Below are 70,300 nucleotides of genomic sequence, written 5' to 3'. Positions count from 1 at the left end.
TATCATGCCGCTACCTTCTTATCTATAAGTATTGTCACTGTACTTTTTTCAGTGCTTGCTAAGGTTATTGTTGCCAAAAAAACTAAAGAGAAGAAACCATATCAATAAACACCTGTAAGCTTCCATGAGTGCATTATAAGCATAAACATCTGGCTCATGCCCAGCTTCCTGCAGCTGCTCAAATATCTCTTCTGCTTTTTCACATAGCCCCTCCCTTGCAAATGCATTGATGAGAACGGTATATGTGCAGATATTTGGCTTACACCTTTGACTTCTCATTTCATTGAACATCTTTAAGGCCATATAGGATTTACTTGCCTGTACAGGAATATACATGAGCTATCAGAAATTTCCACATAAGAGAACAAAGCATGGACTAACAAATGCAGACCATATGAGAGGCGAGCTGATCTCATACATTTCCTCTAGATAATAAAAATCATTTAAAATGATCAGCATCGAGTACATATTGCACTTCAGGCCAAACTTGTTAAGAGGACCTCAATCACTAATTAAACATTGAAGTCACAACAATGGAAGCTTGTTGCATTTTAATGTGACTATAGTTAATAGGACAGCTGCTGAAAGACATGAGTACATTGTACAATCAAAGTCACCTTTCCAAACAAGTTGATTAGCATGGTGTATGTCTCAGTCGTTGGTTGGCAAGACTCTCTCTTCATCCTATCAAAGATCTTGATTGCCTTTTCAGGCTTTCCTCCCTTCATTAGCCCATCAATGTATGCATTATACACAGCAGCACCTGCTCGAATGAGAGATTGTCCTGTTCATGCCTGACTGAATATGAAGTACCAAACATAAAATGGTGGAATGGAATCAATACAATGCAAACAATGCAAAACTTATCTCTTAGGCCTGCTCAGAGAACCCCTTATACTAAAACGATGCACAGAGACCTTATGAATGTTTCAGCTTGTAATATTCTTTTCATTATGAAATGAAAGAAATGTTGGCCCTTAATAATTCATCCCATATGATATTATACCAAATAAAGTATCCTCTGTCTTTGACCAGGGAAAGAAAAAAAAAATCTTCTGTCAAAAGGCTCTTTTCGGTTACAAACACCACAAAAATTATGGATGTAAAAGATGAGAGCAAAATGAATGATATTGCAATACATCCAAAGCAAAATAATGTCTTGCCCAACTTCTTTTTGTTACTTTCAGCAAGACAAGAAATTCATGCCAATCAACAATGCATCCTTACACCTTCCACCTAGTACGTGCAAACCTATTCATTTAAAGTCCACTTTTAGAGTTAAAAAACTCAGTTAGCCCATGACTCTACCATCAGACAATTACTATATATTACCATAACGCACTTGGAGGAAGGCCATATTTTCTCATCTCCGCAAAGACAGCCTCGGCTTTCTCTAGCAAGCCACATGTACAGTAGGCTTTCAGAAGAAGGGCATATGTATCCTCAGTAGGAACACACCGAGCTTCAAGAAGTTGCAAATACGTGCTTTCTGCCTTCTGATTCATTGACTTGTGTCCGTAAGCATCTATCAATAAATTGTAGCAGATTACATCTGGCTGGAAGGAGCTCCTATGCAGTAACCACTCACCTATCTGTGCATATCATCACAAACATTAGGAAAGTCAGAAACTGAATGTAAACAACATTGTGTATATCCTCTCTTACTGAAGAAAAATCATGACATCATACAGATATCAGCATCTAATTGAAGGTTTGCAGAATTTCCAGCTCTACAAGCCAACTTTGTCTTAACTAAACGAATGGAAGAACAATTATAAGGACATACAGACCATGGATGTGAGGTCACTAGTGTCTAAAGCAGCAGAGGACGAAAGAACAATCACATATCCAACCATAATCAAAAACAGAAAAAAGCGAATGGCGTTACAAGCCAACCACTAAATATCTTCAGAAAATTAAATTCTTTCGTCAAACTTTGGTCAGCTCAAATTGCTTTGCAGATGGTGCATGAAAGATTCCTCCATTAAACAACAGAGAAAATAAAATCTAAAGAAAAAGATCTAATCTTCGTCTCACCAGGATTATTGGGTACCATTTCTTATTCAAACGAAGTTGAACAGCTACATTTATGACATCATCCCAAGTGGCATGAGTTGGAGGGAGAGTATCAAGACAAGCATTGACCCTGTTAGCATCATTTTCCTCCATAACGAAGCTCAGAATTTGCTGAGCACTAGGACTCAGAACTGGGAATATCCCATCCACAAACCCAGAGCCGTACTTCCAACCTTGGCTTCTCAAAGACCCACCTGCCAAAACTCGTCAAAATTAGACAAATTTTAGGCAAAAAGAGAACAATAAAGAAAAAGAATTTTTTTAGTGATTACCCTTTTTCCTGGAGACCTTTTTGTGATCGAATCTCCTCAATTTGCCACGCTTATCGAAGTAAAAGCTGTCCCTCTTAAAATTGTCAAGAGAATCGCCTTTCTCCGAGCTACTTGATACTCTCCATTTGAAGCTGTTGTCATGAAGCCTCGGCCTCGCGATAATGCATTTGAATAATGTGCAAGGAAGAACCCAAGTTTCTTGCATGACTTGCTCTTTTCCTTCTACTGTTTCGTTTCTCTGACCACGTTCGCACGAAGCCAACTGGGTAATGCTTCAATCACTTGCTCGTATTCAGCTTCCTTCAATGGCGTTCTTGCTCCTGTCTGGTTCTTGATATTTTTTTCACTCGATATTTTGCGGAAAATATCTTATCCTAGGATGTGGTGTTAAAAAAAGGAGGAAAAAGAAGGTCCTGGCTATAATTCAGTTGTTACAAGAATAAAAATATTATTATATTTGTGTAAAAATATAGGATACCAGTGTGAAAATTAATTACAATAAAGGTATCACCAGTTGCTTTCACCAGTCAAAAGTCATTATCACAAAAGTCATTATCACCAGATAAATTATTAATCACATATAGGAGTGTTTGTACATTGGTATTGATATTTCAAGAACCACAAGGGAGTGGGAGAGGCCGCTAATATATAAGCTTACATTCATTATCCAATATTCATAATTTCGTGTGATTGAAATTATTCATTTTGGCTTAATCATGTAGAACGCATCAAATCATTATAAATAGTATTAGAATGGTTATGGTTCATACTCGACAAACTCATATGCTTAGTCTAATTACTTCTTTTGGAAACTAGGTATATACCCAATTCGATTAGTGACGTATTGCTTAGCCTACGTGAAATGGGCTGGCTCTTTGCATTGATAGTTGGCTGAAAAAAAAAAAAAAAAATCTCCTGTGATTGTTTGCCGCTTTGATATTTTCTATATAATAACATTCATTAACGCAAAACGGAACAACCCGTGTTCATGGCCTCGGAACAAAGAAGGTCTAGAAGATGTTAAGAAGCTACCATCCATTTCTGATTTTCGTTTCTTCCTTTTGATAATTTGTTTCCTTACCTATTAAAACCGAAAAACGAAGAATTGGAGCTGCACCGAGAAGATCAAACAGACATATATTACTGGCCTGCATTCATGCGTTTTGCCTATGTATTTATAGCATTGCCCCTAGCGGCCGTGCAAAGAACAATCAACAAACTCCCGCTTTGATCGCCTCTCTCTCTCTCTCTCTCCCCCACCACCATGAGATGCCGACACCGCTTTGTCTTCCTCCGGCAACCATTCTAGCGGAAGAAACAGATATAGGATCAACCATTACTCGTCTGTAATTTGGTTCATGTTCTTCATTTTTCTCATATTCATAACGTTTAGCCATCTAAGTTAGATCTCCATGGGAGAAAGGGATGGCGATGCGCGGGTCCTGACCATAATCACCCTCTTCTTTGTGTGCATCGTCGTAGGGGGCGTCTTCCTCGGCCTCTACTTATTCCGTCCTAACACCGAAACCCCAGCTGGTTCTACCTCGCCGGCATAGTCCTTGAGGCCATTCCATGGGGCTTTTGGCTTCTTGGTTATCTCTACTATTGGCTCCGGCCTAGACCTGCATGTAATCCACCAAAAGGGTTCACCCCTCGTGTAAATAGCACTGCTGTGGCGCCAGAGCCGGCACCGGCGAGACATCCACAGTCGCCGGTGAAAGATTCCCCGCACAGCAGAGACAACGATGATGACGAGCGAAGGCACGTTCGTTTTGGCGCTGTGATTGTGATGGGGAATGAGGAGCAAAACGGACATCAATCAGGCGTTGAAGGGCATAACAATAATGCTCTGGGAAATACAGAAGGTGGAGGTGATCATTCTCATAGCAACACAGGGTCGACTTCAAGTACGTTGAATGATCAGGATCTGTCAATCACTTCGAGGGAAAGCGAGACGCCATTGACTGGGGTTTCCTCTTGTAAATGAACCTTGTGTGAAGGTTAACGTTATACATTTCTGATGCATATGGTGCAAATAGCTGTCAGTATATGTTATAGATCAAGATGGACGATCGAGTCAATGTGATTTCACTGAAAAAGATTCCTTTTTTGGCTTCGTAATTCAAGCTGTGAATCTGGTTGGCGAGATAGAAACCGACTGCAATGAGATTTTTTACCTACATGTGATAGGAATCCTCTTAACATCTGTGTGCAAGAGCTGAGGTCTCTGAAACTGACATGGCCTTCATGTCATGTGAGATGATGTGATGATATTCTAGGCTAAAGTGTGGAAAAGTGACAGTTTGATGTATTTAGTGAACTCGTTTGTTCTTTTACCTCCTTTTCATGAGAGAAAAGTCATACATGTAATAACAGAACCAGAAAGGAAGATGATTATCATTATGTGAAATACTAATATTAATGCTTTCTTGCTAGCAAGCTTGTTTGTTTTTGGATTTCAATTCGAAGTGCATGAGCCAAATATTTTGCCCGGACAAGCTATCGCAAGTGTCAGAGACTAATATTAAAGGGGATATGAAACTTGATACAGAGCATACATAGTTGAATATAACATTGATTCCTGCTTATATATTGATTGTAACGAAGCATAAGTACATTTTTCTGACAACTTTTGCAGGGTAAACTCGTTCAACTGGACAAATTTGTAGAATAATTCATACTGAAAGCTTTGTCGATGGCACAGTACCACAATGAGCTTCTGCCGGTGTTTGAGGTTCCAACCGATGAACTCTTCATTTATATTTTCAGAAAATATATCTAGGTAAAAGAGAGAATCTCAAATTAGTAATTATTTAATAATGAAATTCTACAAAGCTTAGTTGTTCACATGAATAATCTTGGTTAAGCTGTCAAATAGCCCTGACATTCCCTCCAAAGAACAGTTCTTCGAACCAACGAACGCTACCAGGATCACAATCAGTTGAATAATAGTAACTAAGCCCAGTTGAGGATGCAAGAAACCACTATATACATGGAAACGAAAGAAACATTTTTACCCCAAAAAGTGAAACATTCAAAAGACCATTAGCGATGCCTAGGATGCACCTTCTTCTTCTTCACTTGAGAGCTACAATCGTGCATGTTGTTCATGCACCCAAACTTCCTCTTTATCTCTCCCCACATACCAACTTTCCCTCTCTTCTCCAACTTATGACTGCCGCCGCTTCTGTCCGCCATCTCTTTCCTCATCATGCCGCACTCTCTCTCAAGCTCCATCACCTTGCTGTTCACCCTCTCCATTTCGATCCTCAACTCATCCTCGGTACGGCTCAACTTCCCTTCATTTTCCTCTGCCTCTTCTTCTCCATCCTTTCCAAACCGTACTGTTTCTCGTAGCTTCAACTGCTCAGTAAACAACACCTGTACAACCACCCTAAGCGGCAGCCTTTCATTTCGCGCCGCATGTTCACACGCTTCGGGAGACATTTTCTGGAAGTCCAGTACCTGACACACCTCTTCTTTCTCCAACTCCGTCAAGAATCTATGCTTGTCCAGGTAAATATCGATCGCGTGGTATATTCCATCGGAATTTGTATGATTTTCTAAAGATGCTGCAAGCGACATCTCAGCCAGGGCGAGAAACGAATTGACCTCTAAGTCCACGTCACTTGCTATTTCTGCCAATAATTCTTCAATGAGATCCGCTACTTTGATAAAACCTGATGCATCCAAACAAGTGTAGTTCATGTAGAAACTTTTCAGGATCCTTTTGACACAACCGATGTCGTATTGTGTTTCTGTGGCATAGCCCTGAAAGGGAATTAGGAGGTCAGTCACAGTTGCTTGGTCAAGTTGTCTACCTATCCTGATCTCGAATCCATTTCTACAGTCAGCACTCGCTTCCAATGTGACTGCAGAGTTCAACATATGAAACAATAAAGTACATGGAAGCAGCCTCGGTTCGTGAGGCAGGAGTCTCTCCACTGCTTCGATTACTTCCCTCTGAGAGTTCCTCTTGCATATTGACATGGTTTCCCCTCCTGTTGGGCTGGAACAAATCCATCTTTTCACGTATTGGCAAAGAGATGCAGCCACATATCCTGGCGGGACGCCTTTTTGGTTCATTGCTTTAATGACCAGCTCGTAAAATCGCAGAGGAAGAGTTGTTAAATCCTCTGATTGCCAGTCAAGAACAAAAAGCTTTCTCCTTGCATTGGGTCTACATTCCCCATCTTCCTCCCCTCACTGCTCTCATCCATTTTGGGAGCCTTAATTGGCTTTCCGAGAAGGTGGGGTTCAACTTGTGCCTTTGCAATGATTGAACTTAAACAGGCATCAATAAGGCCAAGATGCACAGCTTGCTGAAGGAGTTTCTCCGAGAGTCGCAGGGCCCTGATGGTCTCATTCCAGCTTGGGAGAACTCTTTCTTCGAGAAAATCAATAGCCTTCTTCAGAAGATTGTTGGGGCTGTGAGTTTCAGTCATTTCCAGGTAAAAAGCAAGGCAAATGAGGGGTACTGCATTTTCTGTCGAAAGCTGTACTTCCCACCCGTGGCAGAACCTTGCCACAAGCTCAAAGGTGTTTGGATCAGCAGAAATGTCTCGCAGGAAGGAAGATATATTTTCGCAGGGATCTTTTTCCTCGAACAAAGCAGCTAGTTTTGCTGATTTTGCTGCTAGAAGCTCCTGATAGAACAATTGGACCGTTAAATTTTAAATTGCAGTCAGCAATTCACATTAGCTTATAACCATTGATCTAACAAAGAAAAGCAAAATGATTTTATGTGATCTAAGATTAATCGTGACAAATTTCCTCACTTTACTCGATGTGAAGGGCTCGCCACAAACAAGAATCTGAAGTTCGGATGGGGCACCCAACTTAGACGACCTGAAAAACAAGGGGACGGGTGAAGAAAGTCAAGATAGAGCGGTGAATTAATATTGAAGAGTGATGTGTGTGTGTGTGTGTGTGTGAGAGAGAGAGAGAGAGAGAAGAAAATCAAAGGATTTAGCGCTCACAAAGATGATTCCAAGCTTCTTTTGTTGACCATCTTCTGCATTTTGGTCTCTGTTCTTCAGCTGAGAAGGTACGAGAGAGATGGTAAATGATCGGACGCTGTACATCCAAGAAGATAGAAGTGAGTATGCATAAAATATATAACATTTGCATATGCATTCCAAGTTGAGCAGATGAATGATATTGCATTATAAGCATCAAATAGTGTCATATCATAGACTCACGATATGTGCTTAAATTCAATTTTTCTCGGCTAACCAAGAGCTATGTTACTATCTATTTGGAGGAACTCTTAGACAGTTTATCAGTCATTCATCAGAAGGGTCTAAAAGGCGAAAATGAGATACTAAACTTTCACAGGAGAAGATCACAACTACAGCATCTGGGCTGAAAAGTGACCTTTAATTGAAATCTTCCATTTGAACATTCGCAGCCAAGTCGTTGGCAAACGAATTAAAGTAAACAAGACACAAGATAGAGACCAACCTATAGTATGAAAGCTTAGTTTAGAGGTGGAGAGAGAGAGCGTGAAGGAAGTAAGAACTTCTGGTGCCAGTGAGGTGGTGAAAATGAAAGAAGTAATGTAACAATGGCAAAAAAAAAAAAAAAAAAAAAAAGAAGCGAGAGAGAGAGAGAGAGAGGGTGATATAATGGGTTGTTGGGAAAGATAGCAGAGGATCTGGTGGAAGCTGATCTTTTGGCTAATGTGGCCGTTAGGAAGAGAAGATCCCGGGAAGCCAAAAATCTTTTCGAACTTCTCATCTGCCGTTTGCTTCGCTTCACAAATGAAAAAGAGAAGCAAAAAATATGGAGCATAAACAACAGACGAACAATTTTTCTTGTTTTATTTTATTAGGCGCACACACACGATGAGTGTGCAAAAGATAAATTTGGTCGAATAGTTTCATAAATTAAACTTAACCTTTTCTCTCATTTTCAAGGAAAGATTAGGGAGAGAGAAAGAGAGACGATGCGGGTCATTAAGATTTTAAAATTGTGAAGAAAATGTGGCGAGAGAATACTGCTTGATTAATGGGTGAGAGAAAACTACTAGTCTAATTACCAAAGCACTCTTAAAGGGTAGTCCATAGAATGCTATTAGGGATCCCGAATTCAGATTGTCCTGATTAAACTTACAAACCAAATTTTTAGAGACCTCGACAGACTCTAAAATGATCCGAATGGCAATGAGATAATGCATCTTCATTCTCACCACAAGTTGGATCTCTTGTTGTCATAGATGACAGATGGAGTTCAAGTGTGCAGCATTCTAGAAGAAGTTAATGGCATTGTCAGCGAAGTCGCCATGATTAATTCAGGGCAAGAAATTGTCAAAGAATAGAATCTGGTTTCTGATGAAGTACACAGCCAGAAATTTTAGTACGGCTTCCATGACCGATCAACTTTTTTCACTGCTGACTTTCTGTTGTATTGCTTTCTTAAATGACAAATTTTTCTTTTTCTTTTTTTGAATTCTCTCGGCAAGCACCTGATTGCCTCAAGATCAAGCAAATGCAATTATATCTTGCTGGCCATAGCTCTTCAAGTGACTCGTAAATTCTTCGAGAAACCTGCTGATCTCTTCAATTTTGGGGTGTGATTTCTCGCCTTTCCTGAACTCGTGAACTATGCCGTCAAGTTCAATGGAACTACAACCTGGAGTCTTCTTCACATGCTTTTCTTTCATGAACCTTCTTAATTTCAATGCATCTCGCCATCTATCTGCTGATGAATACATGTTTGACATCAATATATATGCACCATCTCGCTCTGGCTCAATTTCCACTAGTTTCTTCATTGCAAGTTCCCCAAGTTCAACTTTCCCATGAACTTTGCAGGCTCCTAATAAGGCCCCCCAAACAAAGGCATCAGGTTCAATTGGCATATTCTTTATGAACTCTTCCGCGTCGCTTAACAGTCCAGCACGACCTAAAAGGTCCACCATACAGGCGTAATGCTCTGTTTGAGGTTCTAAGCCATAAACTCTTGACATGTCCTCAAAATGTCTCTGTCCTTCGTCTGCAAGTCCTGCATGACTACATGCTGAAAGCAGGCCGAGGAAAGTTACTTCATCCGGTCTAATGCCCACCAAAGACATATCAGAGAAGATTTCCAAAGCCAGTGCTGCCTCTCCATGCATTGCTAAACCAACAATGATGGCCGTGTAAGAATAGACATCCCTGTGTTTCATCCCTTGAAAAACCCTAAGCGCTTGGTTTATGCTTCCACATTTTGAATACATATCAACCAGCGCATTCCCTATGAATCCATCTGCGCTGATCTTATGTTTATTGATGTACGTGTGAACCCACTTCCCGGACTCAAGCAATCCAAGATTAGCACAAGAATTCAAAACACCAACTAGAGTGATATCATCAGGCCTAATGCCTATGGTTTGCATTTCCTCGTACACAACCAATGCTTCCTTGAATTTTCCTTGTTGAGCCAATCCCAATATCATGGAGTTCCAAGATACCACATTTTTCATGGGCATCTCACTGAAAATCCAGCAAGCGAGATCCACATCGCCGCATTTCAGGAACATATCCACCAAAGCATTGCCGACAAAAACATCTCTCTTTACCCCATTTTCATGCATATACCTGTAAATCCTCTTCCCTAGACTCAAATCTCCCAACATAGCGCATGCCGAGAGCACAATGACCAGCGTCATCTCATCAGCTACAAAACTAGCTTCGCACATCCTAAAAAACACCTCAACAGCTTCCCTCGGCGACCCCGTCTTGACATATCCTTGAATCAACGTCGTCCACGAGACCAAGTCCCGTTGGGGACATTCGTCGAACAGCTTCTGAGCAGCTCCAATAACCCCACAGACCGCATAAACCCTCATCAGAGTATTCTTCACGTAGACATTCGAACCCAACAGCCCAGTCTTGATGGCGTGCACGTGAATTTCCTCGCCTTCCCTCAGAGCGAACTCCTGCGCGCAAGCCTTGAGAAGAAACGGAATGGTATAATCAGTGGGCACCAGTCCTTTCGTGAGCATCTCTCTGTACAACAGAATTGCTTCCAACGAGGAACCGCAGCCGGTCCTGAAACTCGTGATGCCTCTGATAATGGCGTTGTACACGAACTGGGTCTGGAGGGGCCTCAATTTGATGACCAGGGCATGAAACTGTTTGATCTCTTGAATGGATTTGCAAGATTCGATCTTGCGAAGCACCGCGAATTGCGGCGAAACAGGGTCGGGCTCGGGAGAAGCAGGAAGCGGGATGGTCTTGGCGGCAATGGTGGTCAAAATGGAGAGAGAGTGACAGGGGAAGCTCATCTTGGGAAGAACCAGAGAGCGGTTGAAGTAACATGACATGGAGCGAGAACGAGGCTGGAACGCTCTCAACTGTATTAACGGTTTTATTTTACGTTGTCGGATTCCTTTAGCGGGAAATTATATTAATATTGATAAACCGTGAAGCTCAGGAAGGATCAAGAAAAAAAAAATGAAGAGGGTACTAAAAGAATATTATCTAATATCTATGGACCTTAAAAACGTAAGTCACCACCCATGTGGTGGCAGCGTTGGCTTCGAGCTCCTTCCCCTAACGTAAGGGAAGGTGTTCGAATCCCAACATCGTGCTAGTGATCTTAAGTACAAGTACAGTGTTGTGCTCTGGGGCTCTGGGTTAGTCAAAATCCAAGGGTTGTACCGGGATTCCTGGATTACCAAAAAAAAAAAAAATGTAAGTCAAAATCCGAGGAGTAATCCAAAAAGAAAAAAAAAAACGTAAGTCAAAATTCGAGGGTTGTACCAGGATTAATTACCCAAACATATTATATGTCAAAATCCGAGGAGTAATCCAAACAATTTACACTCCGATGCTACACTCAATCTTCAAGAAATGTGGATTTTGGTTTCAGAATTGCAAAGAAAAATGAGAAAAGTGATCAATTGACTGAAAATAGGTTGTTAATGAGCCTTTTCAATTTTATATTTTCTCCTAGTTTTGAATTTGATAATAAAATACATGTAATAATGTTAGAAACGTGATATACTTTTTTTATATATAGTAAAACTTTGTTAAAAAACAAACATACAATCATACTAATTGAAAACTCTCTAGGAGCTTGGAAAATCCATTTGTTGTTTATAATTGCAACTTATCGTAATTGATCTTTTGTCATAACTCAAACTAAATCTCATGTTAGTTATATATATTAGGAGGATGTATCACTGATGGGTGAAAGATGATACTCCATATCGTACCTTGTTAAGGTTTATTGAACCAATTTATGACGTTTAACGTTGATAGGAGTCAACCTTTCTATTACAACCGCCTAATGAATTTATGGGTGTTGTGACATATTGCCAACAATAAAATAATTAAAAAATAAATAAAAGAATCGAGTTATGACGTAATATCACACCTTTCAAGATGTATAATTCCTCATTAAATTTAAAGTGATGGTCGTAAAAAGGTATAGCATTGCTTTAATTTCTTTCATTCTTTTTCAAAGTGCAGTTACATCAAATTTAAGCTAAGGTATTACAAACGTAGGTAACAATAAGGTAAAATCTAGTTAAAATCTTGTATTGGCTATGCCAAGGGTATAGGAAGTGAAATTGAGTGTTTTCTTGGAATGCGCACATAATAATCATCTCATTTCTCTGTTTTTGTACTTTTCTATTCTTAGGCACAAGTTTGAAATTGAAATATGTTTGACAGAGCAATTTCATTTTTTTGATTCTAAAACAAATTTGTACTTCAAAAAAATTCTAATTCTAAAACAAGTTTTTACTTTAAAAATAGATTTGTAATATAAATGAAAATGAAAATTTTATACTTTTTCTATTTCTAAAATAAAAGTGAGAAATCAAAATTCTTCTTCTCATCGCTCACTCTTGTTAATAGTTGATTGGCCACCAATCATTGGCTGCCACTAGACGTTAGTTGTCAAACATTGGTCATTGGACATCGGACAATAACCATCCACTTGTCGAACACGTGATACCATCCACTTGTCGAACACGTATCACTGAATGTCGATAGCCAGGCGTTGATCGCTGGACACTTGTTGCTGAACATGAGCTATCGAACGCTAATTACCAGATGTCGGACAATGATTGCCTACCATCGGATGTTGGATGCCTATCATTGGACGTCGATTGTTGATTACGTTGGACTTCGGTCGCTTGCTAGCCATTTGCAACCACCTCCCATTGCCAGTCATCAAATGTTCATCATCGATCGTTGTTGATTGCTCACCATCTGTCCACAATCAACCCCCATTATCGTTTGGGAGGGAGAAATTATGTATCATTTTCAAACAAATTTTTATTTTTAGAATAGAAATTGTGTATGATTATTAAATGTTTATTTGTATAGAAACTCATACGGAAATAGGAAAATTTGAATTTTGGAGTTGAATGTTTATCATTTTTTTTTTTTTGGTGAACCTCCGTTGAATGTTTATCATTCGCACCCTTAATTTCTAAAAAACTTCATTCTATGAGTTAAAATTTTTGTTTAAAAAAAAAATATCTATCTTTCTCAAGAGTCCAAGCCAACGCGTCAAATAAAAAAAATAAAAATAATAATAATAAATCGTCTAAAGCCAAAGACAACCCGGCTTTCGCCGGTGAAAAAGTTGAGGATTAATCTCCCCAGGACTTGCGTGGGTCCACGATCGCCGTCCTCCCGCACCGTCGGCTCCGCCACCTTCTCCTCCCTTTCTCGCCGCTGTCTCCTCCACCGGTGGCCGCTGTCAGCCCCTGGCACCACCAAGGTACCTGGAGAAGAACATCTTCACTTTCATGTGCTAAAGATGCGATTTTTCTAGTTTCCCTCAATCTTTCATCCCTCATTATTATCTGGGTCGGTTGAAATTTGGACTGTATTGGCGCGTGCTTTTCGCTTCTCTCTTCCAATTTTTACAATTTCGACTGCAAAATTTTGGTTCTGAATGCGACCTTCAAAGCCCTGATCTTGAATGGCATTTCTTCTTGTGTGTTCCCATCTGTATCTCTGCCAAGTGTAGCCAGCTATGCTGAGAAGGATAAAGGTGCAGATTTCTCACATAGAAAGGCTTAATTGCTGCCTCAATCGAAGCTACGCTTTTGCTGCTTCTTCTTCATCTTCTGGTGCATTGAGTGGAGGAGTGGATGATGATGGTGGCGATGGCGAGTTGTATTCGGACGTGCCGAGGCCTCCGAGGCGGAAAGCCGAAAGAAAGCCTTTCGTGACCCCCATGAAAGAGCTGATTCGGAGGGCGAGGGAAGAGAGAGAAGCTCGAAAGTTGCAGCCCTGTCTCATGCTCGAGAACCCGCCCGAGAACGGGTTGCTCGTGCCCGAGCTCGTCGAGGTGGCTCACCGTGTCTATCGCGCTCGAGGGTCTCTACTCAAGGGTTTATCGGAGCTCCTCAAGGTTGTTCCGGTACAACGTTGTAGGTATTATTGAGTTGACTTCTGATGCTTTTTGGCTCATGTTGCTTAAGCTTTGATAGGCTGTGCGGTTGATTAGATATTGAAGCATCTTCCTTTAACATGTCAATGTGATCAATGAATTTGTCTAAGACAGGCTACTTTGGGATTCTGACAGTTTGTTAGATTTTCTTGCTAGTTACATGTTACTTGAAGGAGTGACTCTTGTATCCAGATGGGCAAAGTTTATGTCTTCATACTTGTTCTCTTTCTTGTACCCCTTGTTAATGCTTTTTCTTTTTCTTTTCTTTCTTCAAATGTAGCATTGCTTGCTTATTTAAGTTGAAAGTCACCTTTATCAGAGATAACTTTGTAAACAGCTTGATGGGTTTAACGCCACCAAGCTGTGATACTTGAGCATTTTTGTGCGGATATATGTAATGTAGTTCTAGATGTCAACAATATGAGGATACAAGAAAATTATCAAGGGAAAAATGGGAGGAGAGACCTACCGTATTCTTTACTCCTCTATGGGGGAAAAAGAGAAAGATAGAGAGGGATACAAGGAGATTCTGATGTAACAGACTAACAAACATGACTATAAAACTGATGAGTCTTTTAGCATATTCTTATCATCTTGTCTTTTGCAATTTTTAGGAAGTCCTACTTGAACATCTATTAATATGTATGGTTTTTATTGCTTGTTAGGTTCTGTTCTGAAGTTCATATCGGTCATGTTGGCCATGAGATCCGTACATGCACTGGTCCAAATAGCGGTCTTCGTAGCGCTACCCATGTATGGAGAAAGGGCGGTGTTCAAGATGTTGTATTTTTCCCTAAGTGTTTTCATCTCTATGATCGTGTTGGGAAACCAAGAGTTGGGCATGATGAGAGGCACAGAGTCCCAAGAATTCCTGCTGTTGTAGAGCTTTGTGTACAAGCTGGTGTAGACCTTGAAAAGTTTCCCTCAAAGAGAAGAACAAAACCGGTCTATTGTATTGAGGGAAGAATTGTAGACTTTGAGTCTGTAAGTGAAACACACAAAATAGACAGAGACATGTTTGCTGAATCAGCAATCAAAACGGATGAAATGGGAAGGGATGTTGTTCCATTGAGAACCAGCTATATTGAAGAAAGCAAATTGGACATCTGGAGTAATTTAACTGATGAAGTAGAAAACATAAAGCAATTGAGTGTGTGGATGCTGGAGTGGTGGTTTGAAATGATGGAAGGAGTGAAAAGGATAATGGAAAGTTATACCGTGTGGACCTGCGGGTACTGTCCTGAGGTTCAGGTGGGTCCCAAGGGCCATAAAGTTAGGATCTGCAAGTCATCAAAGCACCAATCTCGCAATGGTTTGCACGCATGGCAGGAAGCAACAATAGATGATATTGTTGGCCCTAATTATGTCTGGCATGTCCAGAATTTAAATGGGCCAGCTTTGAATAACAACTTGAAGAGGTACTATGGCAAAGCTCCTGCTGTGGTAGAGCTCTGTGTGCAGGCTGGTGCCCCAATACCCGATTGCTACCGAAGCATGATGAGGGTAGATGTCGTACGTCCGGATTGTGATGAAGTTGATCTTGTTGCTTGAGAAGTTATCAGTACAGCAGAAGTTGGATATAAAGTTCTGGGTATTATCGTGCTATTATTGTGGGAAATGCTTTCGGTACACTGCTGGTGGAGAAAGTATTGGCAAAATGAGATCTTCTTGATGACTGAAGATATGCTTGACTTGACCATTGAAACAATATGAATTATGGGTTACTGCCCCATTATTCAGTAACCGTCTTGAACTGCTATCTCAAAAGCATTAGATAGATTGTTTCAACTGGTGATGAATCTTGCTAATTGGGGGTTTCAATCTGGGAGGTCAAATGGAACATGTGGAACTTGAACTAGTCCCTTTTTTTGGCAAATGGGTAGCACAAGAGTCAAATTTACTGCAATATATTAGAGAGTTTCCCCTGAGCATATTCTTAATGAGTCCACACTGGGCGTTCTTTAATGTGTATATGCTTCTTTGATGCTTCCATACTGTTTTCTCTGCTGGGCCACACTACTATTGCTCTAGCCACAAAGCTATGGCAGCTCCATCTTGCAAACTCAGGGGCCCTCCCTGTGAGGCCGGAATGAGCTCTGCATCAGTCCCCATTGAATTTCATTAGGGGCTCTTTTGCTTTTGCCAAATCTAGAGAAATATTATAAGCTCTCCATCTTTTTCCACCCTTTGAGGAAGGAGGGGGCAGCATTGTGTTTCAGATTGAAAATAGGCATCTGAGCCATGCTTGGGTAAAAACTGAATATTGCTTAGAGACTTTCTTTGTTGTTGAAATTGAAACAATAAGAACAGATTTTTGTTTGAATAGGACTGCAGCCACTTCATACTTATTTCAAGTAAATTTTTGTTGTATTTGACCTTGTACAGAACTCAAATTTCTATTGTTCTTGTCGTCTCTGGTCTTATATGAGTATGGCTATGGCGCATTTATGTGTATGACTGTTTATGAGATGTACTTGTTACTTTATGTATCATTTGCAATTGGCCTTATATAGACACAAAGATTCTCATTTTCTTGATGGTAAGCATTGTTGGTTTGATGTGTGCAAGGAATTGAGGGCAACAGACTATTTGAGAGATCGTGTCCACCAACAGATCCTGAAGAAAGCCTGCAATGGAGCTCATTATTTACATATGATTTTTGAAATTTTACTTAGAAGTCTCACTTTACTGGAAAAGAGCATCTTCTTTCTTCCAAGACTAATTAAGACAACAGATCTTACGACTTTGAACCATTCCAATCATGTGAATTTTGCAGTAGAGGGTTGAGGAAGGCTGAGATTAGGGGCATAAGCATCTCATCTCCTGGCATGACGATTGCCTAGTTTCCCAATACGTGGCTTTCTCAAGTTCTATTGAAGGATTATTATCTATTCACTCTTGGCTTTTATTTTGGCGTTATTCCTCTGTGTTTCTTGACAACAGTGTATTATCTTTTGTTATATGTTTTGGATAAACTGGTTATTCTGAGAGAAAACCAGTGTGCTACCATCATGCCCTAAAAAGGTTGATACAATTTCAGCATGTTTATCTGAGAGTTAGAGCTGCATGCAGTGGCTTAATCTGCTTATTCATCATCTATGCAACTGGCATAGCCTAATGTTGATCACTTAGTTGGATAGGTTAATGCAGGACTAGAGTGTGGTATTAGGAAAGAGACTATGATTGGAAAGAGTGAGATGTTTGTGGGGCCTTCAATACAGCTCACAAGAGATGGACACTAGAAGAAGCATCTGCTTCAATGGCAGTTGCTTTGCAAGAATTAGGGATTTAGTTGCAGCCTTGTAGGTAGGCACATGCACATTATTTGACAAGTCGTTGCCCTACTTGCATTTTACAGAATATTGCCAAGAGATTGCCATTGCTCCACCCAATTAATGTGATGAAATCTTCTTCTTTTTCTCTCTTTTAGGCTAAATTGGAAGGAAAGTCATTCTTTTTGTTCATTTGTCCCGTTACTAAGTCAAGGTTCCATCCTCCATGTCGCTTTTCCTTTTCATACTATAATCGCTCTCTCTAGCTTGCTCCACTGAAGTTGAACAGATTTGCAATGGAGCAATTTGCTGTTTGGATTCTCAGGTTTCTAGTAAAATCAAGGACAAAAGAGATGGAATGTGAATATGGATGCATCTTGCACTGTGTCTTCTGCAACAGAGAATAAGAGACTAGAAAACATTCGGTCCTTAGTTGCAGACTCTGATTGATGATTGAGTCGGTGATTGGTTCACCAAGTTTAAAATGTGCCAAGGGTGATCTTGGATGAAACTCTTTGTGAGCCATGTTGCTCAAAACTGATTCAGGCAGGCTTCATTTATCATATCTGGTGCGCTCAGCTCACTAGAGGAAGAAAGATTCACGGTACCAAAATTCTTGATGTTTAAGAGATAGGGAACTTCATCGTTCTTGATTTTGATTTAGATTCCTGAATTTGTGAGGGAAAAAAAGTAGTGAGTTAGCTGCATGGATGCATTCAAAGTGAGTGGGGTATCTTTTTAAAGTCCATGATAATACTTGATTCATTTGTTTGTGAACCATGAAGCTCTCTTGGAATTTATGGAGGTTTTTTTGGCTGAGTCTTCCAGTATACAATTTTCTTTTCCCTATACAACATTCACTTCTTTCATTACACACCACAATGGTGCGTCAGTCAAGTAAAGCCTCAGCTGCTCACAGCTCAGCATGGTCAAATTCCATCATCACGTTTAGGCCTTTCAGACCATGCAGGGACATTTCATTGATGATATATACTCAAGTCATCTGAGGGAGTTTGTCCTGTGATTTTCAGGTGGAGTGTAGCTTGAGAGGCCAGATCATTCAATTTCACCAATACCGTCAGTCAATTTTATGAAGGATAATGCTTAACAGCAGCATCTGATACATTCACTACACAGGGAATTATGTGCCGTGATGATTGCTTGCGTTTCAGCTTGGTGGTGGACGTCGCGCGGTAGAGTAAACATTCAATATTTGGAGACGCATTGAGTTTCCTCCACAGAAAAAAGCCAGGGGAAAGATGCGAGTTCACCTTGATTCTTTCATTATTTCTCCAAGCATTGTATATACTTCGGCACAATAATGCTGGTTTTTGGCTGTTCTTTGTAATGAGTTTTATTTCTGCGAGCATTGTAATGAAATATTTCATAATTATTTCGCTAATGATACTTGGCCATGCAGTAACACAACCATACTTACATTTGGTGAAGTAGCTGCTTGAGGAATGGCAAGATCTCAAGTAAATAAGCAAGAGCTGCATAGTGTTGGCATTGTGTGGTTTACTGAAACTCTACTGACTAGCAGTGTAATGTTCTCCAAATTAATGAGTATAACAAGGTTAATCTGATCTGTGCGAAAACAATTTGAAAGTTAGGAAAATGGCATCCATCTGGTTGTTCTTCCTCCATAGAGTTTAAGAACTCCAGATTTAAGAATTTTCTATGGATTTAATTACTAGAAGCTTAGACATTTGCAACCCTAAGTGTTGCATGCAATAAAAAAGAACAGATTACCATAAAGATTTAGCTTAGAAATGTACAAACTAATTTAGCTAATACAGAAGTAGGGGAAAAAAGTTATTATTCAATATTATTCCTGATATAGTAATAGAGAACAAATAGTGTGTAGCTATTTTTAACATTCACTTCAATAAGTAAAGTCAATCACAATTGCAGCTAATATACTCCAATAAAATAGATATAAATAAAACGGTTTAGGATAATTAGGAAGTTGGGTTTGAATCTTTCTTCACAGTATTACAAACCTTTTTCCTTTCTAATTGACAGAAATCCATCTCGCTTCACCGTGCTCAAAGGCAAATTAAATTGTGATTGGACTATGGGAGCGCAAGAATTAACCTCCTCAATTCCCCACGGAGGAGGGCAACCCTTCTTTAGGGTTTGTATACCAAAATTAATTTATAAATGAGACATGCGTTGATGAGAGGCCAATGTTCGGCCTCACTTGGCCTCTCATCTCCAAATTGGTGCAACGGTGTTCAGGATAAATCTTACATTTAACTTCCAGCATAGCATTGTAAAAATTCTAAAAAAAATGATGACTTTTACATCTTTCTTCTCATTAACTGGATTTTTGTATCTACGGAATGCTCATGACCTAACACTTCAAATAACATCCCGATATATTAAGGAAAAGTCCTTCCCATTGACTCAATTTTTCTCAGTGACTTAAATTTTCTCAGTGATTGGACTTCCTCTTGACACAATTTCTCCCTCAACAAACTTCGATTTTCAGAGCAAAGAGGCAATGGGAGCTAGACATTCTTTCACAATATCAGTCAATGATGAGATAGGGTGATATAGATGAAGCTATTCAATGAAAACTCCCTCACTCTTCCATCCCTTGCCATATGTTACTTCTATACTTGATTACTAACTCGAATTGAACGGCTCACTTTCCTTTTCTTTTCTTCGCCTAATATACCATTGTTTAGTTTTCTTGTAATACTCAGCATGTGTATATAATATACATGTCTCGTCTTACCTACATTGAGTTTCTTACTTATTTTTTTATGACTAGTAGCTTTTGTATAGGAGCATTTTTCAAAAGATGTCATAAGCAAGGATTCATGCAGATCTTGCAACGTTCTTTTATGGAAATATGGTCTTCTTTGTGCAAAATTGATAATCTAATTGGACTAATGGTGTTGGAGCGTATCCTTATGGGCACCAATAGGCATAGGGTTAGATCTACTTGCTTTTGTATGAATGCTCAAAATCAACTTTTTTTTTTTTTTTGTTATAACGTTCTCTCGATTTTCCTCTACTTATACACAGATTCATTATATTCACCTAATTCCAAAGGATATTTGCATTCTTTTGAATCAAAACATATAAAGCAGTTTGGCCATGCCAATCGTTCTATTATTTTCCTAGTAAGAGCTGCACGAGATTTTTACACGTTTCATTTTGACATGAAATAGGTCCCAATTTAGTCCTAAACCTTTTGAAAATTTGCACGAGATTTGCGTGAGATTTTCATACATTTAAAAAAAAAAACAAAACGGGTTCCAATTTAGTCCTAAAACACATTAATACAATCTTTCCAAATATTTTCCCAACTTGGTGGATAAAAAATATCCAGTCACAATTTTCCATAGGTGTAAAATCGAGTCAACGGGGATGTTGGACGAGAGAGTTATGGCTGATCAAAATTTGATTAAATTTGTGACAAAATTATTCCTTTTTTCTTCAATTTGCTTAATTGAAAACATCGGGTCACAAGCCTAGTAAGTGCAAACATTGAGTTAATGGAATATTGAATGGAAAACTTATTGCCCGTTTAAAATTTTTTCAAAAAATTGATGAATTGAAAACATCACTTCACGGACTTTTCGTAGGTGGAAAAATCTGGTTCATGGAACGTCAAATGGAAAACTTATGCTTAATCAAAGTTTCATCAAATTTTTCTAAAGAACACGTAAATATAAATTGTCGAAAGTTCTCCCAATATGATAAATTCAAAACATTGAGTCGCAACATTCTATAAATGCAAAAATCGAGTCAATGGGATATCAAATGGAAAAATTCTTAAAAGTGATAACTTTTATATCCTTTTTCTATGTATAGACTCTATTTATTTAAAGCTTTTTGTGCCTACAGAAAACCCACAACTCGACCTTCAAATAACATCTCTATGTATTCAAGGAAATGTCCTTCTTAATGACTATTTATTTAAAGCTCTGGAAGAATGTTGATCAGGTAAGAACATCCTACCTATAATAATTAACCACTAACTTGGCCACATTCTCATTTCGTCATTGTAAATGTAAGTTAATCATGGGTGTTATTGATGGAAGTGAATTTTATTTTTGTGCTCACTCATCTTTTTCCTCGTTTGAGCTTGTGAGCACTACAATAATATAATTTTGTAACTATTTCGGGAACTTAAGGAAATTATCAAACTTTCAACATACTCTAACTTCAGTCATTTTGAGTGCTGCAGAATAGTTATCAATTCCAAATCTCCTTAGTCAACTATTGCTTTTCAAGCATGATTACCTAAAGTTGTTAGATGTTTATTTTTGGTTATTTAGAGGAATATATTGAGTTAGATGGCAACAAATATATCGAAAACATTCTAACTGAATTTAAAGCAACGAAAGATTTGGGTAAATGAGGTACTTTGCGCTGTAAATTGACATTCAAAAAGATGATTTTTTTGAAGTATGATGAACCATAACAAATCTCGTGTTTGTGCAGTTATTTTATGTTCTATTATGCGTTCAACCATCATATTATCTTTTAGCTTTTGGAGTAATTGTTAGTTTCTGTTTGAAATGTTGTATCTTCTTTTATTGATAAGTGTTTGCTACTTCATAACAGTTGCGGCATGATTATAGTTTTGGCAATTATCCTATTGGAAGCAATAATGCTATAAAGCTTCTACATTGCAAATTTTGGCCGAAATTGGTTGGAAATCCTGAAACATGTACTTGACTAATAATTTTTTTATATCATTTCTCACTAAATCTCTACTGCATATATATATATATATATATATATATATATATATATATATATATATATATATATATATATATATATATATATGCAGATATTACTGACATTTCATTTTCTAGTTAATCTACGTATTTTTGAATTATTCGATTAAAGATGGACAAGATTTCACTAAATCCCCCTACTTAACTACAGTGAATTATATATGAGTTTAACTACACCGATACTTCCGTGTCTTTCCCAGTAAAAGATGGACAAAATTTTCATCCATTCAATTTTGAAACGAAACAGGTTCCAATGACTTCTTTTATGTATTTACTTTTTCCAATGAATTACATATTTTTGAGTTTATATGGAATCCGTTGTTTTAGAGGTAAACTGCTAAATCTTTGTATTTCATATTTCATGCAAGGTAAACAAATTTGTGTTGTTCTTCATTCATAAGGTATAGATTTCACGAGGCTACAACTTTTTGGGCTTACGTTCATAGCTAGTGGTTCTGTAAATATAGATACTTCTGACAATTTAAAACCACATAATGTAGAAGTTCACGAAGAATGTGTGCAACATTTATTTAAAGCTTTAGAGGATTTTCAGAAGAATGTTGATCAAGTAAGCGATCAAACATCCTACCTACAATAATTAATCATCAACTTGTGTTTTCTGTAACACAATAATTGGAGTAGGTTTTTCATTGTCGCTACAAAAGGTATATCTAGTGCTTTAATTAGGGCTTTTTTATATGGGTTCTTTTCCTTCTTCAATCTCTCTTTTCTATGTGGATGGTGGAAGTGTGCTAGTAATCCCTATTTATTTTCCTTCTTTTCTTTCTGATTGACATTAAGACTACAGTTTTTTAGGTATATTTCTTTCAATCAAATTTATGTATCTTGTGAAATTCTAGTTTGTTAATTATCAGCCCAAGTAATTATGTAATTTGTATCATTCTCAGAGATATTTTTAAGGGCATTGAAGGCTCTCCATGTAGCTGGTTTGCATGATGAACCCGCTGTTGCATGATATGAATGCATTGTTAGTTGTGCTATCTATACTACCCTACCGTTTCCATCTTTCTCTTTCTCACTCTCACTAAAATTCATATGGTTTGCCGTGTTATTAGTTGCTGGAAGAATTACATGAAAAACAAAGGCAAGAAGTGATCCTCTAGGAAAAAATGGAGGCTTTGAGAGATTATTTGAGATTAGAAAAGTAAAACTTAATTAAAATGACACTGACCATGATAGGTTAAAAGCTATATTTCAAAGAGAGAGACATGGCTCTTCAAGTATAATTTGTTTGCCTAATTATTATTGTGATTTATTTTTTGTTTGTTTCTTCTGAATAAATTCTTTTGCATTTTCAGGCTGCAATCTTAGAGAAGAAGGGCTTGGAAGCAAAATTGACCAAGTTGACCAATCAAGCATCAAAGAGTATTGGAAAGAAAGATTTACTCTTAGTAAATAATTAGGTATGGTGATCAATTACTCTGGTTATGAACTAAGATTCTACTGCTAGATATTATATATGAATTTTTATGGAAAATTGTGGATATTATAACTCGGTTTTACAAAAACTTCAACAAGAGCTAAAAGCGTGTGGCGAGAAGGCACATGAAGCAGAAGAAAACATGAAGAGCGCAGTAAATGAAAAGGCATTGTTGGAGCTGAGAATATCTAGACTGGAGAGAGAAATTGCTGATGAGGTGACATCTCCTATAATTAATCTTAGCTCAACCATTATTTTTCCGTGAATTTAATTACTAGAAGCTTAGACATTTGCAACCCTAAGTGTTGCATGCAATAACAAAGATAGATTCCTATAAAGATTTAGCTTAGAAATATACAAAACCTAATTTAGCTAATACGGAAGTAGGAGAAAAAAATTATTATTCAATATTATTCCTGATATAATAATAGAGAACAAATAGTATATTTTTAGCATTCACTTCAATAAGTAAAGTCAATCGCAATTGGGGTTGATATACTCCAGTAAAATAGATTTAAATAAAACTGTTTAGAATAATTAGGAAGTTGGGTTTGAATCTTTCTTCACCGTATTACAAACATTTTTCCTTTCTAATTAACGGAAATTCATCTCGCTTCACCTAGCTCAAAGGAAAATTAAGTTGTGATTAGACTATAAGCACAAGAGTTGACCTCCTCAATTCCCGACGGAGGAGGGCAACCCTTCTTTAGGGTTCATGATACCAAAATTAATTTATAAATGAGACATGCGTTAATGTTCGGCCTCACTTGCCCTCTCATCTCCAAATCGGTGTGACAGTGTTCAGGAACAATCTTACATTTAACTTCCAGCACGGCATTGTAAAAATTCTAAAAAATGATGACTTTTACATCCTTCTTCTCATTGACTCGATTTTTGTATCTACGGAAAGCTCATGACCTAACACTTCAAATAACATCCTAATATATTCAAGGAAAAATCCTTCCCATTGACTCAATTTTTACAATGACTTAAATTTTCTCAATGATTGGACTTCCCTCTTGGCATAATTTCTCCTTGAACAATTTTCAGAGCAAAGAGACAATGGGAGCTGGACATTCTCTCACAATATCGGTCAATGGTGAGCTAGACGTCTTTCAGCAGCCTCTTGTAAAAAAATGAAATTGTGTTACCAAACATATTTCTGCAAAAATTGATAATACTTTTAATACCATTTCTCCTTAGGTAGTTCAGTTATTATGTTGTTCATCTTATTGCATTGTGCTTGGATCTTAGGCGGACCATCTTTTTCTCATTTTGTCAGTCAAACGGCTTGCAGAAAGAGATAATGAGAAAGCCCTCACTATCATCCAAAAAGGGGAGATTTTTTTTGCGCCAATTTATCGGGTGATTCATACTATTGTGTTGTTTGTATAATACTTAGAAGTTGATCACTCTCCAAGAGATTCGAGAGACCTCTACCCTCTGGATGTTTCTCATGCGTAGGACATTCAGGTTTCCCATGAAAAATGTTGAGTGGTTCACTGAAGTGTTGACTCCAATAGTCGGCTGGTTAGCATTAAGTAATTTGAAGTAATTTGAGTTATAGTTACATTCCATTGATCAATTGTTTATTTTGCTACCTTAATGAGGTCGAAGCTCGACTTAGGATATATACAGTTGCCACGAAGAACCAATTCCATCCAAGATTTACTGCATATATACCTTCTTCGCCGTATTACAAACCTTTTTCCTTTCTAATTAATGGAAATTCATCTCGCTTCACCGAGCTCAAAGGCAAATTAAGTTGTGATTAGACTATTAAGCACAAGAGTTGACCTCCTCAATTCCCGACGGAGGAGGGAACCCTTTTTAGGGTTCGTGATACCAAAATTAATTTATAAACGAGACATGCGTTAATGTTTGACCTCACTTGCCCTCTCATCTCCAAATCAGTGTGACAGTGTTCAGGAACAATCTTACATTTAACTTCCAGCACGGCATTGTAAAAATTCTAAAAAATGATAGACTTTTACATCCTTCTTCTCATTGACTCGATTTTTGTATCTACGAAAAGCTCATGACTTAACACTTCAAATAACATCCTAGTATATTCAAGGAAAGATCCTTCCCATTGACTCAATTTTTCTCCATGACTTAAATTTTCTCAATGATTGGACTTCCCTCTTGGCACAATTTCTCCCTGAACGATTTTTAGAGCAAAGAGACAATGGGAGCTGGACATTCTCTTACAATATCGGTCAATGGGGAGCTGGACGTCTTTCAGCAGCCTCTTGTAAAAAAATAAAATTGTGTTACCAAATAGATATCTGCAAAAATTGATAATACTTTTAATACCATTTCTTCTTACGGTAGTTTAGTTATTATGTTGCTCATCTTATTGCATTGTGCTTGGATCTTGGGCAAACCGTCTTTTTCTCATTTTGTCAGTCAAACGGCTTGTAGAAAGAGATAATAAGAAAGCCCTCGCTATCATCCATAAAATGGGGAGATTTTTTTTGCGCCAATTTATCGGGTGATTCATACTATTGTGTTGTTTGTATAATACTTAGAAGTTCATCACTCTCTAAGAGATTCGAGGTCTCTGGATGTTTCTCATGCATAGGATATTTAGGTTTCCCATGAAAACATCAGTTATTGAGTGGTTCACTGAAGTGTTGACTTCAATAGTCGGCTGGTTAGCATTAAATAATTTAAAGTAATTTGAGTTGTAGTTACATTCCATTGATCAATTGTTTATTTTGCTACCTTAGTGAGGTTGAAGCTCGACTCAGGATATATACAGTTGCCACGAAGAACCAATTCCATCCAAGATTTACTGTATATATACCTTACAATCTTAATTTAATAGGGATGGGTAGGGTTATTTAACTTATGTTTCATATTTGTGTGGAACCTTTTTTCTTTTCGATAGGAAATAAATTGTTTTGCTTGATTGACTTTACCTTCAACTAAATTGTCAAGTTTTAACTATTTTAGGCAATACTTAATTAGTGCTTATGAGCTCATATACTTATGTACATATTCAATACCTCCTAGCAAGGATATGATTGATTTTCAATTAGAGTATGTCCATAATGTGGAACATGGTTGTATAAAATCGAGATATGATGTTTTGAATTCATCAAATTGGGATTTTTTTTAAAAATCATTTTAATGTATTCTTTAAACAAATTTGACCAAACTTTGACTGGGCATAAGTTTTTCATACGATATTCTATTGACTCAATTTTCACACCTACCGTCTTGGCACCTACCAACACACCTATGGAAAGTCTGTAGTTGCAAAAATTGAGTTAATGAGAAAATGAATTTTTCTTGAATATAATGAGATATGATTTTAAGCATTAGTTTACTAGCTTTCTGTAGATATAAAAATAGAATCCATAAGAAAAATGAATTTTTCTTGAAATTATCTTTGCGAATTTAAGTATTGATCATGAACCTTGTAGGTACAAAAATAGAGTCAATAGATAAATTACGTAAAAGATATCAATTTCCCCAGCAAGGAAGCTTTCATGATAATCCTATAGTACATGGCCATTGATTTAGTCGATCTACCTCCACCAAGCTTATATGAGCGGATTGAGTTACTGAGGAAATTGTATAAATAAATAAAAAATGGTGAAGAGATTTGAGTTCCATGATGAGCTTTTTGCTCGAGCTAAAACAAATGCAGAATAATCCCGAAATGTGTCAACTTTATTCTCCCTAACAAGTTTCAATATTATTTTGCTTGATTGATTTCACCTTCAGCTAAGGAAATTGATATCTTTTACATCCTTCTTCCCTTGCATTAAACTTCTACTTATTTTTCATAACTAATTATTGGCTTTTGCATGAGAGCAATTTTTCAAAAAATGTCGCAAGACAAGGACTTCGGTGGATCCTACAGATGCTTCTTTATGGAAATTCGGTGTTCTTTGTAGGATTGATGATCCGATTAGACGGTTGGTGGGGAAGATAAGCAAGGGATTAGATCTACTCACCTTTGTATGAATGCTTAAAATCAACCCAGTTTTTTTATTCTAACGTTATCTTGATTTTCCCCTATTTGCCTTTGTATGAATGCTCAAAATCAATTCAATTTTTTGGTTAGATCCACTTGTCACGTTTTTCGGTAGGGACAAAAATCGAGTCAATGAAATGTTGATCAAGAGAGTTATGGTTAGTCAACGTTTGATTAAATTTATGGCAATTTTTTTTCAATTTATTGAATTGAAAACATCGAGTCACAGGCCTAGTAAGTGCAAACATGGAGTTAATGGAATATGCAACAAGAAAACTTATGCTCAATTAATTTTTTTCAAAAAATTGATAAATTGTAAACATTGATTCACAGGCTTTTCGTTAGGGAAAAAATCCAATTAATGGAATGTCAAATGGAAAATTTATGCCCAGTTACACGCCCTCGTGAGGAAATGGCTGTGGGAATGGGTTTGGGTATAATTCGGCTAGCTCTTGCACTGGCGGTGGCATCAGATACGGTTAGGACTCTTGTAATGGGCCTGAACAGAAATTGCTGTAGATAATCCATCCATTCCAAGGAGGGATTACCAGCCCCTCCACAATATATATCTCTTCAAAGTCTCTAAACTCAAGGCCGATGCGGATGACACCCTCGAAGATGAAACAATGTTGAAATCGACAGATGATGACATACGAGTGATGAGATGATAGAAGACATTCCAAAAAGAAAAAAAAACTTATATATTTGGGAGGCCAAAGGCAATGTGATCATCGTAAACCGTGGTTGACGCAGGCCCATAATAGAGCGGCACATATAGGCGACTCGAGTCAAACGAAAAATAAAATTGACTGCCGAAGAAGGCGGCCACGTTAGCAGATTCCATGGCGGTGAGAGCGACAGGAGAGTGATGAGAAAGTGAGAGAGTGACCGGAGAGCAACGAGAAAGTGAGAGCGATGAATGAGAAGGAGAAGAAGGAGGATCAAGCCACAACACCTCTCCTTAGCAAACACATGAATATGAATTTTTGAAAGTTCTCCCAATAGGATAATTTCAAAACATTGAATCGTGCATATAATAAGTGCAAAAATTGAGTCAATGGTATGTCAAATGGAAAAATTCTAAAAAATGATAACTTTTATATTCACTCGATTTTTGTATCTACAAAAAGCCTATGACCTAATACTTCAAATAAAATCTCGATATATTTAAGGGCCATAGACTCATTTTTTTTTCACCGACTTAAATTTTCTCGGTGATTAGATTTCCCTCTTGGCACGATTTCTCCCTAATGAATTGCGATTACCGGAGCAAAGAGGAAATGGGAGCTGAATATTCTCTCACGGTCAATGGAGATGGTGATCTAGATGAAGCTCTTCAATGAACAGTCCCCCACTCTTCCATCTCTTCCATATTTACTTCTATAATGGGATTACTAACTCTAATTGAATGGCTCACTTTCCTTTTATTTTCTCCGCCTAATATACTATTGTGTAGTTATCTTGATTGTACTTAGTTTGCATATATAATATACATGAAAGTCTTGTCTTATTTGCATTAAACTTCTTACTTATATTTTTTATGACTATTGGCTTTTGCATAGGAGCATTTTTCAAAAGATATCGCAAGGCAAGGATTCTCACAGATCTTGCTGATACTTTTTTTTTATGGAGATTCAGTGTTCTTTAATGTGTGCAGAATTGACATCATCGATGCAAGCTCCTCCAAACACCAAGAAGAAAGAGGCAAAGTTTTCCAACAAAATCGGGATAATTATGCAGGACTCCTTAATGCCATGATGGAAGTGAGATGCAGGATCATTATCAACGAAGTTTAAGACGGGATTCCGACAACTTGTTAGTTTTTCTTCCTAGTTATATGTTACCCGATGGAGCTACTCTTGAATCCGGATGGGCAAAGTTTATATCTTCAAAGTACCCCTTGTTAATATGTTCTTGGGATAAGTGTGATAAAAGTCCTAAAACTTATTACAAAAATGCAATTGAGTCCTAAAACTTACAAAAAGTACAATCAATTTCTAAAATTTATCAAATTGGTTCAATTGAATCTTAAAGTTAATACCGTCAAACTTACTAACAGAAAATGCTGACATGACATTTTAAATGATTTTTTATTTTCCACCTAGCTTTTTAAATTCTTTATTCAAAATTAGATTTAGAAACTAAAAAAGAAAAGATAAAAATTTATTTTAAAAACTATTAAAAAACAGAGAAAATGGCAGCTCCTCTACCGCCACCCATTGCCGAAGGGGCCAGCAATGGTCACCGGCCTTGGGCGGAGGTCGCCAACCACCACCCAACCAAGGGAGGCCTCGCCAGCCCCAAGCGCTGGCCCCTTCGACAATGGGCGGTGGCGGAGGAGCTGCCATTTTCTCTTTTTTTTTTTAACAATGTTTTAATTTTAGTTTTTAAGTATAATTTTTTTAAAAATTGAATAAAAAATAATTTCAAAAGTCATGTGGAAAATAAAAAAATCATTTAAAATGTCATGTCTACGCCACGTTAGCATTTTCCATTAGTAAGTCTGACGGTGATAACTTTAAGACTCAATTGAATCAATTTGACAAATTTTAGGACTTAATTGCAAAAAATTTTAGGACTCAATGCATTTTTGTAATAAATTTTAGGACTTTTGTTGCATTTATCCCTATTTTCTTTTTTCAAATGTAGCATTGCTTGGATTATTGCTTGCTTATTTTAGTTAAAAGTCACCTTTATTAGATAACGAATTAAGAGATGACTTTGTAAACAGCTTGATGGGTTTAACGCCACCAAGCTATGATAGTTGAGCATTTTTGTGATGATATCTGTAATGTAGTCCTGGATGTGAACAGTATGAGGATATCTTCAAGGGAAAAATGGGAGGACATACCTACCATATTCTTTACTCCTTGATTTTGTGTTTGGGGGGGTGTTTGCAGGGAAGAGAGAGGGATACAAGGAGATTCTGATGTAACAGACTAACAAACATGAGTATGAAACTGATGAGTCTTTTAGCATTTTCTTACCAGCTTGTCTTTTGCATTTTCAAGGAAGTCCTACTCGAACGATAATTAATACTAATGGTTTTTATTGCTTGATAGGTTCTGTTTTGAAGTTCATATTGGTCATCTTGGCCATGAGATCCGTACATGCACTCATCTCTATTCAAATGAAAATCTGTTGAAATTGAAACAATGAGAACAGATTTTCATTTGAATAGAACTGCAGCGGCTTCATACTTATGTCAAGTAAATTTTATTGAATTTGACATCTTACAGAATTCAGATTCCTATTGTTCTTGTTGTCTTTGGCCTTATATAAGTATATGGCTATGCTGCACTCGTGTGCATGTCTGTTTATGAAATGTTGTTGTCATTTTATGTATCATTTGCTAATTGGACTTAGCTTTTAATGGACGCGAGCTCCCTATATAGATAGCTTCTCATTTTCTTGATGGTAAGCATTGTTGGTTTGATGTGTGTGAGGAATGAGGGCAAGAGACCATTTGAGAGATCATATCCACCAACAGATCTTTAGGAAAGCCTGCAGGAGAGCTCTTTCTTCACTTATGATTTTTTTAACTTCAACATAAAAGTCTCAGTTTACTGGAAAAGAGCATCTTCTTTCTTCCAAGATTTATCCGGACAACAGATATAAGAACTTTGGACCATTTCAATCACATGAATTATGCAGTAGAGGGTTGAGGAAGGCCGAGAGTAGTGACTTAAGCATCTCATCCTCCTAGCATGACGATGCTTAGTTTCTCAATACGTGGCCTTCTTGAGTTCTATTGATGGATCAATTATCTCTCCTTCTTCACTCTCTGCTTTTGTTTTGTTTGTTTGTTTTTTTCTCTCTTTTTTGGCTTTGTTCTTTTGAATTTCTTGACGACAATGTATTATCTTTTGTTATTTGTTTTGGTTCATTATTCCCAAAGAAAGTTGATGTATCTTCAGCATGTTTATGCTGAGAATTAGAACTGTGATGTAGTGCCTATCTGATTTTGTCTCTTAATATGCTCATTTGTCATCTATGCAACTGGCGTTGCCTAATCTTGATCACATTGTTGGATAGGTTAATGCAGGACTAAAGCGTCGTGTTAGGACAGAAGACTATGAGTGGGAGGAGGGAGATGTTTGTGGGGCCTTCAAGACAGATCAGAAGAGATGGACTGTAGAAGAAGCATCTGCTCTAGTGGCAGCCGCCCTTCGGAAGAAATTGGAATTCAGCTGTGGCCTTGTGGGTAGGCACACACACATGATCGTATCACCACCAAGGGACTGCCGTTGCTCTGCCCAGGAAATTTGATGAACTCTCTTCGTTTAGACTAGACCGGAAGGAAAGTCGATTGGTATGTTCATTTGTACTTCTACTTAGTTGAGCTTCCCTTATTTGATTGACCAGCTCCACCACCTGTCTAATGGAGGTCCATCCCAAATGCTGCCTTTCCTTTTTGGAGTATAATCACTATCTCTACCATGCTGTACAGAAGCTGAACAGATTTGCTGTGGAGTAATTTGTCTGTTTGGATTCTCAGGTTTCCAGTAAAATCAAGAACTGCAAGAGAGAAGAGGAGACTGGAGCTCATTTCGTCCTTAGTTGCAGACTCTGATGGATGATCAAGTCGGAAATCAGTTCTCGCTGAATTAAAAATGGGCCAAGAGTAATCTCAGACGAAACTCTTTGCAAGCCATGTCGCCGAAACTGGTTCAAGCAAGCTTTCACATATCATATCTGGCGTGTTGGCTCGTGAGAGGAAGGAGGATCCACGGTATTGAAATTGAAGATGTTGAGCAGATAAGGAACTTCACTGTTCTTGATTCTTCATTTGGATTCCTGAATTCGTGAAGTAAAATGGTAAAATACTGTTCTTGATTCTTCATTTGGATTCCTGAATTCGTGAAGTAAAATGGTAAAATACTCCTTTGTTCGGCTTGCTTTGATAGGAGCTTTTTGGCTGTTATTCACCCGTCATGGTAAATGATGACTTTATATACAGTAGGCTACGTTTCTTTTGCAAGTTGCATGGACAGCTTTCGGTTGGAAATTAGTGCAGTGGTGGAGCATGTTTATCAGAATCCAACGGTAGACAAGCAGAAAAAGAAGAATCCAATTTTGGGATCAATTTAGCTCATCCGATTTTGTTGTTTTTGAAATTTCCTGACTCATTTCTTGGTTATCATGGGAGCATTTGGCTTTTGTAGAAAATAACATGTCAAAATTTGCCATTTGCATGATTAATATAGTCAGTAACTTGTCCTAGGACGCAGGTGTCATTGGGTAATTAGAATCTCCAAACATGTGATCCAATGGAGTTTTATGTTGAGTAATATTAGCTTTGATAAATTTGCATTTTAAAAGACAAAACAATTTATGTTGGGTAACATTCTCTCTGACAAATTTGTATTTGAATTTAAGATGATTTTGGATCCGACGGTGCCCAAATTGGCTCAAGGAAAACTGAGTGGGTCTGTGCAAAAATTCCCTTCTCGAGATTGGCCCGCTAAAACCCACGCCCAGGCCTGATCAAACATTTTCCTTTTTGAAAATAAAATCATTTTTCAATCATCATGGGCAAACAGAGACGAGCATTTTAGCTTGCTTAAGTTCGTCAACCTGATTAGGTCTACTTGATATGTCAGATTACCTAAACTGATAGCAGACATTAAATGTTTTCCTTTTTCTTTGAAATCAAATATAATCTAATAAGCATTCCGTATATTTTGATTTAGAAAATAACCTTACATTGCCATAATAACCGGTACTCCCAGGGCAATATGCAGACAATGCACAAGTACAATTAAAAAACTAAGAATCAAATTTAACAGGACAGTACTTGAAAATAAAATCCTCACATTGTCCTCTTAAATGATTATCAGTCATCATTAGTACAAGGAATACGGTACTAACTTTTCTTTCTATAAATCAATATGAAAAGATAATAAAACAAAAACAAAAAAAAATTCGAGGGCACGAAAAATTAGGATCGAACGGCTTTACCAAAATAATCTATAAATCTAATCTGTGCATATACATTATTCTAGGATCCATCGGTTTTTTTACATATGGCACAGAAAGCAGAATCATAAACCCGCTTTTCGAAAAAAATACGACCGTTGCAGCTTTTCCTGAGTCCCGGTCCCGTCTAATCCCGCAACGGCTAGTTTTGCCCCCCCACACCGTTTCTCTGTCTCCTCTTTCCATCTTCATCTTCACTCTTCTTCGAACTCCTCCTCCTCCTCCTTCATCCGCCGCAGCCGCCGCCGCCGCCGCATCGCCGTCGTCATCGCCGTCGGCTTTTCAGGTTGACGGCCCGCCTGAGATGTCCGAACGATCGCCGCCGCCTCTGCAGCGCAATCGATTCCGAAAGCCGCGCGATCGTTCGCAACGCCAGCCGGCGATTCGATTGCTTCGCTGCGCTCCCGACTTAGGGTTTGATCGAGCTGGCTCCGATTTCGGAGGGCGTGCTCTAGATTCGTTGCGCCGCTTCGGAATCGATCGTGCGAGGGAGGATCCATGGCGGAAGTCGCTCCACCACCGACGCAGCCGCAGCCGCAGCCGCAGCAGCAGGAGATGGTCGCGGCGGCCGCTCCTCCGCCGCCGCCGCCGCCGACGCAGCGCCGGCCGCGGGTGCGGGAAGTCCGCTCGAGGTTCATGTCTCCGGTGGTCTCTTCTTCTTCGTCGCCTTCCCCTGGCGATCTCCACCTCCCTGGCTCCAGGTCGCCGGTCGTGAGGCACGCGGGGGCGGCGGACTCTCGGCAACAGCATCAGCAGCAGCAGCAGCAGCGATCGGTGTCTGCGCAGAGGCGGCGGCGACTGGACCTCGAGCCTCCGTCTCATGCTGATGAAAGCAGGTCGGAACTTACCAGGAGCTTGGACACGCCGTTGCTCGGAGCTGGACCGCAGATTAAAGGGTCCAAAGTTCCGAGCCGAGCTTCGAGGCCCGACACTCCAATGGTGAGCACTAGCATGGATAGAATCGTGTCGTCGAGGTTTAGACAGACGCCCCAGAATCTTCCGCGAGCGGTCGGTGCTGGAGCTTCTGCGGCTGCAAAATTGTTGCATTCGAGTGGGATGTCACTTACTGGTGGTCATGCTTCTGGTTCGAAAACAGCAGTTGACGAGAATTCAAACGCAGAAACCAGTTCAGTTGCGGATTGTAATGGCGAGAACTCTGCACAATTGTTGCGGTCTTCCATGCCTGAAGCAGATATGTTGCCGTCAGTGTCCAACCGGTTGTTAGTGGAGAGGAATGTGAATAGGATTGGTAATCTTAGTGGTTCCGATTCTTCTAAGATCCCTGCTTCCCCACTCTCACGTTCGTTTAGTTCGCCATTATCGAGTTGCGACGTGTTAAATTCTGTCAAGGGAAGTGAAAAATTAGCACATGGGTCATCGAAGCAGTATATGATGCCGATGAATGGTGGGAAAGTTTGTTTACCTCCAGTTGCACCGTGCACAAAGACGGTGATGGATGCAAAGAAGGGAAGGAAAGTTTCTGGCCATCAAGAAGACGTACATTCTCTAAAATTGCTCCACAACCATTATCTCCAGTGGAGGTTTGCCAATGCAAAAGCAGAGGCCACTATGCAAGCTCAGAAAAGGGAAGCCGAGGTTTGTCACATTTACTCCTAGACTTATCATTTGGATGAACATATAGCAATTATTGTTATGGCTTTCATTACCAATGCCGTCGTTGGCTACCTTGTCATTAGTTGTTCTAGACTGGCTGTGGTCCTGTTCTGAGTAGATGCTGTGAGAGATCACGAATGAGCTTGAAGTTTGATGTGATGGTGAGAGAATTGCTGGTATGACTATAAAAGATAAAAATCGAATGGTCAAAACTAAATTTGGATGAAGAGTTGCGCAGGAAGCTCTGTATTGTATCCTTCTTAGAGTGAAAAGAACAGAGTTTGGAGAACTCAGACCTCGAAAGGGTATATAGGAGAGGGTGTAGTTCAAACCTTGAGTTGCATGAACTCCAGAATTTTTGTTAAAGATGTGTTAACTATTAAAGCCCATCTCATTGGGACATTTACACAATGGAACTCTGACACCTTCAAATGTCAGCCTTTATGGAGCAATGGCTTGCATAGGTATTCAGACTTCAGAGAGTAGATATCCACAGCAGGATTGACTTAACAAACCAGGGAAACTCCTAATGAACGGATTGTGTCGAGTAGGCTTGACTCATGAAGATTTTCAATGTCAGTTCCACGATGAAGTAGCTGCATCAGAGAATTATGTCAGACTTTGGCGAACTTTTCAACTTTCACTTTCAGTATGTGTAGCAACTGATAAAAACCAGTAAATCTTTTGTTGCAGCCAATATTAGGATAATAAGAAAAGGATGACGCCACGTGTAACGCAAAATATGGATGAACTGACTTTAGTTTCAAATAATCTCAAAAGCAGAGTGACTTGCTTGAAAGTTGCCATAAAGTGACTTCCTGACGTAGCCCAATATGTCATGTAAATAAACTTCATTTGTCTGTGAAATACCATCATGTGAAGGGGTGGAAAGGATTCTCTTCCACTATTTCCCTATGTCGGATGAATCCTTAACTTATGAAATTGTGAAATTAGCCATTTTCAACTACTGGGCTACTTTTGACGAGTTTGGCTAATTTAGAAGCATTCAATACTGCATCCTAGTTGAAAATTCTCTGGAAAAGACAAGGCCTTCTAAAATATTGATATGTACACTCTTCCTTCCCCTCTTTTCACATTGGGCAGTTTCTTCGGCCCAAGAAAGAAAATAAGAAAGGTTTGGCTGATGTTTTTGTTAAATGCTTTTGAGTGGTGAAAGAAATAATTGCATCGATGAGAAGAAAGCCTTCATTCTTGAAGCAATAATCATTGATGGACCTAGTGTGGTGAGTTTGGCATCTACATTATGGCTAGCAATCCTTTACTTCACCCAACACCATGCATATAAAGAAATATCTGGCACAGATGAAGTTTGGTGGTAATTTGTTGATGGCCAATCTATAGTCCTCTTCTATCATTGAATTTCACTTAATATTGTTATAGCTTAAAGGCAAATTTCTCTGATTAATTTTGTTCTCCATTTGTTACTTTGACTTAAACACATTCTTGTTGTTTATCATCTTTCAATTTCCTTGCAGAAAATGCTGTTTTCTCTCACTGTCAAGCTAGGTGATTTATACAATTCTGTGATGAGGAAACGTGCTGAACTTGGTATAGTACAAAGAGCGAAAGCAGTATCAGCAATTCTCGATTCTCAGGTATGGTCACAAGCTTTGTGTGTAATTTTATAAAAATTTTATGAAATTATTTATGGACTTGTCAATTCACTATTAGTTGCCTACTATATATGAACTAATGTTTGCCTGTGCTGATCACTTTATTAATTTTGTCACACTCTTACTTCCTTTTGTATGTATTTATGTATATATGATTTTACTGTTCTTGCATCCAGATGCCACATCTTGACGGGTGGTCTGCATTTGAGGCGATTATTTGGCATCTTTGTCTGAAGTGACCCAAGCTTTGTTGAATGCTTCTATTCAACTACCAATCAGTGGGAATGTCAAGGTATATTATTAATCTTACTAGTCTAATGTAAGGTAATAAATATGCTTTCTTGATGAACTTTATGCACATTAAATTGTAATCTTTACAGGTTGATGTTAGAGAGGTAGGGGAAGCTTTGAATTCATCCATGAAGATTATGGACGCCATTGCTTCCCACGTCGAAAGCTTCATGCCCAAGGTTCAATACATTCCATGCATGTTTTATCATCATTACTTCCTCTTGCCTCTCTCAAATATTAGAAAATTGCTTGATGCAGGCTGAACAATTGGAAGTTTTCATTTCTGAACTAGCCAGAGTGGCCAGTAGAGAAAGAGTTGTTGTTGAAGAAAGTGGTGATTTGTTGTCCAAGAGATACTCATCCCAGGTTAGCCTAATCAAATCTGCTTTAATTGATTCAGGTCTCACATATGATCAAGTAGTAATGTAGATGGTAGGACTATTGTATCGAGTTGTGCTGATGCAGTCCAGTAACACTTTTCCCTGCTTATCTACCTAAGTCATCTAAAGGTGTTTGTCCTGTGATTTTCAGGTGGAGGAGTGTAGCTTGAGAGGCCAGATTATTCAATTTCACCGATACCGTCAGTCAATTTCATGAAGGATAATGCTTAACAGCAGCATCTGATACATTGGCTGCACTGGGATCTATGTGCTGAGATGATTGCTTGTGTTTTCACTTGGTGGTGGAAGTCGTGTGGTAAGAGTAAACATTCAGTATTGACACATTCAGTTTCCTCTGCAGAAAAAACCAGGGAAAAGATGCAAGTTCACCTTGATTCTTTCATTGTTTCTACAAGCATTGTATATAATTGGGCACAATAATGCTGATTTTTGGCTGTATCCTTTGTAATGAGTTCTGTATCTCGTAATCATAATCGATTCACTAATGATAATTGGCCCTCAGCTATTCTTCATTTGGCAAGATCTTAAGTAAGCAAGCCAGAGTTGCATAGCGTTGGCATTGTCTGGTTTATTGAAACTATATTGACTAGTATAGTGTTCTCTTAATTAATTAGTATGACAAGGTTAATCAGATCTGCTCGAAGACAATTTGAAAGTGAGGAACATGGGATCCATCTTGTTGTTCTTTTATAGAATTTTTTAATTGCTAGAAGCCAAGTCATATATTAAAATAGAACAAATTCCCGTATAAATTAGCTTATAAATTTGATAACCTAATTTGGCTAACGGGGAAGTAAGAAAAAAGACTAATATTCGAAATAATCTTGAACTAGTGATAGAAAGAAAGTAAACAGAACAGATTCCCGTAAAATTAGCTCGTAAATGTGATAACATAATTTAGCTAACGAGGAAGTAAGAAAAAAGACTAATATTCAAAATTATCTTGAACTAATAATAGAAAAAAAAAAGTATAATTTTTTTTTAACATTCATGTCAATAGATAAAGTTAATCTCAATTGCAAAAGGATGTGATGTGAATGTCATATCTACGGTGCATCCTATTCATACCTAATATATGATTGATTTACTCTATCACAATAGATTTAGATAACATTCTTCTGAGATAATTAGTAATTGTGTTTGGATTTTCTTTTTTGCAAATCCTTCTCTTTTCTAATTAATAGAAAACCATCCTGCTTCATCAAGCTGAAGGAAAATAGTAATCATCCCGTCCTACATACCGATTGAGATTGGACCGGGGAAGCGCGAGTCGAGCTCCCTAGCTCCTTCACTGAGGGAGCCCAACCCATCCCCAGTGCTCATAAAGGATGGAACAAAGTTGGTGATACCAAAATTATTTTACATATGAGACAGGCTCTCCCCAGATATTGCACAACCCCACTTATTTAAATATATAATTATAATTACTCCATATCTCACCAAACAAATCAATCCTTGTACATATTACCTCATTATCCGAATTTAACATGAGAAGTCAGTTGTGTAATCAGCCTTCTTTTTCATGCGTTGGTTGATCACCTACGCTGTCGTAAGCGTGCGTGAACATTATCCACTTAACAACCGACGACAAAAACGAGGAAAAAAAATAAGGAAGGAAAGAAACAGAGCAGAAGCAAGAAGCAAGAAGCAAGAAGCAAGAACGAGTGGAAACTCCATTGTTGAGCGCTCTCTCTCTCTCTCTCTCTCTCTCTCTTCATGAGCAAGATCCTCGCGCTCAGGAGGACGAAGGCAAGCCTCGGTGCCGGCTTCGCGCTTCCGGAGAATTGATTCCGACCCAAGAAGAGAATGGCGAACGCGGCCCTCTGCTGCGCGCTGCCCAATCCCGCCGCCTTCCTGCAGATCACATCTTCCGCCCCTCCTCCGGTGGAGGAGGAGCGGCCCCGGCTGGCCGCTTCCCAGGCGCTCCGTGGCCGTGGAGACGGCGGAGGGCCGGGCCGCTTCGGCGGCGGAGGACGAGGCTCCGAGCTCCTCGGAGTCGGCCGCCCCTCGCCGCCTCATCCTCCTCCGCCACGCCGAGAGCTCCTGGTCTGACCGTTCCCTCAGAGGTTCATTTTCTTTCCCCGGAAAAAAGAAGAAAAAAAAGAAGGGATATTCGAATTTGCTTTCAGCTGCTCTGGTCTAGTCCAAAAATGTGATTTTTATTTTTCTTTATCTAGATGTTTGAGGAGGACTGCTGCAATGTTTGAGAGAATAAGATGGCAATGTGAAAGCTTCTAGGCGATTTTTGTTCCCATTAGTAATGATAGATTGGAGGATTCCTTTTCGCCAATTTTTCTATTAAACTTGTAGCTGCATTAAGTTCTTTGTGATTATGCCTTTTTATTCTTTTGGATGCCCGTGAACGAGTGGAAATACCGTTGCTTGCCAAGCTTCTAACTTTAGGCTCTTTCATGAATCATTTCAATTAGATCATGATCGCCCTCTCAGTAAGACTGGTCAGGACGATGCTGTCAAGATAGCACGCAAGCTTCACCAGTTGGGTTGGATCCCTGAACTTATTTTGTTAAGGTCAGCGATTTCTGATGCGTAGATTAGCGGATTGCCAAAGATGGATGAGTTTATGATACTAATTTTGGTGATCTATGCTTTGGCTGGTTTCGATTTGAATTCCCTCTTTTGAGGTAGTGATGCAGTTCGAACGCGTGAGACACTGCAGATAATGCAGGAACGAGTAGAAAGCTTTTTGGAAGCCAAGGTCCATTTCATTTCGAGTTTTTATTCGATTGCAGCAATGGATGGTCAGACAGCAGAGCACCTGCAGAACGCTGTCTGTAAATATTCTAGGGACGAGATACTGACTGTAATGTGCGTCCTCATTCTAGTTTTTTACTGAATGGAAGTATGATTATTCTGGAGTTACATGAAGCGTTTCCTCTTCAAATTATTGCATTTCGACGCAAGATTCCTAGAGGATGCAATCACTATACGAGTTTCTCTAAAGGATGTAATCTGGTGTTGTTTGTGGACATAAATCACTTTGTCGTGGTTTGATTATTGTAATGGCATCATTGCAGAGGGCTAGATTTGAGTGTCTTCTAATGTTCATTTGGTAGTGTTGCTGAAGCTGTTGACACATATAGGACATTGACATATTCCTATTCTGGATGCTTCTCAGTTGAGTCCAATGCATACACATGGATAAATGGGTCCAATATTGTTTTCCTTTGTAATCTTTGTATATTTATAGTAATGTTAGGTTCATAGGGTAAAGCATACTTTTAATGCTACCGGGGAGGTGTTTCCTTTTAAGAAAAAGGTGATACCAAAGATGCTCTGACCCAAATATTTCCGCTGTTAGCATGGACAATGCCTTCTTTTGTACCTTAATGCGAGTTCACTTTGGTGATTAGGTACTTTGAACAGTCTTATCGATTGATTATGGACTATATTGTTGGTTTGTGTATTGCAAAAATGCTTTCATGAATATATCTTCCTTTTATAGTAACTTGTTTAGTTATTCTGGTTTCATAATTTGAAACAGCATGGACAGATTTCTCAAGCATATGAGTATTTGTGCAGGTGTATGGGGCATAATAGGGGATGGGAGGAGGCAGCTTCCATGTTTACTGGTGCATCCATTGAACTTAAAACATGCAATGCTGCTTTGCTCGAAGCTACTGGAAGATCTTGGGAAGAGGTAGGCATCTACATTCTCCACTTCCGAGGAAACTTTTCTTTTTTTTTCATTACTCCAAGCATTTGTATGGGCATGACTTAAACATGACCACAAGTTTTCAAAGAGTCAGAAGTTTAGCTAGCCAGTTGACAAAAAGACAGTGTTCCTTAGAAGAGCAAATGCGACTACTGGTCATGTTATTCTTGGATCTGTGCTCCAAATTGTTTAGACTTAGTGTTGAAAGTCAAAGGTACCCTCAAAGTCACAAGAATTTGAAGTAAATGAAGATTCCACTGGAAAGTCACTAACCATGGAACCCTCAATATTACTTTCAAAAGGAGATTTACAATCTCATGAGAAATTTATTGACAATAGGAGCCCTTGATATTACAAGTGCTTAAAAACAGTTACTATGTCAGTAGGAAAGGTTATCAACAAGAAGCACCCTCAGAGTTACAAGCTCTTGAGGAAAGTCACAATCAGCAATATGAGCCCTCAAATTTATGAGCTCTAATGTTAATTACCATCCCTTAAGAAAAGTTATAGACTTCGGTACACTAAAAGTTACAATGACCTGAGGAAGAATGCAATCTTTGTGAAGAGTTAGTAGGTACCTCTGAATTAGAATCGATTAAGTAAAATTATGATCTCAGGGAAAAGTTGCTAATGCTGAGTTACCCTCAATTGCAGACACAAAAAGAAACAAGACTTTTAAGAAATTCTACTAAGGGTGGACAATAAGTTAAAATTACAAGCACCTAAGGGAAATTATGATATTACGAGAAAGTTACTGATTATGGGACCTACTAGAAATTATAGTAATGACAGAAGTTATCATCCTTCAAGAAAACTTTCGAACTATGAGGACACCTGAGCCAACGACCACCTAAGGGAAGATTACAAACCTTCTTCAAGAGTTACTAAGAGTGGATACCATCGATTATGAGCAATTAAGCACAATGACAATCTAACAGGTAATTTACTGCCTGATAGATACCCTCAATTAGGAACAGTAACAGAATTTTCATCCTTATGGAGAACTTGGAAAACTCAGAAAAGTATGGATTAGGTAAACTAGAATTTACTAGCAATTAAAGAAAATCACAATATGTGCAAAGTGGCTTTGTCACCATTCTATTAAACCTTCGGAAATGATAAAATTTAGGTAATTACATAAATATTGATTTTAAACAGTTAGTTTATTTATATTAAATACTGTCAGTCAAATGATCGTTTCAGTTATTTTGAGCGAAAAGAGATTTCACAATACTAAATCATTTAGTAATTTGGTAATGGTTAGTATTATTAGAGATATGAAGATTGGTTTATAAAAATGGCTAACGAAGTAATGCGACAAACTGTAAGTAGGTACTTTGAACAAGTGAGCCGGGTCACACATGCACACGTATTTTGCCACATCGCCTTTCTCTGCATGCTCAAGATTATTACATTTCCTGTAGTGTTCATAAATCTCTTATACTCAGTAAGTACCCATGTAGATGTAGTCAAACTTTTCCTGAAGAGGTGGTATTTGTCTCAAGAATTTCCTTTTCCTTATTGGGATGGTTAGTAATAGTAAATTTCATATATATTTATGAATCTTCATATAATACGGTAACTCAGTTATGAATTTTAAAACAAACCTTCCGATATCATACTTATAGGGTCGTCACATTCCTGTATGAAAAAAATGTATCCTTGAGTAGCTGTAACTTTCAGAGGACATGCATCCCGTTTTCTTGTCCACAGGACTGTAGACATTCCCTCCTTTCTTTGCGACAAAAGTCTATCAATATCATCTTCTGGGATCTCTCTATTATATGGTATGTTCCTTTGTGCAGGCTTTTGCTTTGGCTGGACTTGGTGGGTGAAAGCTTCAGGGCATAGTCAAACCTACTACATAGTTGAACCATCCTTCATCACTGGGCATACTGCCTATTCCGGAGATAGAACTTGAAGATGCTGTGAAGCAATATCTTGTTCTGACATGATAGGAAATTCCTCTCGTTCCCATGGGCTCTTCAGCCTTTCATACAGCTATACAAATGGGTAGCTGGTCTTCAACTTGCTGCTCTGAACACTAGGACCCCATATTGATATGACTGAGAGATTGCTGCTCCAGTCTGGCTAAAACATCTCAACACCAGATATGTGAAGTTTCTAGGCGTCTTTTCTCGCACCGAGGCCTGAGTAGCTCACCAGAGAACATTACATCATCTTAAAAAGAAATGTGTCATTTTCTGTGCCATTGAGAAGATCAATTGCTAACAGTTTTGCTCCTGCAATATGTCATGATATTGCTGAAAGGGGTTGTGTAATTTTTTTGTTGAATTTAAGAAGCAGGTTTAGTTGAGTTCACTTTTTGTTGTAGCAATGGACAGCTGAGTAGCTTTGTGCTTGTCCATGTTCCAGGTTGAAAGAGGCCCTTATTTCCTTAAGCTTCACCAGCAACGGTGTGCGGTTTCCTCATGTAGTGTCTTGACAGAGCCTTCATAATGTTGTCATGCACAAATAGTAATGTGCAAAGGATGCATTGCTGTGTGTCAGAGTCAAGATTAGAAAAGCCTCGGGCTTTTTGGCATATTTAGTGCCTAGAAGCCTGCAGTTGGCACTTAGAAAAAGCAGCGGGTGTGGTTGACGGCAGGTGTCCAGTCCTTTTCCGTGACTATTAGGTAGATTGGCAACGCCTGCGAGTTTTGGCAGTTAATTCAAGTAAGTTCATTTCCCTACGGAGCCCACCGTCAAATGTAATTGCCGACATCTTCATTTTCTCACAGATATTTACCAATGTCTTGGTGGGGCAATTGCGGCGTATCATCGTCTATCTTTAAATGAAGTCCTAACTTACAGTAGGTGTTTCCGAAGCACGTGCTATTCCAAATGTACTGCTTGTAGCTTTCTCGTTGCAGTATTCTGCATTCAGCGAAATATTCAAATCTATCCTAAGCAACGACTAATAAATTGGGACATGAAGAGAACTCATACGCAACAAGTACACATACTCCTTCAATACCACCTGCCCAGAAAATGCCATATCCTCACAAGTTTGAGCTAAGCATCAAAGGATGCATCAACATATACAATGACGTCTAAGCTACCTATATAATACTTACCAAGTTAAATAGTTCACTTTCTCCTGACAAGCTACACATGCAAGTTGAAACAAACTAGTACGCAAGTTGTTACACCAAGCAGTACAAGATGTTACAGTATATCTGCCAAGGCTAATCCCAGTTTGACCAGTCTAGTTTTATCTTCTTGCTGGGAATCAAACAGATCCCTGGTCAGGTAGTTTGAATGAGGAGTTTGTGTAGGAGCAACCCAAGCTTGATTCGAATATCGGGTGTAGCACGATCTCAGGTTTAGCATGCGAAGCACCAGCAGTCACCCGTGGCTTTTTGGCTGACCTCTCGCCATCAGGGCTTTCGGCTGGCGAACTGACATTGCAACCGGAATCAGGGGTCAATGGTTCATGATTATGAGATGAGAGCGATCCATCAAGTGAGAGGCTCTTCGCTACGGCACAGTCCTTAGACTTATCTTGGATGGGTGACTCCGAGATAGGAGCTGGGGTAGGTGGATCAGTCTTGCTGTCTTCTTGGCCCTTATCACCCGATTCATCTGCTGACCCATCTGCGAGTGCTCCACTAAGTCTCTGTTGCTCTTCAATTATCTTCTTCAAGTACTTGCCTTGTGCTTCTATCCGCAGCTGCAGCTGTCTCTGCACCTGCTGACATCAAATGTACTGAAGTTAGCTTGAAGAGGCCATAGCTTACAGGAATCATATGCATCTTTGCCATAGTAAGAAGGCAGACGTCCTACTAAAGGCCACATGAGCACCTAACCTCACACATCATGGAATCATATATATGACAGCTAGATAAAGTGGTATATTATCACTTTTAGCATTTGCGCACTTGATTGTCTTGATGTTCTATTAATGAATGATCTCAAGAACGAAATCATATAGGGAAAAGTCTCGCACATTCCTCGAAACTTCTTGACGTTACAAATATGGCACATCATCAAAAATGATTTGAGGATTCTGAAGTTGGATTTGTAAGGATCTGAATATCAGAATATTAATTCTAACCATGTTATTCCAACCAATGAGAAGCTAATATACAAAGAACTTGCCTCCAACTGTTCATGTAAGCGCTTTTGCACCTCCATTTGCAGTTTGAGAGCTTCAGTGATCTGCATCCCACCTCTAGTAGACAGGAAAAAACAAATATTTTGTCATAAATAAAGTAGAAGGTTCAATTGTTGGCGATTAAAGAGACATAAATATATAAACACAACAATTTACCTGAAGATCTATTATCAACAAAAGAATCAGATTAATACAAAAAACAGAAGAATCAGATAGAAAAATCCAAGTGCCATTACATCTCAATAAAATTGGTAATATCCTGCCAGATACTGTATTACTATCTTTCAAGAATAGCAGACAAGAAAAGCTATTAGGGAGCATCAATAATTCTAACAATTCAATTTAGAGTTACCACTTGGTATATGATCAACTGATGACCTACTTGACATCTTGTATCTGAAGTAAACACGATTTTAAGAGGAAATGGTACTTACGAGGAACCATCCATGTCGGAGAGCACATCCGCCGATTCTTTTTTCTCAGCTTTTTTACCTACAATCAGTAAGTCAGAAAGAATCACAAGAATGTAAGATGGAGATCCATTCTAAGGCATCTTAAGAATTCATTTCGAGCGACCGCAATAATCATCTCAGACTAAAAAAGCAACACGAAAACCGATTAACACTTGTCAAATCATACCGTCAGAGGAGGAGTCAGGCAGATATTTTGCAAGTCGATATTTCTGCAAGCATTACAAGTGTTTAGTCAACTTGAATCACACAGAAGAATTTTTTAACATAAAAGAATTAATATGAATTTAAAATAAATAAAAGAGGAGAAATTTGTCCTTTGAACCTGTAAATGACTTTTAACATGGTATATTGTTAGACCTTGCACACCCATAACTCTAAGAACACCTTTAGGTGTAGCCCCTGAAAGAAAGCAAGTGAAACATACATCAGAAACACTAGTATCTATGCATAAATTAAACATTAACAAACTCTTTAAGGCAAATGTAGAAGTAGATCTAGCTTATTCTATTTGTTACCCAGTTCTATTCTGCATTTAATTTCTTAACTCTTGAAAAAAGCGCATATTTACTAGCCAGAAGAAATGAAGATGCATAAAATTGATGGAAAAGATATTGCTTGCTGATTAAAATTGATGGAAAAGATATGCAACAATGGGGCCAATTCCATTCAACTTTGGGGTGTCTTAAATTACTCTCTGTTTTTTCCATTCATGAGAGAGTGTCTTGATTATTTTGAATCACGTCCCTAATACAAAACAGAAATGAAAGCTAAAACTTTCAAGAGATCGCTTGTGATAGTGGAGGTACCGGGCCTAGTATGCTGAGTTCACTAGGGTGCATGGGCAATGCCCCGTTGTTCATATCAACCAGACCAAAAGAAGTTAAATGGATTTAGTCAGCAGCTGAGCTTCAAGGTTGTTTCTTTGTGGGTGCTTTTGTATGCATTTCCCCTTCCACTTCTCTTTGAGGTATTCAAAAACTCAAAGAGGACGGATGTAACTAGGGCTTGGTTTGAGTGCATAACCTGAAATGATTTTCTTGGTGAATTTTACTTATCTTTTTCATGGAGATAGGCCACATCAATCAAACGACATAAATTTACATGTTCAGTTCTATTATTTTCTTTCTGTTGATTTTCACAATCTAAAGTCATCAATATGAAATCTTCCACAAAGTTCTATGTCCTTCAAGCAATTCAACCACATGTGACTTATGGCCAAGTATGTCATCATGGATCTTTTACACAGAGGGACAAATAGAGAGCAGATGCCGTGTCATTTCTTCATTGTATACTCTCTTTATAAATTGCAGCCTTCCATTACTTCGTAACTAGATCAAAACATTACCAAATAAAAGCTGAATTGAGTATAAAATGAAAAATCATAGATAATCAAGATAACACAAACGTAATCGTGATGACTTACTATCTGGCCCCCCAAGTTGTGCCACAGCATCAACAAAGCGATCGTGAAGGTCATGTGTCCACCGTAACCGCTGCTTGGATGCGAGATTGGCATTGTTACTGTGATTGTTCCCTCCACCGATGGAGTCCATTGTGTTAGCACCACTGTCTAAATGTTGACCATGAACCATTGTGTTGCCAGGAACTAAACTTGAACTAGCGCCACCTTTGTGTTGATACATTCTTCATTGAACTGCAAAAACCAAAAGAGAAATGTTAAAAATCACATTATAAAAGATTTGAAGGGTCAACAAGAAATGCTTTTCATTTTCCTAAAGCTACTAGAAGAAAGAAACTCGTGATCTCTTGAACTGCTTTTGCCTAAATGCAAGCCATACTACTGATTGTTACATTCCATGGCCCAAAATATCTTCTATTTTATTTGAATTCCTTCTATGTCCCCTGCAATAAGTTTGGTCGGTGTTTATCAAGAACAGTACATAGAACCAAAGATACCAATGACTTCAAAAGCATGGAGTAAAAAATCTACAGCATTCACAGATGCATTTCATCCATATCCTATTTTATCCCACAATTAATTGCCAGCTGGCAACGTACAAGTTCATATGGTATGACCCCGTAGACAAACTCAACATCACCGTGTTGATCACCAATTAGATCTTGACATAGTGGTAGGTGCAAGAGATACAATTACTTACTCATCTTTATAAAGATCAATTTGGCCCCCAAAAAGAAAAATCCAGCTTCCAACGTGCACGAACAAACTCAAGCTAACCATCCATACACGGTCTGTTTGCATGCATATGCAAGCTGTGCATGAGCGCAAGCATATAACGTCAATACATCCGACATCAAAAGAATGCATCTGATTCATACCGTTATCTACTGCCATATACTTATTTGTCTACACGAATACAGGAAAATTTTAAGTTTGCAACAAACAGCAGCCTGGACAGTGTAGAACTATGTCGACAATGAAACAACAACCGTTGACAGAATTAAGATGGTAGCTACAATTAGGTCTTGCTATTAGCTTCATTTCAAACGAGCAGAAAAAAGGAAGTAAATGAATCGAGCCGTCTTGACTAGCATTCCATAACTCTACCAGAGAAAGCAAGGGAAGTGAAAAGAAAAGAAATCAAAATTGAGATATATAAGAAAATTTAAGCTGACCCAGCAATTTCCCCTCTCTAAGTGAACAATTAACATAATGAAAAAAGATAACAATGCCATGAATCTGCAACCACTCAGAATTGTGTATTGGAAAAGAAGATGCAAAACCACCAAAGACAGGTGACCCAGAAGATAACACAAACAAAACAAAACCTCCCACAAGAGAGCTAATTAACACGGAACCCTCAATCAGAAAAAGACCAAATTCAAATGACGATCGACCATGCATCGAGCCGTTAATTCCTATGCAAAGACGTGCTGCTTATCTACCCGGTAACAAAGAGCGTGAGCTGAAACATTAGGGACGGTAAAGCTTCGATTTTTATTCAGTTCCCAGCCGGAAGCAAGAAACGAGAATCTCCAATTGACGACACCAGGCACGAAGCGAGACAGAAATGCGCAGGAAAAGAGGGATTGAGGCGAAAGGAAGCATACCCAGAAGCAGATCTGCAGAGTCCTGGAAAACCGGGGCGTACATCCAATAGCAGAGCAAGAAAAAGTACATGAACAAGGCCAAGGAGGACGACCCAGAAGGCGAAAGCGAATTGGCAAGGAGGAAAGACGGGAGCTTTGCTCTGTTTTGGCACAGAAAGGGAGGAGGAGGAAAATGTAAAGGAAAAGAGGGTGTCTCTCTATTTCTATTTGGGTCTCTGATCAGATTCCACAGCCCCCCACCCCCAAATTTCGTTTTCCACTTCTTCTTTAATTTTATTTGCCCCTTTTTCTAATCTTTTTTCTTTCTTTTTGGGCTAAAAATTTGCCCTTTGTTTTTTTATTATCTGTTCTGCTGCTTCTGCTGCGAAGCGTTTCCGCAGATCGCCTGCAGCTGCAGCGAGTAGGAATAACAAATGAGAGAATTGACCATTTCTTCCGGTGAAAAGAAAAACAGGAAAAGGAAGAGAGAGAGAGAGAGAGAAGCCAGTGGTCCTTTCGTTGCTGTCAACGTTGCCAGAAATATTTTGGTCTTGACTGCAGCAAAATATCATTACAGTTTTCTCGAGGATACGGTCCGAATCTAGTTGGCAAGATATTTTGCTTTACCTTGTATTCATTCTTGATCATCGAAACAAAAAGAAAATTTGTCTCTATATATTTTTTCCCCGACGATACGGTTCAGATATATATATATATATATATATATATATATATATATTGGGGGAACTAGAATTTATGTTTTTAACGTGGTATAATTATCCCGGGGTTTTGTTTATTTTATGTCACAAATAACAATAGATATTCTCAATTTTGATATATTCAATAAAAATGGATCATGTGTGTTTCTTATATTTATATATTTTTAAACGGTTTTCCTTATTAATAATATTTAATATGATTGAAATTTTAAATTCTAAAAAAAAAAAAAAAATCACTCCCTTTCAGGCATGGCAAAACATAAAATTCATATCATGACATGGTATAATTATGTCAGGGTTTGTTTATTTTGAGTCAAAGATGGGAAGGGATATTCTTAATTTTGATGTGTTTAAAGAAAAGGAATCGCGGGTGCTTTTTATATATGTATATTTCAAAATGATTTTCGTTATTTATATTATTAAATATGATTTGAAATTTCAAATTCTCAATATATATATATATAACCACTCCTATGTAGGCATGGGCATGATTGCATGCATGCGAAGTGGCTTTCGCTTGGTTGGATTGATGCTAAATGACCGTTGTAATAGTGTTCAACGTTAATTTGCCTTACACTCAATCACTTGTGTTCCCCTCAATGGTCTTTTGAGTGGTTATATTATTTTTTATTTGAAATGCCACCGGTCGAGAGCATAAATTTGCCGAAAAGATTCCAAAGCTAGAAAAATTTAAATAATCCATCTGTTTTTTTTTCAAAAGCATCATATCTACTCCTTGGAGATGCTGTTTTGAGTTATTCCGATGAGAGTTTTTGCTGATGTGGTATTAATGCTATTAGAAATTGTTAATGTCTCCATCCTTTCTCTTGCATTTCTAATCATGATTTCATCGGAGCTTTGAGATCACGGCCATGACCACTCAAGTCCTATGACTTCTATGCGTCTCTCTTTTCATTCACCACAACGGCCACCAATGGTGCACATGATAAAATTTATGGAACAGAAATTGATTTCTGGCCATAAATTGATTTCTTCTTCAAATATATTTCTGAAATAGAAACCTGTTTCAGAAATAAAAAAAATCAAATTGCCTTACCAAACGGATTTCTATTCCAAACTTTTTTTTTTTGGTAACCGGTAAATATATATTAACTAAAGAACCAATGAGCTACACACCTATATAGCAACAGACCCTGGCACCAAGGCTTGCACTCAAAAGACAACCAGTCAAGCGAGTGGAAGAGTGCCGCGGAAGGGGAGGGGGAGGGGGGAAAGGAGCTGCAGAAAGATGAACGAAAGAATAGCAGCTAGAAGCAGGCTAAATAGCAGCCAAAAAGGAAGAGAAGGGGAAAGACGAAGGCACCCGCACAGGGGAGAAGGAATACAACCAGAAAATTGAAAGATAGCGAAGAGGGAACACCATGGATGCATCCAAAGCTGAAGAGACTGGACGCCTCATTACTCAAAATGAAACGCCTTAGTCAAAGATCGAAGGATGGATTCCCCAACTGAGTTGAAGTCTTCTGTTATGAGTCGTATCTGGGACCTTCGAAAAGGTAAAAGCTCTATCCTTGATAGCCATGCGAAGATGTTCCTTTAAAGCCGGGAGGGATAAGGTTTGGTTGCGGAAGATGATGTTATTCCTCTCCTTCCAAATAAGGTAGCATAAGGCAGCAAAGCCAAAACGAGCCACTGATTGATAGAAGCTAGTGTCGGAGAGATGCTTGATAAGCCAATTTAAGTTATCCTTCCATGTATAATTCCGCCATGGGAGGTTACACTTATTCGCCCATAAAGCACCCAGACTAGTCATAATCGGGCATCCGAAAAACAAATGATCAACAGAGTCAGGTCTAGAGGAACATAACACACATGAGGAAACTGGAATTCTCCCATGAGCAAACAAAATTACCTGGGTCAGTAATCGGTTGCGAGTAAGACACAAGTTGGCCCCTAGCCCTTAGAAGTGTCCAAGCAGAAGCTGCCGTAAACACCCCTGAAGAATGGCCCAGCCATAGGAGTTGATCATCATTGTCGTTGAGGTTTGGGAGAGGATCATCCCAACCCATAATGGTCGCCGAGACTGCAGAGGGAAGGAGAGAGGGCAGTAATACCAGCAACAACAGAAGCAAGCCGAGGGATGCCAGAACAGTATATGTTCCGATCTGTGAAAAACTTATAGAGCGGCCCTTGGTGATGCCAATGATTGAACCAAAAGGGTGTAGATAATCCATTGCCTATGCGCCACATAAATTGATGCTGAATTAAGTCTCGAAAGCCCAGTAGTTTTTTCCAAGACCAAGAGCATATGGTAGGCCTAGGGACGACCCAAACTTATTTCAGGAGTGGAGAAATAAAGAAATAGAAAAGTAGAAATTTTATCATACGCGCTCCAAATCTTTGGGCTCACAAGCATGGTCACTCTATTCCTCTTCCCATTTGTGGTTCATGGCTACTTGAGTTTTGGCGTTTTGCAACCATGGACACTCACGCTTGAGGTGGCATTGTGAGATGGCTGGCCAAAGGCTGGCTATGGTTTTGCATTTTTAATCATTCTATATTTCTTAGTATTTTATGCCTATTGAATAAGTTAAGGGTTTTTTTTTCATGAGATTCCACTCATTTAATTCACTTAGGTCGCGGTTGATGGAGCCAGATTTGACTTATTGTAGATAAGTTGATGATTACGAGCCAAGAAACAACCTTGGTCATCATTGATGTAGCCCCTCTTAACTATGCACGCGCATGCAAGAAAGAGAATGAGTTAACAAATGATTGTCAATATGGGTGTTGCGCTTAGTTTTAGAGTGGACAAGGGATGGCGTCGCCGATGGTCAAAACCGAGGAGGACAATCTACTCACCAATGGCAACGTCAATTGGCTAAGATAAATTGAAGATAACTGATCAAAGGAAAAGAGAAAAATATTAGAAAAGACAAATCAGATAATTGAGGTGAGGTAGGTTTCGTGGTCATTTAGGGAAGACATGATATTTAAAAAATGATGGATTTTTTCTCTCTTGCTCGAAACAAGCAAAAGCCAACCGAAGGATTAAAATTGCACCATTCGTTATGAGCTGTGAAGCTTAATTATACCATTTTGAAATTTTCGCATTTTGAATATATTTTACTGATCAGATTTAGAAATTCACATAGAACCTTCCCAATTTGAGATAGAACCCAAACTTCACCACAAAAAAAAAATTAAAAACGGAGCCATAAAAACAATTAATACTACGAATCCGAACTGTAAGGATGGCACGGACTTTTCTTGCCAAAAAAGGTTATGCAATCGAGACTAGGACAATTGGAAAAAGCAAAAAATAAACATTTAGAGATGATATAGAGAAGAACTGCCCGCGGGCAGACATTTGCTGCCCGTCAAACCGTATTTCTCTAAGCAATTCTTAAATGGGTTAATATCTTGAAAAACCCCAAACCCAGACACAATTTTGTGACAAATTTACCCCAAATTATTTTTTTGACCACGAAAAACTCCGAACTGGTACACCTATGACAAATTTACCCCGACTAACTATAAAAAACCATAAACCGGTACATTTATGACAAATTTACCCTAAATTAATTTATTCGACCCCAAAAACCCCAAACTGGTAAATTTGTGACTAATATACCCTCCGAAAAATTAGATTAATATCACAACAAAATCACAAAAATTATAAACTATGACAAACAGAGTGTAAAATCTCAAATTGATATACCAGTCAATTGTCACGTGTTATTTAACTTTATAATTTAACAAGAAAATTTAACTAAAACTAACAGAGGGTAAATTTGTCACAAGTGTACCGGTTTAGGGTAAATTTGTCAAAAGTATACCAGGTTTGGGGTTTTTGGTGGTCAAAAAAATAGTTTGGGGTAAATTTGTCACAGATGTACTAGTTTGGGGTTTTTCAAGGTATTAACCCTTCTTAAATTGAGAGGTTTAAGCTTGATGACGTGCTGACCGGCCCTCTCCAAGGGAATCTTCTGCATAATATTCCGTCTCCAGATCGAAAATATTCCGGCGACTTTGATAGGGATGGCTTTGGACTTTCCCCTAATGCCCAATCCCCCTTCAATTGCACCAATCCCTTTCTCCCTTTTCAAGGTTAAACCACATTCAACATGAAGTGATCATACACGGCATGACTCAAAACGTAAAAATTCAAAAGTAAATTGAATACATGGACTGATGCGACTTGTCTATCTCGACGGTTGAGGACAATACGTGCTCACAGATACTAATTTACTATTATATCAAGTGATGAATACAACATGAAAAATCATAGTAAGTTATCATTCAACATGGATTTAAAAGTCGAGCGGTAAGAATTGGCGAGATGGGTTTTGAGTAAAATCACACAAGTCATCCTCGCAATGCGTTCTCGACACGGGACTTTCGATCATGGCGATATCTAACTCCCTCTTTAGTCTATGGTTATCTTGAGTTGACTGTCGCATTTTTTCATTCAGACTTGTGCCAATGGATATGGAGGAGGAAGCGTGCGGGCATAGGCAAGAATCATCCTTGAAGTAACTTCAACATTGATGGAATGTGTCCGATGTAGTTGTTGGGCTTTATCTCTCTCTTAGGGTTTGATCTTGAACCTAGTTCGACCCAAACATGCAATTGGGCTTTAGAATTTTCGTATGTCCTAACCTTTGATCCAACACCAAGCCCGCCTACTAATGCTTTGTTTCACTCCCTCTCTCATTTCTTGCTAAGAATTTTTTTTAGGATTTTTCCTCATTTGTACCCTCAAATTTCCACTCTCCCTATTATTGTTTTTTTTAATACCATTTTCCCAACATAGCATGAATTGCGCGGGTTTCAGAAACAATATCCTTTTGTCTGAGAGAAGCAAATCAAGCAGTCGATTGGGTAGCAAAGGCATTCCGCAAAAAAAACCCTCCCTTCCAATTGGCAGTGTGAACCACTTGCCCCTTTAATGTCTATATTATGTTATGACTCCAACTTATCTTGTAAAGCTCGATGTGTTTAATGAAAGTATGGTATGCTATTTTCGACCAAAAAAAACACATTTTTAGTGGCAAAATGATTCAAATAAAAAGAAAGGAAATTGGTCTCCCATCTTTGAAATTTGGTGTCATTGCCCAACAATCTCCGAACTTCCAAAAAGTTAATAATTTATATCTTCAACTTTGACATTTTTGATATCGTTGCGTTACATCTCACAAGCTTTAAGACATTATATATCACTCTATTGAGTTTTAAATTATATCATAACACAAGTTTTTTTCCTTACACATAATCGTCAAGTTACCTGAAAATAGACTATTTCACGTTTCTTGATTGAAATATATTTAATTAAAATTTACTTCTTAATTTCATCGATCGCGTGGCAGGGGTCATGGTACGAGAAATGAGTTAGTCCATTTGCGGGCAACGGTCGACAGCTATACAGACGGAAAAATTAAAATTTAAGAGGGGGTAATCTGTAATTTCTCCAAAGCTGAGGGGTTTTGCAACTTTTCCCGAAAAAAAGGCAAATTCGCGGAAAGGTAAAAAGAGCGGGGGGGACGAGTACGTGCGTGCGTGCGTGCTTGCGTGTTGCAGAGATGATGGCGGAAGAAGGAGGAGGAGGAGGAGGAGGAGGAGGAGGAGGATCGATTGTGGCCGCCGGCGCTGCTCAAGAGGAGCACAGCAGCGTCTCCATCCCGCGAGGCGGGCCCCTCTTCGTCCCCAATTTCATCGGCCCCCTCACCCGCGTCCCCGAGTTCGAAGCTTGCCTCCTTCGCGAGCTCCAGGTCCCGTGAAACCTTCCACGACCCCCTTCGCTCTCTTTCTATCCATCGCAGCGGTCGATGGCCTTTTTGGGTGACTACCCAGTTGCTTGTTTGTCTTCCCGAGTCCGCGTTTGTGACGGCGAATTCTGGGTTCTTTGCAGAAGCTGCAGAAGGAGGTCTCTTGCGGCTCGCGGCAGGAGTGCGATGAGGATTTATCGTAAGTGAATTAAGTCTATGGTGGATTTGTGCATCTGGGGAAGGTTTTTTTTGGAGGGTTTTTGCGAAAGTTTTGTTCTTTTTTGGTCGAGGGGCTTGTTCTCATTGAGGGAGTGGTTCAACGGGTTGGTGCTTGCGTGTGCAGTGTGGACGAGCTGAAAGTGTTCAGTGAGGAGGAATTGGTAGACATGGCTATGAAGGAGGCGTTTCAAGTATGCTGCTCCAGTTTCAGTTTTTGTCCTGTCAAGTCGATTGTTTGTATTCATTACTTGCTCATACGGGGTTGTTGTTTGCAGGATCAGGAGCTTCTCGATTGTTCTGAACAGCAGCCAGAAGGCCAACCAAATGCTAGGTAAATTATATCTGTTGGGTCCGCATATGTGTATTTTAAGTGAGCTGTTGCGAGAAATTTTTTAGCTGTGCTCATTAGTAATATTATGCATCACAAGTTTATGTAGTCACGGTAATTATTATTTTTATTTTTTTGGTGTGTTTTTGCCAATGTCGTTGTTTTATCTGGATCTGGCGAATAAAAACACCCACTTATACATCCACATGCCTTTTGATTTAACAACGATAGAGTGATAGGATGTTGAAGATTTTAATTGAATTAGTTGTGTTAGTTCCTATATGGAGATGTTGGTGCTTGGAGACAATTATTCCATCATATTCAAAGTCAATGCTTGCACTTGTGACCAGGGTGAAAGCCACCCTGCTAGTCCTGTAGCACATACTATTAGGGACCTGCATTTGCTTCCGTGCCTTTTCTGAGGGCTTGTGGCAATATCAACCTGGTTAATGCCTCCATCTTTCGACCTAGACTCTAGGAACAATACTTTGCTATATGTTATCCATGAAGATGGTACTCTTTTTAATTGGATTGCCTTTTGTTTGGCTACTAAATTCTTTTGTGAAGTGCCTATCTGGAACTGTTTTAACTTTTGGTTTATTACACTCAGGCATGAAGATGACCGAGGAGCAACAAGCCAAGAGCATCCAAATTCAGAGAACTCAGCCAGCCAAGGAGAAGCCTCAAATGCATTGCAGTGCATTAATGGCTTTCGTTCTAAAAAAACAGCTAGAACTTCAAGCACAAAGAACTCCAAGAAAGGAACAAGAAATGAGGAAAACAGTCAAGCTCTCGAAGTATGTCAATTGGCTGTTAACTTGCTGAAATTCCAGTAACTTCGTGTGATGGTCCATGTGTGTTTCCTTACCTTCTGCTCTGTCTATTAGTTACTGGCACTTTGTTTTTGAAACTCTTTCACACAAGCATTGGTTTTTATTGGTTCAAACTAGCTTATCATTGTTAAATTAATGAGGAAAAGAATGCAGTTACCATTTTCTTGTTAATACTATCTAGTGGGTTTGGCTAAAGATGTTTGGAAATTGTAAGCGCTCTCACATCATCTTTTTTCGCATTTATATCTCCTAGATTTGGCATCTGGGGTTATATTGTGAGATGGTTTCGTGCGTGAGACTGTGAGGTGCGAAATTTTTTTAATAAGAACTCACTCATGTGGTAGGCACCATTTGCTTGAATATGATTGATTTCAGTTGTTTGAATAAAAGCTATTGAAGCATCCGCTTGTTCTTGGGTGTTTTTTCTATTTTGAACTATGCTGTCCTTCTAGATATTTCTTCTTCTATTCTTGTCAGTGCCATAAGATTCTTAGAATTGGTCATTGCTGTTTTTCAGCATTGTTACATGAGAAAAGTGGATGAAATTGTGAAGATCAAAGTAAAGCAGGATGAAGACAAGGAAGCAGCAAGGCTGCATTCATTCAAGTTTGTGACCTAACCTGGAAAATTCTTCTGGTTATAAGTATATGATGATTTGTACTTACTATAGAACCTTATCTGTCCAGTGCCGTCTGTAAGATTGATGAAGGTGCAGTTCCACCTATGGAGAGAGTTGAGAGGTTGAAAACCTTGAGCTTGACAAACTCTGCAGTGAAGGTTTGCTCACAACTTGACCATTCCGTTTCCTTTTTTAGTTCATTTGGCTACACGTATCTTGGGCTTCTATTCGTCTATCTTATACTTATGCACCACTTGTTACCTCACCTTCAATTGTGGTACTGACTACACTCGCTTTCCTCATGTTCTAGTTATCTCCTTCCCTTAGTATCTTTTGGAGCTGACTGTCCATAACTGAGCTGCTTCACCATTCTAAATATCCTTATAAATCTAAAAAATGTGAACTGTGAATTTGCCTAGAATTTTTCCTTTGGATAAATTATAATAAAAAGCTTATGCTTGGGTTGCTGTTTCAGAATGATGCATGAACTTAAATGAATTTCAGAACATGATTTTTATGGCTATTCAAAGCTTGACACTAACAATAACCATAATTCTTAGGTTCATTTCTCTTCTGATGTGTGCAGGTGAAATCATCAGACCTTCAGGAAAACATGCCTGTGATGTATCCAGAAATTATTCTTTGTGTGGAGGTTTACCATAATGTGAAGAGATGGATCAAGGTATTATGTCTGTTTATTTATTTTGTTGTGGTCGAAGGGACCATGTTCCCTGACGTTCTGTTTGGTGTTGTGGAATTGGTTTGGTTCTTTTATTTGGCTTTTGATTATCCAATGTGCAGAAATAAAGTTAGTACTTGGTGTAGTTAATCCAGTGCAAAATAAGTAACAAGAAACTATGGTAGAGAATGGTCACCTGTCTGTTGAGGGCCTTCAGCCTGGGTTGCTTTTGATAGTTTAGCTTGTTAGCGATTTTTTAGAGGACCCTCTTTGATAAGTTCTCGGTTGATGTTTACTTTCATCTCATTCACGTCTGAATTTTTTTTTTTTTTTGGAATAGGTAGATGCTTTCATGCAATCCATCTTTGAAATAAGATTTTAAGAGGGTATGTGCTGTGAATGACGTTTGACTGGGCTTCAGCTGAAAAAAGAGATTGTACCCCAACTAATTTTTCATCTCTTGTCTGTCTTCTGAATTTATTCTGAAATTTTCTGTAGACACAAGAGTTCTTGGTTCTTGGAAGACAATTATTGACAGAATTAAGGGACAAAATATATTGCTTGACGGACCATATAATGCAGAAAGCTGGAAAGCACGATTCTTCAGGATATTTCCTCATAGAGGTAATAAGCTCTCTCGCCTCTCAATTTGTCATAATGTGATATATATATATATTATGGCCACATTGTGAAGATTCTGTGTTATGCAGGATTTCTTTTGCAATGATTTGAGGGACCCCACTGCTATAGATTACAGTGAACCCATCCTTGAGTGGCTTAGGAATTCAAAGGATGAAGCTCTCAAAAAATGGGAGTGCATCCAAGCTGGTGAGTTGGGGCAGAAGCAGAAGGATGTTGTAGGTGACTCGGCAATCTCCCAACTGCCTCAATTCAAAGCCGTGGAGATGCAAAAGACGCGGTTTTGCGATTTGAAATTTCAGCTAGGTGCTGCGTATCTTTATTGTCATCAGGTGTGGCGATTGTTTTCCTCATATTCATCTTCAGCAACCATAAAATTTTCTTGACGATGCCCTGACATCTTTCTTCTGTGAACAAACTCATTGTTTGTCTGTTACCTGACCAACGGATGCTGATGCTTCTCTGGAAAATTACATGGTACAGGGAGATTGCAAGCACACAATTGTGATTAGAGATATGAGGTTGATTCATCCAGAGGATGTACTTAGCCGAGCGGCTTATCCAATTGTCACATTCCAGCAGAAAACACGTGCACAAAAATGCTGCGTGTGCAAGATCTACAGAGCTACAAAGGTAACTCTGGATGATAAATGGGCCAAGGAGAACCCTTGCTATTTTTGTGATAATTGCTATTTCTTGCTTCATTACTCCAAAGACAGCTCTCTGTTGTATAGTGACTTCTCTGTGTATGATTACCACCATGATTAATAGCACTTACATTTGCAAATCCCTGTTGTTGATCCCGAATTCCATTTCTTTTACATGGATGCATAAGCTGTTCATATATCTTGAGATGGCTCTTTTTAACTACAAAATGGTTATCGTTTAGGGCTTGGAACCTGCTACATCTTCCAGGAACATCTTTTGTTATTCAGTCTGCTAACACAAACTGTATTAATGCTTGGCCGTTACATGGAAAGATGATTAGAAACTTGACAAAGAATTGCTTCTTTAAGGGATTCTATGCAACTTTTTCTTTCTCATAGGGCTCTTGAGTTCTTGGTAATTGGCAAAAATTTCTTCATACATGTTGCATGACCGAATGTTCAAGATTTTGCAGTCCCACCAAATATCATTTCTGCTAAATTATCTGAGGCTTGGCACCTGAGATTGCTATATGAAAGTATCCTACCTATGTCACAAATTCATATTGTTAGCATACTAACTGGAAATCGATCAATACCAGGTCGAATTGTTGTTCTTTATACTCAAAACAATATTACCAATGATAGTTAATTCACATCCTATAACCGTGCAAATGTTTGGCCCATCTTCTAGCCATGAAAGGGTCATGGTAGTCCCAACTCTCCACACTACTATTCCTCCCACCAATGCTCATATCTCTCACTGCACTATCTGTACTGTCTCTTCTCTCTCCCTTGTCCTCAAGACTCACCAGAGTCTCTCCCGTCCTAATGCACTCGTCAGCCCCACCCTCGGCATAGCTATATTCCACATACACATGTTCTTCCTCACACAACTCCAACAAGATCCTTTTCTCTTCACCGCTTCTCAACTCTCCGAGCCTTATGATCCTGCCATCCTCTCCAATCCTCAGTTGAAGCTCTCTGATAACACCGCCCAGCAACCTTCCCAAGAACTCCTCGAATTCATGCATGGCGAACCCATTCGATGAGCCAAACCCAAGCCCCACGTGAAACCGGTGTATGGGTATTGACATTTCCACATTAACAGAGTGGTAGGACCTCATCGGACAGTCGGACAGATGCAATATGGATGATTGTGGGTTCTTGTGGACTCGATCTTCGAGTATCTTCATTCCTTTCTTGAGCCCTTCAATTGGATCAGCCTGTCCCATGTAGAAAAGGCGATCGATGACTTGTAATGCCGTTCGCTTTCCGTAAGAAGTCATTCGCCTCAGTGGGAAAACTCTGGCAGCTGCAGATGAATAGGTGACAATGGCTAAGCGGTCGATTGGTCTGAGAGAGAACACCACCAATGCCATCGACTGCTTAAGGAGCCTAAGGTGCGGGCCGTTGGGACTTGCCACAAGGACCAAATCCATTGCTGGTTGGTGCATGAGCTTCACAGAGAGGTATGCTCGCCGAGTATGCGAGGTGCACATGTAAGGTGTCTGATCTGGAGACGTGAAATGTTTCGGTATCGGTAATTGATGCAGGAACAAAGATGAGCCGCTCAGGTGATGCGAGGACGTGATTCCACGAGGATGGTGTGATCTTTGTTCACCAGCTTGTTGGAACGGGTGTGTGCAGGGACGGTAGCTGGGGTGTGAGGGTGGGACCAGCATGAGAGAGAACTCTACGTGGGGATAACTGGATGTATGGTCAGGCTCTACCGGGTCATCGTCGTCGTAGCGAGCAGAGCGCAAGAAAGAGCGCCGGTGGACGCGGAAGGTGGCGATGGAGTCATCTAGGATTCGGAGGATGGGATCCGTTTGGTTGCAGGAAAGGGAAAAAGGTGAGTTGAGATTGCGGGGAAGCTGAGTCCAGTGGGCACGGCAGATGGGGCAAGTGACGCTCCCGTGCCGGACATTCGAGGCGATGCAGGTGAAGTGGAACGCGTGAGAGCACTGGGCGGTGAATATGGCCTGCCCCGGGCTGCTGCTTGTGCTGTAACTCAGAGGGTCCAGGCATATTGCACACAAGTTCTGCCACATGAGAAGGATGAAACTGAGGGTCAGCTTCTTATGCACATTCTAAGAGGTGATAAATTGGTTGCTTCATATGAACAGAAGGTTGAAAAGAACTGAAATCACAAATCATGCAGAACTTCCATCATCTCTTGGATATAGGGTTGTCACTCAACTTATGAGGTTAAATTTACACATACAGGAGAATGATTATCTTCATCTAATTCGCAGCAAACGTTCAAATTTCTACTTCTGTATATTGGTTCGATTCCTTTTCTCTTATTGCTTAACTACTTCAGTGGTATATTCGACACAGATCTGCTGCTGCATCTCATTTGGAGTGTAGCAGTTGAAGCAAGAAATATTCTGTTAAGATGCTGAAGCAAGCTAGGATTATCTGTAGGACTCAGGAAGCAATGCATCTGCTTTCCTGAAACTTAAAGACATTGCTCATCTTGAGATTCTGACGTTTCAATAAATCAAAGTACTCTGTCACTGAAAAATATCGCAACATATGATGACTGTGTTCTCTCCCCAGAAACAAAGCAAATCACCATATAATTGCTCTCGGCAATGTGATTATGCTGATGGGGTCCAAATCAATCGATTATGTTCTTGGTTTGTGGGGGGCATTCAATCGTGGGTGTTCTAGTGCAATGCCAACCCCACCAAGTTTCACACCATTTGGTAAAAGAAAGGCATGTTTCAAGGCTTTTTTATTTTTGGGTGCACATCGATCTCGTTCAAGAACGCACTCGACAGCATGACCCACCCGAAACATGGCAGAGTTTTGTCATTTCTAGAATTATCACATGACATGTCAAATGTGGGCGAGAGTGGTTGCGAAAAAAGCGAGGGACAGCATTCAAAAATCGAATCAGCGTTCAAAATCTGATGAAAATTTACTGGTGATTCATGGGTGGGACGTTGCCAGTGGGTCCTGGGTCAGTGCACGATTTTTTATTTCAGCCTCTTTTAGCTGAAACTGACCAACTCTCCAACTGGTTGGTGAGAGGGAAGAGCCCTAGGCAGCTTTTTTTTTTTTTCCTATGATTTTTCTAAGATCTAGGTGAAATATGTAAGTATAAAGATCACATTTTTAGCTTCTACCGGATTACACTCAGCACTCCCCCTTCACTTTATTTTATTTATTTTTTTGGTTTGCTTTAGGAGGCAATGGTTTTGTCTATCAAATCAAGCCCTCTCCAAATTGTAAGGTTGCAATGCTTTTCTCGATAAGACTGATTAACAGAACATACTTCAAGATCATAAAAGTTCAGGGGATATTTACAAGAGTAGAAGAGTTTAGCTTGCAGGCATTCGCCTTCAAATCAAAACAGAAGATGTAAGAATTTGGTTAAAAAATAATAATAATAATAAAAGACAGTAAAGCTTGCAAGGAGTATTCATATTTAGCTATTATTTATTTATTTATTTGTGTGAGCTCTAGGAATTGAAATAAAAATGTTAGAAGCTGTACCAATTTGAAAGGGAAGCAATAAAGGAAAAGCAGAAAATATGCAAAATGTGAGGGAGTGGTCAAAATCAAAGAGCCATTGGATTCCAAAAGCGAAAATTTAGCGCGTGATCGCTTTTGAAGGCGAATTTGTTGAATGGTCGAGAGATCCGACGCGCTCTAATCCTAGGAAGAAAGATTATGATGGCACAGTGGCCACGGGGGACTATAGACGCACGCCACTTTTTTTTTTTTTTAAATTACTTTTGTAGCAATAGATAGACTATACAGAACGAGCCAGAAGCTTCACACATACTCAACACTAATTAAAATTCAAAAGCTTTTTTTTTTTTTTTTTTTCTCTGAAGCATGCTTTCATTTTCGTTTTTCTTTTCCCTAAACTTCAAGAAATTATGGGAGGAAATCAAGAATGGACCTTTGATACTTGGAATGAGGGCAATGTGTAAGTAGCTGTTACCTTGGAAGTGACATTGTTGGCAGATTCTGTTTCCTCCACGCTTTCTGAGAAATTCTCTCGTTTTCTGAGAGACATCACTGATGAATTCGAGATCTGTTCCGTTATTCAACATCAACGAAAACAGCTATCAAAATCAAGTGCAGTCACAAGTAACGGAAAACCAAAGAGGGGGACAAATTTTGCATGAAGGGGATGAAGAATTACAAGGAAAAATGAAGACCCAGAAAAATCACAGAGACACCGCTTGGGGGAGGGGGGAAAGAGAGAGCAAAATGCAGCAAAAGTGGGGAGGTATACTTTTCAAGAAACGCATGGGTCTTATTTGGTGAAATCTAACACGAGCTTTGAGAACCAAGCAGCTAGAGAATTTCAAACAAAGAGAATTCCTCTTCCTAAGAATTGTTGTGGATGGAACTCTGTGGCCTCTGCTGAAAACAGAATTTGCAATTTAAGTAGATGTGCCAAAGAAAAAATGATCTTTTTGTTGATGACAGAAGGGAGAAGAAATAGAAACCATCGATACAGATACAGACTACGCAGACAGAGAGAGAGAGAGAGAGACAGGAACAGAGACATACATTGTTGCCAAAAACAGGAGGATCAACAAGATCTTGTTTACGTGAGAAGGAGGCACAAGCTGCAACCACCATCTTCCTCGCAGCTTTCCTCAGCATTGAGGTTGCTCCTTCTCCAACCCCCATTTCCTATTTCCTCAAATTTAGACTCTTCCTCTCTCTCCTATCTTTCTCTGCTTCAAATTACTACGCAAGTTGCAGTAAATGTTGTTTCAGAAACGAAAGCAGAGGAGAAGAAGAAGAAGATGATGATGATGATGATTGTGACGATGAGGTATGAAAAAAAAATGTGGGACTTGGGCTTGTGTTTGTGCTGGTATGGAAGTGAGAAAAATTGGCAGAGGGAGGAGACAAATCTCTGCCAAATGCCTGCAAAAAATGGTCAGCTTCTGTTGCTTTATTCTAATATCGTCTTCCTTCTCCACGCCCTTCCTCCCTCATTATTATATTGCACATCATTGTTACTTTATTTATGGAAAAGGAATAAACTAAACACTTCTTTTTCCTTTTCCTTTTTTCTTTCAAAACGAACTTGCTTTCTTGTTTTACTGTGGAAAAAAACAAAATCCGTCCCCTATTTCGATCCTATTTCTCATGCTGTCACTTTCCTGTTTGTAATGGAGTGTTGTAATCCATTTCCTTGCATCTTCAGTAAAACAATTCCCTAGAAGCATTCAAGTTCCTTCCCGGTGTCATTTCTCCAAGTTACTCTTTTTTTTTCTTTTTGGTCTGCAATTTACCCTTTACTAATCCCCTTGAACAATGAGTTTCATTTCACTTCAATGCCTCAGTAGAAATTCATGCTCTCCTTTCAAGTATTTGCAGCTGCAAACTAGAAAGATTAGAGTGAAAACAGATTGAATGAGTTGATGACAGATACTTGTTGGGGCTGGAACATGAAGTCAAGGAGAAAAGGGGGGATATCATACTGCTGAGCATTAGATTTTCCATATAGGCAGCATATAAGTCAAAGAAATAATTGTCATTCACCATAGGTATAGACTTCATCTTCTTGTATACGTCACCCTCTTCTGATGATGTTGCTTAGCGCGCTTAATTAGCCATGCTAATACTATTGGACATTAGAGATGCAACTTTGAGGCAATTAAAAACACGCGCACACGATGGTACATGCAATTCATTTGTATTTTGTTATATCTACATGGAATTTGCGTTTGGGATGGGGTAGAGGATATTTCATATCTTATGATGATTTTATTAAAGAAAAAAGAAAGAAAGAGAGAATGATGTGTGATGTTTTGAATTTGAAGACCTTGACATTAATTGGAATTTGTATATAGAAATCAGCATTGCTGGGTAAATGCAATCAATACATTGTTGCAGGACAAAGGGGGCCCCAAAATAAAGAAAGGTCCCAAGTGACATCATCATACGTTCAGAGAGAGAATGAGACTAGAGGAGAGTTGGTATGGTGCATGAAATGTGAGGTCTGTGCACACTTTACCAGTCTTTTTCTGTGCTTTAAAAGAACCAAGTGGGAAGTTGCCTTATATCCTTGAATTGACAAGTTGCTTCCCCAATAACAGCTGATATGTATGTGCGTTGATAGTTGTTAAGTGGGGATTTTTGCTCGATATTCATTGCACATTAAACTTAGCATACTCACCATCCTTAATAATCCCAACTTTGCTTCTCAATGTCTGCTTATCTTTCCGATTTTCGTCTAAAATTTTTCCATCGAGTTTTTATTTTCTCGAACAACAAACAAGGACAGTAACCAAACCAAAAGTTTTCCTATGTCCTGTAAAAGAAGTCTCATGAATAAAAAGGGAAAACAATAACCTGTATAATATGAAACCCGAGTTTGGTTGTGTATAGATGTGGTTAGCAGGAGATATTTTGCGACAGTGGATTAATTTAGTCTTAAATTAGTCTTAAAGGTTTGTTGTTTAGATTGAACTGAATTCTGGGATTCACCATAAGAAGAACCAAGTATTCAAACTACTATAACTTTGTTACCATCCTAATCATCCTAATAATCCACGCAGGTGCTTTTGAGTTGATTAAATTCAATCATAAAAATGGGAAAATATGAGACGGAAAGGGGAAAAAGCTAAAGGGGAAAAAAACAATGGAGACAAAGACCGTTGCATTTGAAATTCAAGTCTGGTCTGATCAACAGGAAGAACGGACATTCTGGTTCTTTTATGGCTTTTAACCTTTTAGAATGATGCTGCACATAAAGCAACAAGTGGCTTTGCGCCAAATTCACTTTCCTTCGGGCCGTTGCATTATGCATAACAGAGAAGCGGCATTGGCCCCTGGCAATCAAAGCAATAGAAGTACATCATATAGACTCGTTTTATTTCCAGCACATGTCATATGCGAACCGACCACGCTACATGAAATATAATGTTTTAGTCTATTAGAAAGATGCTGATCAATTTGTTCTGTATATATACATCAGCAGACTCACCAAAATGCTTCAGCTGATCTTTACCTACGCGCCGGGGGAGGGGGGGCCGGGGCGCAGAGTGAAACTCTGAAAAAGGCCTACACAAACATGTACTCTGTCCTTGATGGTGAGTGTGAAAGATAGAGATGGGAATCGGCCCGATGAATATGAACCTCAAATGGTTTGTCTCAGTACCACATGGTATTATATGGATAAAAAATTCTGACGAGCAAACTTGCAAATTGCATTGCGTCGTATTGCCATGCATGTTTCATCCCAATAAACTTCACATCGAACATGCCGATGGCAGTTGCATGGTCTATTATGTCAACATTTTGTGGTTAGAATGGAATTGATTTGAACTTGATGTATACTGATGAGAGTTGAACCAAGTCTTGATAGCTGATCTGACTTCACATTACTAAGTTAAGATTGTGTTTGATGCAACAAACTAGCTCGTATCTATCTATTAAGATGCCAAAGATGTACTTAATTATTCTTGGAGAGATAGAGTCATTCACTCATAGACAAATAAAAATGATGATGGAAATCCCATCAAACTATTAACCTTTTCTTTTTCAGTTAAAATAGGATTTCCTTCTAATCAACCTGATTAAACAACACTAATCATTAGTTTTGAGTAGTTGAGCCATCAGCTATCCCTTCTACATTAAATCTGGGGGAGTTCATTCAAATTAAGGCATCATATGAATTTCAAATCTGCTGAATCATGCAGGATCCTTTTGCTAGATTAAATTGAACTTCTTCTTTTACTGGAAGATTCTGTTAGCAAAATCTATCACAAAAAGCTTATTGCTTATAAGTATTAGAATGGTCTCACCAAATGATTAGAACAGGACAAGTAATTGAGAAAAAGCTGCCTAGAAAATAGAGTAGGACCAATGGAGCTAAAGTCTAAAGGGCACTGTTCAACAGTATGTGGAATTTGGGGAATCCTGCTCTTCTCCTTTTGACTGACACATGTGAGAGATTTTACAGATCCTTGCTTGACATGAAAAGAAGCAAAAGGTGAAAGGCCGATCTGTATCTTTGCGTTGGCTTGCGAATTTGCTAATCTACCAGGGGAAATTTTGTTTGATTTGCTTACATAAGATGGTGCTTTTTTTCCTTGACCAAGTCAAATCCCACTTAAAGTGGACCAATTTGTAGTCTTTCTTGATCATTAGCTCATTAGAAAAAGACATAATCAACGCATGGTCTTTTGCCCTTTGGTTGGCTTCCCATTTTGTAAAACCCCCTTCTTACGAGCATTGATTAGGGTTTGGAAAATGAGAGACCTAGGAAATGAAACATCAAGATTTCTCTGATCAGCAATGAAACAATTTTCTCAACTTATTTTTAATATGAGGACATTTTGGGATATGGGATCATTCATTCATTCATACTAAGTTGCATTGATTTAGCATTTCAATTGGAATTTGGTTATTCACCATATACGAGGATTCTCACTAAATATCCGATGTTGAATCATTAAAGCACCCTCCTCACAATCGGCGAATCTGTTGATTTAATATCTCTACCTTATATTATGATTTGCAAATCTTATCCACAATAATATCCTTAATCGAGAAGAGGGGTTGATTTAGCTAGTTGTTGATGCCATGAAATGATTGACAAGTGTCCAAAAGATTTGTGTGTACCCATTCGTAATCTCCGGAATGAAGTTATTGTCAATTGCACCGACGAAATTGGACCCCATCTCTCGCATTATGTTGTCCAGAGAGCAAGATGTGCACAGAATTTCCTCCATATGATTTCTTGTGTCTCCCATTAAGTATACACAAACCCTTGTTGGCTTCTTTTCAATAATATCTCCTCCTCCTCCTCCCAGCTAGTATTTCATCAAGGAACAACAAAGGGGCGTAATCAGAGGAGTAATGATCGTGCGTATTAGTGCTGAAAATATGAAATCTAGCTTTGAAGTGTTTTATTTTCTTTAGATTTCTGGAATTATTACATTTTTTTCTTTGTCATCACTCACCGCCAATGAACCTTTGACTTGCGATTCTCTAGCTGTCAATATCAAGAATGGGGCCAAATCATGGTTTATTATCTGTAATCCAGTTGGCCCTCTATATCCAATCTCCCCTTTTCTCTCCATGAGACAATCTCTCATCCAAATATGAAAAGTAGAATCACTTCTATTGTAGTCTAAGACAGCCTACTTACACAGCCACACTTCAATTCAATGGATGATGGTGGTCATTCAGTCTAAACCTTGAACAGTGTTTTAACCTATACACATTGAGCAAAACCTATCAGATCCTGATAATGAATATTTGAGGATGCGAACATGAGTTTTTAAACTGCCATTCTGGGATATTAGTGTCGAATTTGAGAATGCAGTCAATGGATTCGAATCCCTCAACTTAGCGAGAGGTCAGTCTTTTCTGTTGCAGCTCTTGAGGTCTATAAAACTCTTCAAACTTTTGATGCACACAGTACAACAAAGGATGTTGAGACATACATGCGGAACGAGAGTGTGTGTGCAGGCTGGACTCCTGAGATGATACTCAAGACTTCAAATTCTCGAGGTAAATAAGCCCAATCATGGAATGGCCCAATGGTCAGGTCAGTGGCCACAGAAAGGATTGCTTTCTTGAACTTCTGCCATTCTGGTCCTGAGTCTAACTGACAGGGCTCATCTGGGCTAGGCCCAAAATCGCGGATCATCAAATTCTCTCCTACTTTTCCCTAGAAGAACCTGAAGAGTAAAAATGTCATACAAGTTCTTTGATTCTCGAGTAAGTGTAATTCTGATAGGTTTCTTTGTAACATATTGAGGAATTAAGTTAGTTGGAAGTGTGTGTTTTTTGTGGCTAAAAACTTCCCAAGTAGATAAAGTTGTGATAAAAAAAAAAAGAAAAAAAAAAGAAGAAGATAAAGTTGTGATGTGTAGTATCCAAGGGTAAAAACTTGGGTAGGTCCAACCCTATCTAACGTACTTAGATTTATATTGGCTTTCCATTGAAGATTCACATCTGGAAATATTGTCTAATTTGAGCTACATGAGTAAATTACAGGCATTTTTCTACCGAATACAAGTTCATCCACCCATTTCACTTTGTCTCTTAAGTAGACTAGCCGCCGCTTGTCGGGGAAACCATAGCTACCACCAACGGCACCACGGTTGGTCTCTGCCCTTGTTCGCCTCTCTTCCGCCACCGTACGCAATAACTCCCCCAACAACCATCTCTCTCTCTCTCTCTCTACATTGGAAACTAGAGCCCATTTTTGTAGATCATGTGCCATGGGCAAGAGGAGCCAAATATGGCCAGCATCGATGGGAGAACTGTATTGGAGAGGGAGAGAGGGAGATTGAAAGTGCCCTTCGCTATTATGTTTATGTCTCGGTAACTTTCCCGCATTGAGAAATTTTAGTAGAATTTCCATGTAAAGTCGGGTAGGCTCCAACCTACCGAGCCTTGTGTCCTTCTAAATTGAAGTGCAACAATGTTAAAATTACAAAGAATGATGTGCTAAGGTTGTTCAAATTGTCATTTAATTTCCCGGGTTCAATTAAGCATCATCAAATAGAGATCCGTCACATCACTTCATTTAAACAATTAATTTTCTTAATAAGTATAACGGAAGCACTAGTTAAAATATCAATTTGAATATCTCATTAAAATTAGGAAAAAGCTGAGCGTTTACGTTTTTCGAAATGAAGAAGCTAAGGCTGGCAATGAGGGACCAATGGAGGGTGGTCGTGTCACGAGGAGACTGCATTAAATTCCTGCAACTCCAACTTGCTCCATTGCCATCCTAACTTTGGTCCAACTCCACCTGACAATGACTTGATAGCTTAGCAGGGTTGTCTCCAATGAAGAACTTCCGTGTTTACTAGCATTGGATCACCCCCAAGGAGATGGGCGGTGCAGAAGATGGCCATGCATTGCTTTCGACTTGTGTTTCAACCTTGTGCCTGTTGGGAGCTGTCCTGTGCAAGTTCCACTCCAGGCTTCTCTCATTTCACATTGAATGTAAATCTTATACTACTATGCTCACTTGATCTCTCTTTTACTTGAGCTTGGACTGGGTTATGGCATATGTTTAAGCCATTACAATAACTCGTTAAGCATGTGAAAATGATACGATAGATATGATTAGTTATGGCAAGGTCGAGGGTTTGTTTGGGACATGTTCTTTTAGAAGAAAATTATCCTAAATTTGACTATGGTTACATAATGTGACCAATTTGATAGAGTAAGCTTTGGATCTGAATATATCCTTAAATTTCTTCATCCAATGAGACTTGTGAACCTCGACAACTCAGAAGATGTTAAGCAATCTAGAGGATATAGGGGGTTGGTCGTGTGGGCACCAATACGTAAAAATAAGGAACGCAATCCTATCAGCTCACCTGAGTTATTAAACAGGTGGGGTAGTGCCAACTCAAAGCTAAAAAGCTCCTGCTGCTTGGCGAGATTATGTTGTAATTAGATACCGAAGTAGATAATCTTATCGGGGATTAAAAGTCATGTTAGTTGCATTATTAGCTAAAGGAGAAGTATA

At 38.9% G+C, this 70,300-nt stretch overlaps 9 protein-coding genes across 12 annotated transcripts in view; 4 read left to right on the top strand and 5 right to left on the bottom strand.

The window, feature by feature from the left end:
* The window catches only part of LOC104441201 (pentatricopeptide repeat-containing protein At2g35130), a 4,670-nt gene extending 1,958 nt beyond the window's left edge, over positions 1–2,712 (bottom strand). The window contains exons 1-5 of the mRNA XM_010054226.3: positions 2,349–2,712; positions 2,038–2,270; positions 1,343–1,592; positions 618–763; positions 113–318 (exon numbers count right to left, since the gene is read on the bottom strand). Coding sequence (XP_010052528.2) covers positions 113–318; positions 618–763; positions 1,343–1,592; positions 2,038–2,270; positions 2,349–2,553 — 1,040 coding nt within the window. The 5' untranslated portion in view covers positions 2,554–2,712. The remainder of the gene's footprint in view (positions 1–112; positions 319–617; positions 764–1,342; positions 1,593–2,037; positions 2,271–2,348) is intronic.
* A 2,411-nt stretch (positions 2,713–5,123) lies between these two features.
* Positions 5,124–8,676, bottom strand: LOC104442797 (BTB/POZ domain-containing protein At5g17580). Its single transcript, XM_039311147.1, is given in 5 exon segments — positions 5,124–6,575; positions 6,578–6,994; positions 7,127–7,196; positions 7,328–7,424; positions 8,539–8,676. Coding segments are annotated over 4 exon segments (1,710 nt in total). The 5' UTR covers positions 7,369–7,424; positions 8,539–8,676; the 3' UTR covers positions 5,124–5,393.
* Positions 8,535–10,721, bottom strand: LOC104441199 (pentatricopeptide repeat-containing protein At1g08070, chloroplastic). The gene has a single exon (XM_039311146.1). The coding sequence runs from the start codon at positions 10,654–10,656 to the stop codon at positions 8,830–8,832; it is 1,827 nt and encodes a 608-aa protein (XP_039167080.1). The 5' UTR covers positions 10,657–10,721; the 3' UTR covers positions 8,535–8,829.
* Positions 10,722–12,929: 2,208 nt separating this feature from the next.
* On the top strand, positions 12,930–16,276 carry LOC104441198 (APO protein 3, mitochondrial). Of its 3 annotated transcripts, none has more exons than XM_010054223.3 (3): positions 12,930–13,070; positions 13,327–13,732; positions 14,414–16,276. In XM_010054223.3, the coding sequence occupies exons 2-3, from the start codon at positions 13,329–13,331 to the stop codon at positions 15,297–15,299; spliced, it is 1,290 nt and encodes a 429-aa protein (XP_010052525.2). In that variant the 5' UTR covers positions 12,930–13,070; positions 13,327–13,328; the 3' UTR covers positions 15,300–16,276. The 3 variants fall into 3 exon arrangements, with proteins under 3 accessions (XP_010052525.2, XP_010052523.2, XP_018727519.2); XM_010054221.3 differs by having other exon boundaries at positions 13,323–13,732; XM_018871974.2 differs by having other exon boundaries at positions 12,933–13,070; positions 13,318–13,732.
* Positions 16,277–33,454: 17,178 nt separating this feature from the next.
* On the top strand, positions 33,455–37,643 carry LOC104441197 (protein ENDOSPERM DEFECTIVE 1). Its single transcript, XM_010054220.3, is given in 7 exon segments — positions 33,455–34,787; positions 36,302–36,421; positions 36,616–36,646; positions 36,649–36,731; positions 36,820–36,909; positions 36,989–37,096; positions 37,262–37,643. Coding segments are annotated over 7 exon segments (1,596 nt in total). The 5' UTR covers positions 33,455–33,689; the 3' UTR covers positions 37,328–37,643.
* On the top strand, positions 37,387–43,493 carry LOC104441195 (uncharacterized protein At3g52155, chloroplastic). Its single transcript, XM_010054218.3, is given in 6 exon segments — positions 37,387–37,426; positions 38,853–39,197; positions 39,561–39,660; positions 39,778–39,957; positions 40,672–40,789; positions 42,610–43,493. Coding segments are annotated over 6 exon segments (846 nt in total). The 3' UTR covers positions 42,673–43,493.
* A 257-nt stretch (positions 43,494–43,750) lies between these two features.
* Positions 43,751–48,693, bottom strand: LOC104441194 (myb family transcription factor PHL7-like). The gene is given in 9 exon segments (XM_018871975.2): positions 43,751–44,071; positions 44,073–44,495; positions 44,906–44,978; positions 45,356–45,413; positions 45,561–45,603; positions 45,717–45,793; positions 46,818–47,048; positions 47,515–47,626; positions 48,425–48,693. Coding segments are annotated over 7 exon segments (993 nt in total). The 5' UTR covers positions 47,038–47,048; positions 47,515–47,626; positions 48,425–48,693; the 3' UTR covers positions 43,751–43,972.
* A 5,943-nt stretch (positions 48,694–54,636) lies between these two features.
* LOC104441192 (snRNA-activating protein complex subunit) lies at positions 54,637–59,211 on the top strand. 2 transcript variants are annotated; one of them, XM_039311321.1, is made up of 12 exons: positions 54,637–54,854; positions 54,995–55,050; positions 55,195–55,261; positions 55,346–55,401; positions 56,009–56,195; positions 56,749–56,837; positions 56,918–57,008; positions 57,437–57,532; positions 58,028–58,153; positions 58,240–58,500; positions 58,652–58,801; positions 59,058–59,211. In XM_039311321.1, the coding sequence occupies exons 1-12, from the start codon at positions 54,666–54,668 to the stop codon at positions 59,109–59,111; spliced, it is 1,422 nt and encodes a 473-aa protein (XP_039167255.1). In that variant the 5' UTR covers positions 54,637–54,665; the 3' UTR covers positions 59,112–59,211. The 2 variants fall into 2 exon arrangements, with proteins under 2 accessions (XP_039167255.1, XP_010052516.2); XM_010054214.3 differs by lacking the exon at positions 59,058–59,211 and having other exon boundaries at positions 58,652–59,014.
* A 179-nt stretch (positions 59,212–59,390) lies between these two features.
* On the bottom strand, positions 59,391–63,788 carry LOC104441193 (E3 ubiquitin-protein ligase WAV3). Its single transcript, XM_010054216.3, has 3 exons — positions 63,352–63,788; positions 62,774–62,866; positions 59,391–60,857 (listed from the first exon to the last, which is right to left on the bottom strand). Exons 1-3 carry the CDS (start codon positions 63,472–63,474, stop codon positions 59,466–59,468), a joined length of 1,608 nt encoding a protein of 535 aa, XP_010052518.2. The 5' UTR covers positions 63,475–63,788; the 3' UTR covers positions 59,391–59,465.
* Between the last annotated feature and the right edge of the window lie 6,512 nt (positions 63,789–70,300).

This window comes from Eucalyptus grandis, chromosome 4, assembly GCF_016545825.1.
Source record: "Eucalyptus grandis isolate ANBG69807.140 chromosome 4, ASM1654582v1, whole genome shotgun sequence".
NCBI classification, from domain to species: domain Eukaryota; kingdom Viridiplantae; phylum Streptophyta; class Magnoliopsida; order Myrtales; family Myrtaceae; genus Eucalyptus; species Eucalyptus grandis.
This window is presented reverse-complemented; position numbering and strand designations above follow the sequence as displayed.

What these genes read in the sequence shown, in the direction of transcription:
- LOC104441199 (XM_039311146.1), bottom strand. Translation starts at nt 10,656, where the DNA reads ATGTCATGTTACTTCAACCGCTCTCTGGTTCTTCCCAAGATGAGCTTC.
- LOC104441198 (XM_010054223.3), top strand. Translation starts at nt 13,329, where the DNA reads ATGCTGAGAAGGATAAAGGTGCAGATTTCTCACATAGAAAGGCTTAAT. An exon ending in GTTCCGGTACAACGTTGTAG is followed by an intron (nt 13,733 to 14,413) that starts GTATTATTGAGT and finishes ATTGCTTGTTAG; the next exon opens with GTTCTGTTCTGAAGTTCATA.
- LOC104441192 (XM_010054214.3), top strand. Translation starts at nt 54,666, where the DNA reads ATGATGGCGGAAGAAGGAGGAGGAGGAGGAGGAGGAGGAGGAGGAGGA. An exon ending in GCCTCCTTCGCGAGCTCCAG is followed by an intron (nt 54,855 to 54,994) that starts GTCCCGTGAAAC and finishes GGTTCTTTGCAG; the next exon opens with AAGCTGCAGAAGGAGGTCTC. An exon ending in CAGGATATTTCCTCATAGAG is followed by an intron (nt 58,154 to 58,239) that starts GTAATAAGCTCT and finishes TGTGTTATGCAG; the next exon opens with GATTTCTTTTGCAATGATTT.
- LOC104441193 (XM_010054216.3), bottom strand. Translation starts at nt 63,474, where the DNA reads ATGGGGGTTGGAGAAGGAGCAACCTCAATGCTGAGGAAAGCTGCGAGG. An exon ending in CTCCTGTTTTTGGCAACAAT is followed by an intron (nt 62,867 to 63,351) that starts GTATGTCTCTGT and finishes ATAACGGAACAG; the next exon opens with ATCTCGAATTCATCAGTGAT. An exon ending in CCAACAATGTCACTTCCAAG is followed by an intron (nt 60,858 to 62,773) that starts GTAACAGCTACT and finishes CTCATGTGGCAG; the next exon opens with AACTTGTGTGCAATATGCCT.